A 72089-nucleotide genomic window follows, 5' to 3' on the forward strand; every position below is an offset into this window, starting at 1 on the left:
GGACGTACTGATCGTTAGCTATTATGGGTGTGACAGTGTTGATGATGATGTTGGCGACGATCTGCTGCTGACGGCGATGAATACGACGATGAGTAGCACCGCCCGACTTGGACGGAAGACGACCCGTGATGACGAATTTGAGCAGTCGCGCACAACGCTTCCCAAAAACTTAATTCGTCCTCTCCCGGTGCAGGATCGCAAAGACGAACGGTTCCGGAGACCTGCTCTCCCACGCGCCGATGCACGCTGGCGTTTGGGATGGAGTAGACTACGATGGCGGCGCAAGTTGTGAGATGAGGCAAAACCCTATGTGTTTTTCGGTGTATTTCTGGCCGCAGCTGGTAGCTGTATATATATTAGGACCAGAGGCGGTATTGTGTCGCGACCACAATCCCAAACCGACTCGGTTTCTAATTCGTATACTTACCGGACAAGAAATCAAAAAACTTGTCTGCCAAGACATAAAAATAAATTTCGGCGGACCATTCACGCGCATGTCGCATGTACGCCTCGCCTCGCCTCGCCTCGCCACGCCACGGCATGGCACGGCCCGGCGAGGCGAGCGAGCGCGCGCGTGTGTTTTTCCCTTTCTCTTCTCACACATCACTTAGAGTGGTAGAGAGAACCCACTATATAAAGAGGTCCAACTCTTCTTCAACTTCCAAGGTGGGACTAAACTTAGCACCACCACTTGCCATTTTACACATGGGCTTTGAGATTTCAGAAATTGCTATGGGCCTAGCCCATTAATTCTAACAGGCCCGATTAATTGGTCAAGAAAAATAAGGGGTATACCCTGGTTACGAATCAAGCGATGGGATGGGATGCGATGCGATGCGAACCTGAGGAACGTGGCTGCCCCCGGTGGTGGTGCTGGTGAAAAAGGATCGAGGAGCTGGTGCTGGCGCCGTGGTGGCCGCGCGGCGGCCGCCGAGAAGCCCGCGGAGCAGCAGTCGCCGGAACGCCGCCGCCATGTCGTCGGGAGATTCTTTCTTCCTTCTCTTTCGCCTACGTCCCTGCTGCTTTTGAGATGACGAATCAATACTTCGATTGATAGACGCTACCGGTCGGGTTTGCGTGCTTATGTAGCGTCACCGAAGGCTGGCCTGGCCCAGTACGTGTCGAACTCCGGCCGCAACCTACCGACCCGTATCGATCGCTGAATCAGACCACAACACGATGCCCCCTCAAAAAAAATTATGACGACAGTACCATACCGGGTAAACGTGCATTAGAATATTTTTAAGGGGAAAAAATCTATGGATTTATATTGGAAGAATTCCCATGATACAACCAAGTACTTAGGGCGCTTTGGTTGCCTAGGGTGAATAGTGCTTGCATTTCAGTCACATCTCGACCCAGCCTGGTTTAGCAAACACGGGCAATAAACCAACATCTGCGTGTTGTTTGGTTGCATGCATTGCATCAATGGTCACTTTAGGGCCGACTATTTGGTTGCCCGCATTTGTGCTTAAGGCTGAGTAGATGCAAACCACAGCTGTTTCGCTGCATACATGTTTGTGTTCTGCTCACCCCATTCAAATGTGGTGGCTTTACCATCACATTAGACACAACAGCAGGTAGAGCACTATAAACAACACAGAAACTAGCATCTAAACAAGCTAAGAGCGGATAAACAAGCAACTAAACAACAGATAAGAGCAGATAAACAGCAACTAAACAGCACATCTGCTAAACACACTTAAGTTTAAAGACAACAGGGGCATCGCATGCCCCCTGCTTCACCACAGGGTGCTTAACCCTGGACAAAATATTAACAGTTCACGTCAAGTTCTCCGATCACTGCAGCAACTACGAGTCCATACTAACTGAGTTCATGCTAACTACTTCACAGGGCGACTTCAGGGTCACCGATGCAGTTGTGCCTGCAGCAGGGCACCCTGCACCAGATGGAGCTGTTGCGGTTGTAGATTTGGACCTTGAGGCCTAGGCCGAAGATGTGCAGCACGACGAGGGTGCCAGGGACGATCTTGTGGCGGCGGCAGAAGTAGTGCCAGCCCCGGCCAAGCACCATGTGCCCCTCAAAGGTCTGAACCTGCACCCAGAATTCGCACCACTTGTTTGCTGGCGGCCTGACGACGCGCTTGGTCTTGAGCACGAGCCACTGCATCATCACCTCCTGAAACATGGGAGGGATGATAAGCATGGACAGATCCTCCTCGTCCATGATTTTCATGTAGAACCGAAGCGGCTCTCGGGACCCTCCTCGTGGCTGGTCCTAGGAACTCGTCCCCTTGAATGTGGCTAGCTCATGAAGGCGACCCAGCCAGGCAGGTACACCCTCTTGAGCCAGCGGTTCCTGGGGATGAAGTCCACTGCATCCTCGTGTTGGGGAACGTAGTAATTTCAAAATTTTCCTACGCACACGCAAGATCATGGTGATGCATAGCAACGAGAGGGGAGAGTGTTGTCTACGTACCCTCGTAGACCGAAGCGGAAGCGTTGACGCAACGTAGAGGAAGTAGTCGTACGTCTTCCCGGTCCAACCGATCCAAGCGCCGTTACTCCGGCGCCTCCGAGTTCTTAGCACACGTACAGCTCGATGACGCTCCCCGGGCTCCGATCCAGCAAAGCTTCGGGGAGGAGTTCCGTCAGCACGACAGCGTGGTGACGATCTTGATGTTCTACCGTCGCAGGGCTTCGCCTAAGCACCGCTACAATATGACGAGGTGTAATATCGTGGAGGGGGGCACCGCACACGGCTAAGGAACGATCACGAAGTTCAACTTGTGTGTCTATGGGGTGCCCCCTGCCCTCGTATATAAAGGAGTGGAGGAGGGGAGGGTCGGCCATCTCTATGGCGCGGCCTAGGGGAGTCCTACTCCCACCGGGAGTAGGATTCCCCTTTTCCTAGTCCAACTAGGAAACCTTCCATGTAGTAGGAGTAGGAGACAAGGAAGGGGAAGGAAGAAGGGAAGGAAGCAGGGGGCGCAGCCCCTCCCCCTAGTCCAATTCGGACTAGGCCTGGGGGGGCGCGCGGCCTGCCCTAGGAGCCCCTCTCTCTTTCCCGTATGGCCCAATAAGGGCCAATACTTCTTCCCCGTATTCCCGTAACTCCCCGGTACTCCGAAAAATACCCGAATCACTCGGAACCTTTCCGATGTCCGAATATAGTCGTCCAATATATCGATTTTTACGTCTCGACCATTTCGAGACTCCTCGTCATGTCCCCGATCTCATCCGGGACTCCAAACTCCTTCGGTACATCAAAACTCATAAACTCATAATATAACTGTCATCGAAACCTTAAGCGTGCGGACCCCTACGGTTCGAGAACAATGTAGACATGACCGAGACACGTCTCTAGTCAATAACCAATAGCGGAACCTGGATGCTCATATTGATTCCTACATATTCTACAAAGATCTTTATCGGTCAGACCGCATAACAACATACGTTGTTCCCTTTGTCATCGGTATGTTACTTGCCCGAGATTCGATCGTCGGTATCTCAATACCTAGTTCAATCTCGTCACCGGCAAGTCTCTTTACTCGTTCTGTAATACATGATCTCACAACTAAATCATTAGTTGCAATGCTTGCAAGGCTTATGTGATGTGCATTACCGAGAGGGCCCAGAGATACCTCTCCGACAATCGGAGTGACAAATCCTAATCTCGAAATACGCCAACCCAACATGTACCTTTGGAGACACCTGTAGAGCACCTTTATAATCACCCAGTTACGTTGTGACGTTTGGTAGCACACAAAGTGTTCCTCCAGCAAACGGGAGTTGCATAATCTCATAGTCATAGGAACATTTATAAGTCATGAAGAAAGCAATAGCAACATACTAAACGATCGGGTGCTAAGCTAATGGAATGGGTCATGTCAATCAGATCATTCAGCTAATGATGTGATCCCGTTAATCAAATAACAACTCTTTGTTCCATGGTTAGGAAACATAACCATCTTTGATTAACGAGCTAGTCAAGTAGAGGCATACTAGTGACACTCTGTTTGTCTATGTATTCACACATGTATTATGTTTCCGGTTAATACAATTCTAGCATGAATAATAAACATTTATCATGATATAAGAAAATAAATAATAACTTTATTATTGCCTCTAGGGCATATTTCCTTCAGTCTCCCACTTGCACTAGAGTCAATAATCTAGTTCACATCGCTATGTGATTAACACCAATAGTTCACATCTTTATGTGATTGGTTCACATCTCCATGTGACTAACACCCAAAGGGTTTCTTAGATTCAATAATCTAGTTCACATTGCTATGTGATTAACACCCAAAGAGTGATCATGTTTTGCTTGTGAGAGAAATTTAGTCAATGGGCCTGCCAAATACAGATCCGTATGTATTTTGCAAAATTCTATGTCTACAATGCTCTGCACGGAGCTACTCTAGCTAATTGTTCCCACTTTCAATATGTATCCAGATTGAGACTCAGAATCATCTGGATTAGTGTCAAAAACTTGCATCGACGTAACCCTTTACGACGAACCCTTTTGTCACCTCCATAATCAAGAAACATATCCTTATTCCACTAAGGATAATTTTGACCACTGTCCAGTGATCTACTCTTAGATCACTGTTGTACTCCCTTGCCAAAATCAGTGTAGGGTATACAATAGATCTGGTACATAGCGTGGCATACTTTATAGAACCTATGGCTGAGGCATAGGGAATGACTTTCATTCTCTTTCTATCTTCTGCCGTGGTCGGACTTTGAGTCTTACTCAACTTCACACCTTGTAATACAGGCAAGAACTCTTTCTTTGACCGTTCCATTTTGAACTACTTCAAAATCTTGTCAAGGTATGTACTTATTGAAAAAACTTATCAAGCGTCTTGATCTATCTCTATAGATCTTGATGCTTGATATGTAAGCAGCTTCATCGAGGTTTTCCTTTGAAAGACTCCTTTCAAACACTCCTTTATGCTTTGCAGAATAATTCTACATTATTTCCGATAAACAATATGTCATTCACATATACTTATCAGAAATGCTGTAGTGCTCCCACTCACTTTCTTGTAAATACAGGCTTCACCGCAAGTCTGTATAAAACTATATGCTTTGATCAACTCATCAAAGCGTATATTCCAACTCCGAGATGCTTGCACCAGTCCACAGATGGATCGCTGGAGCTTGCACATTTTGTTAGCACCTTTAGGATTGACAAAACCTTCTGGTTGCATCATATACAACTCTTCTTTAATAAATCCATTAAGGAATGCAGTTTTGTTTATCCATTTGCCAGATTTCATGAAATGCGGCAATTACTAACATGATTCGGACAGACTCAAGCATAGATACGAGTCAGAAACTCTCATCGTAGTCAACACTTTGAACTTGTCGAAAACCTTTTGCGACAATTCTAGCTTTGTAGATAGTAACACTACTATCAGCGTCTGTCTTCCTTTTGAAGATCCATTTATTCTCAATTGCTTGCCGATCATCGGGCAAGTCAACCAAAGTCCAAACTTTGTTCTCATACATGGATCATATCTCAGATTTCATGGCCTCAAACCATTTCGCGGAATCTGGGCTCATCATCGCTTCCTCATAGTTCGCAAGTTCGTCATGGTCTAGTAACATGACTTCCAGAACAGGATTACCGTACCACTCTGGTGCGGATCTCACTCTGGTCTACCTACGAGATTCGGTAGTAACTTGATCTGAAGTTACATGATCATCATCATTAGCTTCCTCACTAGTTGGTGTAGTAGTCACAGGAACAGATTTCTGTGATGAACTACTTTCCAATAAGGGAGAAGGCACAATTACCATATCAAGTTTTCTACTTTCCTCCCACTCACTTCTTTCAAGAGAAACTCCTTCTCTGGAAAGGATCCATTCTCAGCAATGAATATCTTGCATTCGGATCTGTGATAGAAGGTGTACCCAACATTTTCTTTTGGGTATCCTATGAAGACGCACTTTTCCGATTTGGGTTTGAGCTTATCAGGATGAAACTTTTTCACATAAGCATCACAACCCCAAACTTTAAGAAATGACAACTTTGGTTTCTTGCCAAACCACAGTTCAGATTGTGTCATCTCAACGGACTTAGATGGTGCCCTTTCTAACGTGAATGCAGCTGTCTTTAATGCATAACCCCAAAAACGAAAGTGGTAAATCGGTAAGAAACATCATAGATTGCACTATATCCAATAAAGTACGGTTATGACGTTTGGACACACCATTATGCTGTGGTGTTCCAGGTGGCGTGAGTAGTGAAACTATTTCACATTGTTTTAACTGAAGACCAAACTCGTAACTCAAATATTCGTCTCCGCGATCAGATCGTGGAAACCTTATCTTCTTGTCACGATGATTTTCCACTTCACTCTGAAATTCTTTGAACTGTTCAAATGTTTCAGACTTATGTTTCATCAAGTAGATATCCCCATATCTGCTCAAATCATCTGTGAAGGTCAGAAAATAATGATACCTGCTGCAAGCCTTAATATTCATCGGACCACATACATCAGTATGTATGATTTCCAACAAATCTGTTGCTTGCTTCATTGTTCCGGAGAACAGCGTTTTAGTCATCTTGCCCATAAGGCATGGTTCGCAAGCATCAAGTGATTCATAATCAAGTGATTCCAAAAGCCCATCAGCATGGAGTTTCTTCATGCGCTTTACACCAATATGACCTAAACAGCAGTGCCACAAATAAGTTGCACTTATCATTATTAACTTTGCATCTTTTGGTTTCAATATTATGAATATGTGTATCACTACGATCGAGATCTAACGAACTTGTTTCATTGGGTGTATGACCATCGAAGGTTTTATTCATGTAAACAGAACAACAATTATTCTCTGATTTTAATGAATAACCGTATTGCAATAAACATGATCAAATCATATTCATGCTCAACGCAGAAACCAAATAACACTTATTTAGGTTCAACACTAATCCCGAAAGTATAGGGGAGTGTGTGATGATGATCATATCAATCTTGGAACTACTTCCAACACACATCGTCACTTCACCCTTAACTAGTCTCTGTTTATTCTGCAACTCCTATTTCGAGTTACTACTCTTAGCAACTGAACCAGTATCAAATACTGAGGGGTTGCTATAAACACTAGTAAAGTACACATCAATAACATGTATATCAAATATACTTTTGTTCACTTTGCCATCCTTCTTATCCGCCAAATACTTGGGGTAGTTCCACTTCCAGTGACCAGTCCCTTTGCAGTAGAAGCACTTAGTCTCAGGCTTAGGACCAGACTTGGGCTTCTTTACTTGAGCATCAACTTGCTTGCCGTTCTTCTTGAAGTTCCCCTTCTTCCCTTTGCCCTTTTCTTGAAACTAGTGGTCTTGTCTACCATCAACACTTGATGTTCTTCTTGATTTCTACCTTCGTCGATTTTAGCATCATGAAGAGCTTGGGAATCGTTTCCATTATCCCTTGCATATTATAGTTCATCACGAAGTTCTACTAACTTGGTGATGGTGACTAGAGAATTCTGTCAATCACTATTTTATCTGGAAGATTAACTCCCACTTGATTCAAGCGATTGTAGTACCCAGACAATCTGAGCACATGCTCACTAGTTGAGCGATTCTCCTCCATCTTTTAGCTATAGAACTTGTTGGAGACTTCATATCTCTCAACTCGGGTATTTGCTTGAAATATTAACTTCAACTCCTGGAACATCTCATATGGTCCATGACGTTCAAAACGTCTTTGAAGTCCCGATTCTAAGCCGTTAAGCATGGTGCACTAAACTATCAAGTAGTCATCATATTGAGCTAGCCAAACGTTCATAACGTCTGCATCTTCTCCTGCAATATGTTTGTCACCTAGCGGTGCATTAAGGACATAATTCTTCTGTGCAGCAATGAGGACAAACCTCAGATCATCGATCCAATCCGCATCATTGCTACTAACATCTTTCAACACAATTTTCTCTAGGAACATATCAAAAATAAACATATGAAAGCAACAACGCAAGCTATTGATCTACAACATAATTTGCAAAATACAACCAGGACTAAGTTCATGATAAATTAAAGTTCAATTAATCATATTACTTAAGAACTCCCACTTAGATAGACATCCCTCTAATCTTCTAAGTGATCACGTGATCCAAATCAACTAAACCATAACCGATCATCACGTGAAATTGAGTAGTTTTCAATGGTGAACATCACTATGTTGATCATATCTACTATATGATTCACGCTCGACCTTTCGGTCTCCGTGTTCCGAGGCCACATCTGCATATGCTAGGCTCGTCAAGTTTAACCCGAGTATTCTGCGTGTGCAAAACTGGCTTGCACCCGTTGTAGATGGACGTAGAGCTTATCACACCCGATCATCACGTGGTGTCTGGGCACGACGAACTTTGGCAACGGTGCATACTCAGGGAGAACACTTCTTGATAATTAGTGAGAGATCATCTTAAAATGCTACCGTCAATCAATGCAAGATAAGATGCATAAAAGATAAACATCACATGCAATCAATATAAGTGATATGATATGGCCATCATCATCTTGTGCTTGTGATCTCCATCTCCGAAGCACCTTCATGATTGCCATCGTCGCCGGCGCGACACTTAGATCTCCATCGTAGCATCGTTGTCGTCTCGCCAATCTTATGCTTCTACGACTATCGCTACCGCTTAGTGATAAAGTACAACATTACAGGGCAATTGCATTGCATACAATAAAGCGACAACCATATGGCTCCTGCCAGTTGCCAATAACTCGGTTACAAAACATGATCATCTCATACAATAAAATTTAGTATCATGTCTTGACCATATCACATCACAACATGCCCTGCAAAAACAAGTTAGACGTCCTCTACTTTGTTTGTTGCAAGTTTTACGTGGCTGCTACGGGCTTAAGCAAGAACCAATCTTACCTACGCATCAAAACCACAACGATAGTTTGTCAAGTTGGTGATGTTTTAACCTTCGCAAGGACCGGGCGTAGCCACACTCGGTTCAACTAAAGTTGGAGAAACTGACACCCGCTAGCCACCTGTGTGCAAAGCACGGCGGTAGAACCAGTCTCGCGTAAGCGTACGCGTAATGTCGGTCCGGGCCGCTTCATCCAACAATACCGCCGAACCAAAGTATGACATGCTGGTAAGCAGTATGACTTATATCACCCACAACTCACTTGTGTTCTACTCGTGCATATAACATCAAACCATAAAACCTAGGCTCGGATGCCACTGTTGGGGAACGTAGTAATTTCAAAATTTTCCTACGCACACGCAAGATCATGGTGATGCATAGCAACGAGAGGGAAGAGTGTTGTCTACGTACCCTCGTAGACCGAAGCAGAAGCGTTGACGCAACGTAGAGGAAGTAGTCGTACGTCTTCCCGGTCCAACCGATCCAAGCGCCATTACTCCGGCGCCTCCGAGTTCTTAGCACACGTACAGCTCGATGACGCTCCCCGGGCTCCGATCCAGCAAAGCTTCGGGGAGGAGTTCCGTCAGCACGACAGCGTGGTGACGATCTTGATGTTCTACCGTCGCAGGGCTTCGCCTAAGCACCGCTACAATATGACCAAGGTGTAATATCGTGGAGGGGGGCACCGCACACGGCTAAGGAACGATCACGAAGATCAACTTGTGTGTCTATGGGGTGCCCCCTGCCCCCGTATATAAAGGAGTGGAGGAGGGGTGGGCCGGCCCTCTCTATGGCGCGCCCTAGGGGAGTCCTACTCCCACCGGGAGTAGGATTCCCCTTTTCCTAGTCCAACTAGGAAACCTTCCATGTAGTAGGAGTAGGAGACAAGGAAGGGGAAGGGAGAAGGGAAGGAAGGAGGGGGCGCAGCCCCTCCCCCTAGTCCAATTCGAACTAGGCCTGGGGGGGGCGGCCTGCCCCAGGCAGCCCCTCTCTCTTTCCCGTATGGCCCAATAAGGGCCAATACTTCTTCCCCGTATTCCCGTAACTCCCCGGTACTCCGAAAAATACCCGAATCACTCGGAACCTTTCCGATGTCCGAATATAGTCGTCCAATATATCGATTTTTACGTCTCGACCATTTCGAGACTCCTCGTCATGTCCCCGATCTCATCCGGGACTCCAAACTCCTTCGGTACATCAAAACTCATAAACTCATAATATAACTGTCATCGAAACCTTAAGCGTGCGGACCCTACGGTTCGAGAACAATGTAGATATGACCGAGACACGTCTCCGGTCAATAAACAATAGCGGGACCTGGATGCCCATATTGGCTCCTACATATTCTACGAAGATCTTTATCGCTCAGACCGCATAACAACATACGTTGTTCCCTTTGTCATCGGTATGTTACTTGCTCGAGATTCGATCATCGGTATCCAATACCTAGTTCAATCTCGTTACCGGCAAGTCTCTTTACTCGTTCCGTAATACATCATCCTGCAACTAACTCATTAGTTGCAATGCTTGCAAGGCTTAAGTGATGTGTATTACCGAGAGGGCCCAGAGATACCTCTCCGACATTCGGAGTGACAAATCCTAATCTCGAAATACGCCAACCCAACATGTACCTTTGGAGACACCTGTAGAGCACCTTTATAATCACCCAGTTACGTTGTGACGTTTGGTAGCACACAAAGTGTTCCTCCGGCAAACGGGAGTTGCATAATGTCATAGTCATAGGAACATGTATAAGTCATGAAGAAAGCAATAGCAACATATTAAACGATCGGGTGCTAAGCTAATGGAATGGGTCATGTCAATCAGATCATTCAACTAATGATGTGATCCCGTTAATCAAATAACAACTCTTTGTCCATGGTTAGGAAACATAACCATCTTTGATTAACGAGCTAGTCAAGTAGAGGCATACTAGTGACACTCTGTTTGTCTATGTATTCACACATGTATTATGTTTCCGGTTAATACAATTCTAGCATGAATAATAAACATTTATCATGATATAAGAAAATAAATAATAACTTTATTATTGCCTCTAGGGCATATTTCCTTCAGTCTCCCACTTGCACTAGAGTCAATAATCTAGTTCACATCGCTATGTGATTAACACCAATAGTTCACATCTTTATGTGATTGGTTCACATCTCCATGTGACTAACACCCAAAGGGTTTCTTAGATTCAATAATCTAGTTCACATTGCTATGTGATTAACACCCAAAGAGTGATCATGTTTTGCTTGTGAGAGAAATTTAGTCAATGGGCCTGCCAAATACAGATCCGTATGTATTTTGCAAAATTCTATGTCTACAATGCTCTGCACGGAGCTACTCTAGCTAATTGTTCCCACTTTCAATATGTATCCAGATTGAGACTCAGAATCATCTGGATTAGTGTCAAAAACTTGCATCGACGTAACCCTTTACGACGAACCCTTTTGTCACCTCCATAATCAAGAAACATATCCTTATTCCACTAAGGATAATTTTGACCACTGTCCAGTGATCTACTCTAACTCTAAGGGTGAACATCAAACACAATCTAACATGGCCATGAACAAATTATACATCATGAGCACTAAGCACACACCAATCTTGCATCTTACTTCCCCCACCAATTTCAACATATTACTTCCTCCACCAATTTCATTTCAATCAAGGATTTAAGAGCAACTCTAGCAAAAAAAATTGAACTCTAACTCTAGCAAAATTGGTATATCCATCATCTTCAAAATCGATTTTGAGCATACAACTATATAAAACATTAACAAAAGTAGTTGCATTGGGACTAGTTACGTCGGCGACAACGGGACTTGCCGGCATCGTACGTATCGGCGCGGATTGTGGCATTGCATGTCTCAAATGCATGGAAATGGGTTGGGGTGGTCTCGTCCCACTTCGGTCATGTGTCATCGTTGACAACTGTGGCCGGCAAGAAATGTAGCATTGCGAGCCACTAGTAGAAAAAGGGTCAAACGTGAAGCACATTAGTGCCGGTTTGAATTAGAGCCGGCACTAATGTGTACATTAGTGCCGGTTCGTGGCGGTGATCAATAGTACCGGTTCGTGGCGAACCTTTAGTACCGGTTCATGCCACGAACCGGTACTAAAGAGGCTGTGTCAGCCTGCGGTCAGGCTATGGCCCCACCATCACCATTTAGTGCCGGTTCGTACCACGAACCGGTACTAATGAGGTTATGGCAAGCTGTTTTTAGTCCCACCTCGCCAAGAGAGAGGCAGTATGAGCGGTTTATAAGTCGTCAGTGCACAGACAATGACGAAGAGTTGCAATGCTCATCTACATGTTGATTAGCTTCAAGCCTTGCGGAATAGCATAGATTGCACTGAGCTATGTGCAGTGCAGTCTACACTATTCCGAATGGCTTGAAGCAAATTAACCAGCATTGCACCTCTTTTTTATTTTTAATAACTTATTTAAACTCCGGACTTCTTTTGTGTTCAGTATGCAGCATTCAAAGTGACGTCATCAATTTCCAATATGTTCTGACATCATTTCTTGTTTTTCGGTCATTTACCTAATTGTTTAGAGAGCTAAATGACCGTGAAATTGAAAATCACTACAAAATGAATCCTGAAAATGTTGAAACTTGGCATGGTATCATCATATCACCCGCATAGCATGCGCGAAAGAGTAGAGAGGGTCACGGCAAAAACTGGACGCACTTCGTGTACAAACTGGACAATCTCTTTCGGAGTATCAAGGTTTCGGAAGAGAACTCATCTGTTACATGGCCACTTCAATGTTTTCTAAACTTATTTGAACTCCGGACTTCTTTTGTGTTCAGTATGCAGCATTTAAAGCGACGTCATCAATTTCCAATATGTTCTGACATCATTTGTTGTTTTTCGGTCATTTACCTAATTGTTTAGAGAGCTAAATGACCGTGAAATTGAAAATCACTACAAAATGAATCCTGAAAATGTTGAAACTTGGCATGGTATCATCATATCACCCGCATAGCATGCGCGAAAGAGTAGAGAGGGTCACGGCAAAAACTGGACGCACTTCGTGTACAAACTGGACAATCTCTTTCGGAGTATCAGGGTTTCGAACGAGAACTCATCTGTTACATGGCCACTTCAATGTTTTTTAAGATTATTTGAACTCCGGACTTCTTTTGTGTTCAGTATGCAGCATTTAAAGCGACGTCATCAATTTCCAATATGTTCTGACATCATTTGTTGTTTTTCGGTCATTTACTTAATTGTTTAGAGAGCTAAATGACCGTGAAATTGAAAATCACTACAAAATGAATCCTGAAAATGTTGAAACTTGGCATGGTATCATCATATCACCCGCATAGCATGCGCGAAAGAGTAGAGAGGGTCACGGCAAAAACTGGACGCACTTCGTGTACAAACTGGACAAACACTTTCGGAGTATCAGGGTTTCGGACGAGAACTCATCTGTTACATGGCCACTTCAATGTTTTTTAAACTTATTTGAACTCCGGACTTCTTTTGTGTTCAGTATGCAGCATTTAAAGCGACGTCATCAATTTCCAACATGTTCTGACATCATTTGTTGTTTTTCGGTCATTTACCTAATTGTTTAGAGAGCTAAATGACCGTGAAATTGAAAATCACTACAAAATGAATCCTGAAAATGTTGAAACTTGGCATGGTATGCAGCATTCAATTTCCAGAAGAAAATAAATAGAAGAAAATAAATAATGCAGAAAATAAAAAAAACTATACAAAAAAATTACTCAAAAATAAATAGAAGAAAATAAATAATGTAGAAAAGAAAAAACTATATAAAAAACTACTCAAAAATAAATAGAAGAAAATAAGTAATGCAAAAAAGAAAAAACTATATAAAAAAATTGTTGGCGCGCTGCTCAGTGGGCCTGCCAGACCTAGGGTGTGCAAATGCAGGCCCAGAAGGGCCAGCAGACTCACAGGGCAGCGCGCCCTAATTAATTAGGCCCAGAAGCCTGCTATATAGAGGACTTCGAAGAGGTAGCCGCGGCTGGGTTTATAAACCAGTGCGGCTGCCCTTCGCCGGGCGAGGTGGGACTAAACTTTGGGGTGGCAGCGCAAGGCCTTTAGTACCGGTTGGTGGCTCCAACCGGTACTAAAGACCACCCTTTAGTACCGGTTGGAACCACAAACCGGTACTAAAGGCCTGCTCTTCCCGCCTCTTTGCCTGGCCAAAGTAGGCATTTAGTACCGGTTGGTGGCTCCAACCGGTACTAAAGGCTCACCCTATATATACAGCACTTACGAAATTTCAGTTACATCTCCCCACTTCTTTCGTCAACCTCTCGCGCGCCGCTCCCGTCGTCGCCGCCCGTCGTCGTCGTCGTCGTCCCCGCCGCCGCCCCGAACGCCGCGCGCCGCCGTCCGTCGTCGTCCCGTGCCACGGTCCCGTCGTCGTCCCGCGCCGCCGTCCGTACGTATCTCGCTCTCTCCTCGCGCGTACCCGGCCGCCGCGCCACGCCGTCCGCCCCGAACGCCGCGCGCCGCCGTCCGTCTCCGCCGCCGCCCCGAACGCCGGCGCCCCTGCCCCGAATGCCGGCGCCCCCGCCCCGTACGCCGCCGCCCCCGCCCCGTATGCCGGCGCCCCCGCTCGTACGTATGGGGCGGCGGCGGCCGCACACACACACACACATATACCACACACGCATACACACACACACATACACACACACATTTTTTTTACTTATTTTCTGTTTTTTAGAAAAGTTAATTAGATGATCGAATGTTAGATTAATGTCGAATGTTAGATGAATTAGCTAGCTAGATAGAAAAATTGTCGAACTAGAGATTAGAACTAGTTGAATAATTAATATAACTAGTTTATTTTTAGTAAGAAAATTTAGGTATATGAGATTTGAACTAGTTCAATAATTAATATAACTAGTTTATTTTTAGTAAGAAAATTGAGGTATATGAGATTAGAACTAGTTGAATAATTAATATAACTAGTTTATTTTTAGTAAGAAAATTTAGGTATATGAGATTTGAACTAGTTCAATAATTAATATAGCTAGTTTATTTTTAGTAAGAAAATTTAGGTATATGAGATTTGAACTAGTTCAATAATTAATATAACTAGCTTATTTTTAGTAAGAAAATTTAGGTATATGAGATTTGAACTAGTTCAATAATTAATATAACTAGTTTATTTTTAGTAAGAAAATTTAGGTATATGAGATTTGAACTAGTTCAATAATTAATATAACTAGTTTATTTTTAGTAAGAAAATTTAGGTATATGAGATTTGAACTAGTTGAATAATTAATATAACTAGTTTATTTTTAGTAAGAAAATTTAGGTATCTGAGATTTGATGATCTAATTAAAATATTATTTGTTAATGAGTTTTTCTGTTTATTTAATTTTTTATATATTTTAAGTTTATATAAATGTTAGATTAATGTCGAATGTTAGATGAATTAGATAAAAAAGTTAAATATATAGTAATGTCAATTGAATATATAGTTAGATATATTAATGTCAAATGTTAGATGAATATATATTTGGCTAGATATAGGTGTTTAATGTTTCACCTATATGAACATAGGAAATGTCATCTGACGACGAAAAAGATGTCATTACGTGCGAACACTGTGAAGACCAGCGCGGCCTGTGCGACCAAAATTTCCTTGTTGATGGTAGGCTCTTCAGCATCAAGCTGGATGAGACATTCGAAGTTGATACAGTAAGTCACTTTGTCAATTATTATTTGAATGCAAAACTTATGCTTCATTTGCTTCAACTTATAATTTTAAATTTTCACTATTCTACTAGCGCATCCCCTGCCATGCAAGAAATTTTGTCTTGGATAAGATAGGTTTTAGTGCTATAGATGATATGGAGGTAAAGAGAGTTTACTTGAAGACGGAGCATGGGTATACTTTCAACGTCAAATTATATAATGGAGACACATACACCCATTTTGAATGCAAAACTTGGCAAGCACTATGTAAGGCTTATGCATTTGAGCCTGATATGGTTATCACCTTTGATATTCGTCCGGAAGATGATATTGAAGGTAATATAGACATCTGGGTCGATGTGCAAACGCCTCCAGTTCTACCATTTGGTGAGTTTTTCTCAACCATGCATGCATATGTTTATGTCTTTGATACAGTTTATTCAAAAATAGTTGACAACTAATTTGTATTGTCAGCTTATTTCGGTTCAAGCAAACATGTCCGGCGCTTGGTAGACAGGACCTACTACTGCCCCGGGGCTCAACTAAACTGCGAGGAGATAAGTCATTATGTTTCATGGCTTGAGGATCTTAATACTGTCAAGACAAAAAAATTTCCTAAACTTAGAAATGTTAGTACTCAAAACGTGCGACCAATGGTGATCGTATTGAACTACGGTCACATCTATAATCGAAAGATGGTAAGATTTTAAATATTTGTCCTTAATTAGTGCATCTTTTGCATACATTATTTTTGAAGCTAAACTTTCATTGCTTAGTATATTAATTACTATACGATGTTCTTCAACAGGGACTTCCGATGACAGTTGTGCCTCAGTGGATCGAGACAAAAGGTCGCATGTCAATGGTTAGCTTACGACCAAGATTTCCTACATTGCACATGAGTGCATTCAGGATTTCTGAAAGCGAAGAATGCTTAATAGTGAAAGATTGGAGCAAAATTGTTAACGATCGCAGAGAAGTACTAGGGGGCAGCAAGGAGAAGCACAACCCAAGATTAGGAGACAGATTCATCTGCATTCTCCAGTATGATGAATCAGGAGAGCTATACATGTTCTATGCTATTCTACCTAAGAGGGAGCAGCAGGATCAGTAGCTACTAGTTCATGCTCTTAATTAGTACTTGTCTCATGTCCGTGTCCTGAACTTCGATGTTGGTGATGATTATGTTGAACTTGATGACATCTTTGCTTCTGTTACAAAGTGGATGTTTCCTCTTTAAGCTAGCCAGCGTTGATGATGATTAGATAGCTAGCGGTAATGACTATGATGATTAAATAGTGGTAATTAGACGACTATGATGATTTTTAGCTAGCTAGAGTTTATTTATTTATTAATATGCGATGATGATGATGATGATGACGACTACAACTCATTATAACGTAAAACAATCCTAAATTAAATTGATAACACAAATTTAATTGAAAAATACAAAATAAAACAAAAACCCACAACCATTTAGTACCTGTTGGTGTTACCAACCGGTACTAAAGGGCTCCCGGCCCCCGGAGCTGGCTCATGCCACGTAGTTCCCCTTTAGCACCGGTTCGTGCTAAACCGGTACTAAAGGGGGGGCCTTTAGTGCCGAAACTTTAGTGCCGGTTCCTAAACCGGCACTAAAGGGCCTTACGAACCGGTGCTATTGCCCGGTTCTGCACTAGTGAGCCTCGATGGCGTTGAAACAGGCCAGGGCGGCCTCGTCCCATAGCGGCCATCTACCATCGTCGGAATCAGGGGAAGTCACATTCCGCATCTAACTCCCGAGCAACCTCGAAGGTGAACTTGAAATCTGTCCACTCCACTTCCTCATTGTCCACAGTCCTCCTCCTACCATTGTTGTTCGATGGATGGGGGAGGGGGCTTGCTTGATGTCTATGGTCATGGGTGTTTTCGCCTTGGGCAATGCACCATTGAGGGAGAGGAGATGTGCATGGGGAGTTGCCGGAGAGGTGTGCCATCCTTTTACAGCCACAGGGGTAGGGGGTTGCTTGATGTTGGCAGTCATGGGAGTTTCGCTTCAGGAGATGCAACATTGAAGGAGAGATGTTGATGGGGAGTTGCCAGAGGGAGTAGAGAAATGGAGGAGGGTGTGCCATCCTTTTATAGCCGCAGGGGAGGGGGTTGCTTGATGTTGGCGGCCATGGGGGTTCCGCCTTGGGCAATATTCCATTGAGGGGGAGAATTTGTTGACGGGTAGTTGTCAGAGAGGGGAGTAGAGAAGTGGCTGAGGGTGTTCCATCCTTCTATTGTCATGGGCCATGGGGCGCAAGGTGGGTGTGGAGGGAATGGACACAACCAACCATTAATGGATAGCTAGGCAGGCGACCGACAACCATAAAGGGGTTCGTTTTCTGGTCGAAAATGCTATCGTGGAAAATATGGGCACACTAGAGAGGGAGAAAGAGGAAGAAGGGGTGAAATTTCCATTCCGCATGAGGCGATTGGATTGGAGCGAGCTCGATATCAGCCATGTAAGCCTCTAAATATGCGCTCGTGGGTAGTGAATTTGGAGCATCCTCTATTTCATTGGTGGGAGTGGGAAATCAGTCGGATGTTGTGTCCCTTGATTTATTGCACAAGGACATAATAATCCTTAACTTAAACTACTAGCTGAAGGCGATGCATCAAGATTCCCTTCCCTGCAATCGGCTATCCGAATGGCAAGCAGATGAAGGTGAATCGACAACCTCACCGTCGGAGCTGGGAAGGGAAGAGTTTGTTCGAGGCACCACTCACCATAGAAAAAAGAATGTTATGGCATTTTCATTCTATCGTGATAAATTCTATTTGAAGATATTTTTATACTTGTTAATAATTTGAGGGTGACGAGAAGCGAAGGAAACCGTGGTATATACAAAAAAAGAAATTATCAAGTCAGGGATCACATAAAGGAACCGTGAGGCGCATGTAGTGTTGTTGGTTTGTATACCTGATTAATCCCTTCCTTGAAAGTCACAATTAATCCCTTCTTTCGTACGATTGTGTTGTGTATGCAACTCAAATGGAGGATGGTCGCTTGTGCATGCACGCGCGGCCAAATTTCGTGTTTTGACCCTTTTCGCATAGAAATTCAAGATCTGACCCCTGTTGGATAGAATTTCTGGATTTGACCCTTTCGCTACCGCCAGGGGTTATGGCGGTAGGGTTAGACAGGCCACCGCCAGGGTCCGTGGCGGTAGGGTGCGACGAAGGGGAACGGTAGCCGTTTGCCCGAGCTGATGTGGATAAGTAACCTACCGCCAGGGGACCTGGCGGTAGCCTATCTAAACCTACCGCCAGAACCCCTGGCAGTAGGTGGTTTTGCCTATGAAAGTTTCTGTAACAAAATATCGAAGTGCCCTGGCGGTAGGTTGTGTGACCTTACCGCCAGGGTCCCTGGCGGTAGGGTCCTGTGTTTTACACATTCAAGTTTAATTGCTTGTTTCTTTTCACATCAATAATATAGAGGCTAAAAAACAGATCTCAAACAAATGGCATTACATACACAATAATAACACTTGAAGTACACACACATGTTTTTTATCATGAAAGTATATAGTCATTTCTTTTACCATGAAAGTATACTCATATTGACAAGAACAAATGGCATGAAGTTAACTTAATGTTCAAAATGAATTGATAATGAACAAAAGGCATTACAAGAGGTACATAGTTTCATTATTCATCGAGAACATAATTGAAAGACACAAGACAAACTAATAAGACGATTTGCTGATAATTTCGAAGAACGGGCAGACATCATCATCTTCAGAGCTCCTCGTATGTTAGGCCTGGCCGTGGAGACAGATACGGCAGCGGATCCACCGGTTCAGGCGGAGGCGGAACGCTGGTCGGCATCCGACCGTTCAAGCACTCCCACCTTGCCCTGCCCGCTGGAGTTTTCGCCTCCGCCCTTCCCCAGTTGATGATATCGAACGCAGATGCACTTGGGGTGGCATCCTGGCTCTCTCCTCCGCATTGCTTTCGAAGTAGATTCTCCGACCCAAATTGCTCAGGAGATAGTTGGAGTAATTCTGCGCAACTTCAATGTACGCTTCCCGGCGGACACGGCAGATACTTGCATCTGCCTCCATCTCTGCCTTCACTTTCTTCCACTCCTTCATGCTCTGCGACCAACCCGCGACATCGTCGAGGATCCGCTCTGCCCTCTCGTGCCACCGCTTTGCCCTCGTCGCCTCTAGGACCTCGTCTGAGACAGATCCCACCGGCTGCAGCAGCTCGGGGAAGGTCTCGTACATGTACGGGAGCGGCATCTCTGACGGAATCTGCTGCAGAGGAGTGGGAGGAGCAGGCGGTGATGGAGTCGGCGGTGCTTGCTCCAAGCTTTCGTACCTAAACATATAGATTCATCGCACAAAAGGTTCATCACCTTGAAAAAAAAATCTAAACCTAGGTTCATTTTGAGAGTTCAACATTTGTTTCCAACTACATCCACTACTTGAATCATCGCATATCAATATGCATCATCATATCATAACAAATTCCTCCACACATGCATCATATAAAAAAATCCTCCAAAAATAATATGAACTAGGGTTCATCTTCACATAACCATACCAACTAGTGACTAGAGTTCATATCTAACAAAATATAACATCTAGAATCAACCTAAATCAATCCTAGGGTTCAAAATAATTAATTCTAGTTCAAAAATGGGAGTGATTTGAATCAAACAATGCGACGAATCGGAAGCTATTTGTCTAAAACTAATTGAAGGGGTCAAAGAAGCTTACCTTGCTTTCTTCCGGGCCATCTCGATCCGCAAAAATGGTGAAGAAACAACGAAGATCAAAGGGAGGAGTGGGGGAGATGAGAGAAGGGGCGAGAGGAAGAACTCCTCTGTTCTTGGGGCGGCTGGTTGGGGGAGAAGGGGGAGGGGTGGGGCGGCCCGCGGCTTATAAGTGCCCTAGACCCTACCGCCAGGATCCCCGGCGGTAGGATCAGACAGGCTACCGCCAGGGCATGTGGCGGTAGGGTGGGACGGACGGCGACGGAGATCGTTAATGCTGCTGACGTGGATAAGTATCCTACCGCCACAGGTTCTGGTGGTAGGCTAAGTAATCCTACCGCCAAGCCTCGTGGCGGTAGAAAAAAGGGTCAAATCCCAAAATTCTTTCCAACAGGGGTCAGATCCTGAATTTCTATGCGAAAAGGGTCAAAACATGAAATTTGGCCTGCACGCGCTGGCCTCATCCACGCCAAGCCAAATCAAATGTCCTGTAGCTGCATGCCCACACCACACGCAAAAGTACAGTTCTTACACATCGTCAGAGAGTAGGAGTGGTACTAGCTGCGTACTAGTAGTGGTGCAGGGTAGAGGGGAGCTGCTTTAGCTTTTGTCCGTCTTCCGTCCCTCCATGTTGTGCAGCAGAGAGACCATCAGTTTTTTCGCACCCGGACAAAACCAAGCATCAGGTTGGGATGCTGCATTGGATTGGATGCCGGCATGCCGCGCTTATCTGGAGCCTCAAAATCCAGCCGAGCCACGCAACACACCTTTGATTTTTACAGAATGGGATTAACGGGAGCCTGACACCTTAATCTCTTGCGGTATTAGGAGGAGTACGTATGCAAACCACAGACGCGATGGACTGTGAATCAGCCAAATCATTGATAACTACTCCCTCCGTCCCTATATACAAGTCTTTTTAGATATTTTAAATGGACTACAACGTATGGATGCATGTAGACACCCTGCCCCGCCCCGCGTCGTCTTCCCCCTAGGGCGACTCGGGCGGCCAGAAACCTAGCCGCCGCCGCCGCAAACTCCCTCCTCCCCTCCCTCCGTCGCCGCCGGAAGACGCCGCCGGGCTAAGCCCGGGGGCCGACGGCGGTGGCGGGAGATCACTACAAGAAATATGTCAACTTGTGACCACCATTATTGGTCACTGAAAGGTCACAAATTTCCATTTGCGACCTTTTTGTGACCAAAAACAGAAGGTCAAAAGCTGGCGGTCGTAAACTGACTATAGCGACCTTTCTTCTGGAATGGTCGAAGACGTTTACGACCAAAATATTCCTACGGTGGCGTTTTGGTCACTAGCAACTTCCCCCAGGCCACGTAGGCATCCAGCGTGGCAAGCTGATGTGGCACAAGATTCAGCCCGGCCCAATTCGGTTTTCTACATGGGCCTAGCCCAACAATTCTAGATTTTTTCCAAGTCAATTCTTGTGGGCTACATGGGCCAAGCCCAATATTTCAGCGTCTTTATTTTTGGGCCTTAGCCTTCTTACAATCATTTATTTTCTATTTTCAATCATTATATTTTAGCGCTGGTCCCACTAGTCATAATGCCATACATCAGTCCCACATGTCAGAAATTTCAAAAATGCTCAGATTTTATTCACAAGTGGTACCCACGGGTCAAGTTTCCATTTCACATCTTTTCAACATACATAATCACTATTTCAAGCATACACTAGTCTTTTACAATCTGTTACAATATTACAAAGGTGCATCTTAAATTGTTCTCACTCGTTAGATTGATCATACATAATCAATATTTCAGACGGAACAGTACAAATGTAGTTCATCAAGTAACACCAAGTCTACTACAATCTGTAGATAGTCTATTACAACCCCAATATGCCTACTGTTACAATATTACAATATTTGCAGTCTATTACAGTCAAACATAGAGACAACTCTTTGCTGAGTAGGGCTATACGGCTTCGAACTTCAAATTTCATAGACCTGGAGCTCCTGTAAAAGAGTGAACACATAGACTACCAGCATTAGATTATTAGATTATTCCTGGACTATCAAAAAATTATATAGTGAAAGAGATCTCATAGAAATGTAGATTTACGGACCAAATATATGATAAAGCAACAGATTCAGTCAACTTTAAAGACCTAGATGTTTGTGATGCATCTTCATAGAACCACAAGAACACTACATATAGTATAATATGATTCTAGGAGACCACAAGAGCATCAATCAGCAGCAGGTATATAGCTAGCAAACTATCTACTAGACATCATCGACACTTGAACCATAACATGCATGTCCAGCACCGAAACAAAAAATGGGACCATAACATGCATGTCCATCAAGGAAACAAAAAATGGGACAAGTACTAATGCTGGATAACATGTACAGGAAGGCCATCCAATGGTTTCAGCCACATCCTAATGAACCAGCAACACTCTAATACTACTAATTACCAGCAGTGAATAAAATAGCCGAATGAGGCAACAACACTTGATCATCGACACAACAGTCAGCAAGGACTCAACCACAGCGCAAAAAGCATCAAAATCCTAACTAACCCATGAAACAAAGCATGGTTGTAGCATAGCAAAGGTAGGAGCTCACAATGGTGGTTTGTGTAGCCGATGTCGAACAGCCTCCGTTCGTCGCTTGCGAGCACCATGCACCTTGGTGCCTTGCATACAGCCTCCTTCGAGTCTGCGAGGGAAAGAACGAGGTGAAGGTTAGTCGCATCAAGGATGCTGCTGTTCTGGGTCAAGCTAAGTCAACAGCATAAGAGATTTTTGTCAAATGAATGAACATATTGCACAATTGTAGTAGTAAGCATGCAAGGAAACAAAACATGGGACAAATATTGATAGCAACAAAATAACCAGGATATGACAATAGCATTAGTATAGATTGTAGTAGCAGTAGTATAGATTGTAGTGACAGAACCACAAGCATGCAATCATGCATCTCATCCAAACCTAAAACTAGAAACAGTAGCAGCCATTCATTTTTATGCAGGTGTAAAACTAAACCATAAGCACTGCAGCATTTGCTAAACATGTCAGCTAAAGAACTCTATCTCGAAAGGCCTAAAAGAAGATTACATAAGAGGGAGGCGAGACGGAGGTAGTTCATGTGCTCGGTACGCTTGCGGATGGCATTCTCGGCATGGATCTGGGCGCCGTCGGTGTTGCCCTTCTCGATGGCCTTCTTCACCTTGAGCTACCTGGGAAAGAGCCACCACCAGCAGTTTGTTATAGTAGCAGGGTCAGTGAACTTTCCAAATATGGATTCAGCAAATGCATAGTGAGTTCACTTGTTAATTAGCTAGTTGAGTTCTACTCATAACCTACAGAGCAACTAAAACGGTGCTTCTATATATACACGCAGCGTAGATGAGAAAAATGGAAGACATGAATTTGATGCTATCTTGAAAGTAAAAAAGAACTATATTTATCACAACTTTGAAAAGTAACTAAATAGTGCAATGGTATAATATTTGATACGGCAACCAGGAAGTGGTACAATACAAATGCTGATTAACCAAATTACAAAAGAGTTCCCAAACATTTGGTGCTCACAGGTAGAACTTAAGAATCATTGATGAATTACTAGTGCAATACAGAGATGCTGAAAACATACCCAAACCCGTTCAAGATTTTCGCACATTTTATTTTTTCAACGTTTTCTATGTAAAGAAGTTGTTTTCTGCAATGTTCCAGCATAATGCCAATACTAGTTCCTTCACCAAGGTACCAGCATAATTAATTGTTGCAGAGCAACTTCATTAATTGATGATGCAGAACAGAGCCTAACTTATTCAGACCCAATTGAGAACCAACTAAAAAAAGTCTGCATCCGTGGCTTCGAACTCAAATAATAATGCACAGAGAAACCAACTGTAAACTGTCTGCATCCATGATTCTAAACTCACTCAATAATACAACTTCATTGGTTATTGCAGAACAAGTAGGTATGTGTAACATGCCCCGCTCAGGGCAGAACGGAGTACGAATGCCCAAGCAAGGAATCAAATAAGCTGGCATTCTTAACGAGCCTACATGGCTGCATATTGTTGGAGTTAAAATCCAGTTAAAATGTTGCACGCTGGAAATCAAAATCTAACACGCTCAAAAGGGACTGCAACCATAATTTTCTCTGAAGTTTGGACTGCCAATCCCAGCTGTGGCATTTCTATGAATTGAAAATTCTTATTGTCTACAAAAAGGATGAAGTGGAGCGTCTAATAGCCTGGCAGATATTGTTAAGTGCACTATTGTTCAGACTTGAGACTTCTCGTTATGCACCACGTCTTGCAGCCTGCACAACACAACAGCAGTCAGTCCATCCATTCCGCGGCGGCCAAATCCAGCCCAAACCCTGATGCTGGGGAGGAGAGATGGGAAGGGGGAGGGGTACCTGACGATGTTCTAGTGCTGCATCTCCTTGAGGAGGGAGATCTCGCGGATGGCGGTGGAGGGGACGCCATCGTCCTCCTGCTGGAGGCATATCTTCTTGAGCGCGATGGTCTCGTTGGTGGCCCCGTCCCTGATCTTCTCCACGTTCTTGTGCTGCGCGCAAGAACACATGCTTGAGAAGATAAGAACAAAAAACAAGATGAATGGGCTGAGCTACATGTGGGGACGTACCAGAGACGCATCATCGACGGAGGCGCCATCGCATCTGAAACCCTAGCCATGGGGACGTTGTCGGGGAAGGACGCACGCAAAAGGAGCAGCACGACCGGCCTTGAGGTCCGGCGCGTCGACGGCCTGCCTGGTGTCGGGCGCCCTCGCGGAGATGCCAGAGGAGGAGGCCGGGATAGACTGCAAGGGTGGAGCACGACGAACATGGCCGTCCCCTCCTCCGAGGAGACGACGGACCCGTCCCTACAGCGCGAGGTGGACGGCGGCCGTCCGAGGATCCCGCAAACCCTAGGTCGCATGCCGTCGTGGTCCGGCCAGCTCGACGGAGCGGCGCGCATCGAAGCACGCGCGCGCCGGCGAGCCAGCCGGCCGCCACGCCGAGGCTGCAGGGCGCTAGATCTGCTGTGGGAGGTGGAGGGAGCGCGGCGCGCGGATCTGGCGTTGTCGGGAAGGGGAAGGAGAGGTGGCGGCGGTGATCTGGAAGGGGAGGAGATCTCTCTCTCTCTCTCTCCGCATATCGGGCACAGCGGGGTGGGTTGGTGGGACACAACGGGTGGGTGTGGGTGGGTGGGTGGGTGGATGAATGGATGGATGTGGGATGAAAAGATGGATGGATGGATGTGTGCCATGTCATCGATCCATGGCACACATGTTTCCACCAATGATGATTAAGCTTATGCAATTGTTTTTTCTTTTCTTTTTTTTCTCTTATATATTTTCTCATCCATACAAATAACCTATCCAATATTTGTTGCAAAACGGCACCACTTCATTTTCAAAAATATTATACCATTGACTAACTCGGGGAGGCTTCGTTGCAACTCTGGCGACCCCCGACGATATTATATCACAACACTGGCGACCCGACAATGCTTCATTGAAACTCCATCGGTCCCGACAATGTTGGATCACAGCACCGGCGGTCCGCGATGATGCTATGTTGCATCATCGGTGACTATTGCCGCACCACCTTCTACTGCAACCCCCGGCGACCTTGCGACACCATCCTCGTGTGCATGAGCGGTGGCCACTACCCGGTAGCCTGCGGCGCCATGCATCACTCCCCCACATCAAAAGTTTTCCAAGATTCAACTACTAGCTATGAACGGTCATTCCCGCCGTTTTGACCGCATTTTGAAACGGGCATAAAAAATCAAAAAAATTGGAAAACCTTCGCATTGTGTCGTCATATGTGACCAAGTTTCCAGGAAAAATAATAAACTTGTAATATGGCAATTATTTTAAAAAAGTGTTCTCGGAAATGAGCTATCATGTGTGAAGATTCATGGCTTTCAAGTCAAATGATCAATCTTATGGCCACATTCATGGCATAGTTTGTTCAGATGATCTCATATTGCGCACAAGGGTGCATATTGGAATTGCAAACAATGTTGCCTAAGGAAGTTTGCATTTTCTTTGGACGAAAAAACCATTTTCCATTTTTCGAGTGCCTAAAAGGAGGTTTTTTTGTGAAAGAACTCCCAAATAATTGTTGCAAAATTGGACCAAATCAATTTTATAAAATACTAGGGCATATTTAATGCACAATTGACCAAATGGTTGGGTGTAAAAAGTTTTGATCCACCTCTCGTGAAAAAGACAAATTTCCGCCAATTTAGTTGGAAGCGGGTAGAATTTGAACTGTAGCTACCTCATAGTTTGCTTTTTATTTTTTTCAAAAATAATTTCTAGGTACATAAGTATCTATTTAATCAGAGAAACACCAAAAAAATTCCAAGATTCAACCACTAGCTAGGAACGGTCATTCCCGCCGTTTTGACCGCATCTTGAAACGGGCATAAAAAATTGAAAAAAAATCAAAAAATTGGGAAAACTTCACATTGTGTCATTATATGTGACCAAGTTACCAGGAAAAATAACAAACTTGTAATACGGCAATTATTTTAAAAAAGTGTGCTCAGAAATGAGCTATCATCTGTGAAGATTCATGGTTTTCAAGCCAAATGATCAATCTTATGGCCACATTCGTGGCATAGTTTGTTCAAATAATCTCATATTGTGCACAAGGGTGCATATTGGAATGGCAAACAATGTTGCCTCAGGAAGTTTTCATTTTCTTTGGACGAAAAAACCATTTTTCATTTTCCGAGTGCCCGAAAGGAGGTTTTTTGTGAAGGAACTACCAAATAATTGTTGCAAAATTGGACCAAATCAATTTTCTAAAATACTAGGCCATATTTAATGCACAATTGACCAAATGGTTGGGTGTAAAAAGTTTTGATCCACCTCTCGTGAAAAAGACAAATTTCTGCCGATTCAGTTGGAAGCGGGTCAAATTTGAACTGCACCTGCCTCATAGTTTGCTATTTATTTTTTCCAAAAATCATTTCTAGGTACATAAGTATCTATTTAATCAGAGAAATACCAAAAAAAATTCCAAGATTCAACCACTAGCTAGGAACGGTCATTCCCGCCGTTTTGATCGCATTTTGAAACGGGCATAAAAAATTCGAAAAAAATCAAAAAATTGGGTAACCTTCGCATTGTGTCATTATATGTGGCCAAGTTCCCAGAAAAATAACAAACTTGTAATACGGCAATTATTTTAAAAAAGTGTATCTCAGAAATGAGCTATCATCTGTGAAGATTCATGGCTTTCAAGCCAAATGATCAACCTTATGGCCACATTCGTGGCATAGTTTGTTCAAATAATCTCATATTGTGCACAAGGTTGCATATTGGAATGGCAAACAATGTTGCCTCAGGAAGTTTTCATTTTCTTTGGACGAAAAAACCATTTTTCATTTTCCGAGTGCCCGAAAGGAGGTTTTTTTGTGAAGGAACTACCAAATAATTGTTGCAAAATTGGACCAAATCATTTTTCTAAAATACTAGGCCATATTTAATGCGCAATTGACCAAATGGTTGGGTGTAAAAAGTTTTGATCCACCTCTCGTGAAAAAGACAAATTTCTGCCGATTCAGTTGGAAGCAGGTCAAATTTGAACTGCAGCTGCCTCATAGTTTGCTATTTATTTTTTCCAAAAATCATTTCTAGGCACATAAGTATCTATTTAATCAGAGAAATACCAAAAAAATTCCAAGATTCAACCACTAGCTAGGAACCGTCATTCCCGCCGTTTTGATCACATTTTGAAACGGGCATAAAAAATTCGAAAAAAAATCAAAAATTGGGTAACCTTCGCATTGTGTCATTATATGTGGCCAAGTTCCCAGGAAAAATAACAAACTTGTAATATGGCAATTATTTTTAAAAAGTGTTCTCAGAAATGAGCTATCATCTGTGAAGATTCATGGCTTTCAAGCCAAATGATCAATCTTATGGCCACATTCGTGGCATAGTTTGTTCAAATAATCTCATATTGTGCACAAGGGTGCATATTGGAATGACAAACAATGTTGCCTAAGGAAGTTTTCATTTTCTTTGGACGAAAAAACCATTTGTCATTTTCCGAGTGCCTGAAAGGAGATTTTTTTGTGAAGGAACGACCAAATAATTGTTGCAAAATTGGACCAAATAAATTTTCTAAAATACTAGGACATATTTAATGCACAATTGACAAAATGGTTGGGCGTAAAAAGTTTTGATCCACCTCTCGTGAAAAAGACAAATTTCCACCGATTCAGTTGGAAGCGGGTCAAATTTGAACTGCAGCTGCCTCATAGTTTGCTATTTATTTTTTCCAAAAATCATTTATAGTAACATAAGTACCTATTTAATCATAAATACATGGTTTGGTGGCGATACGTCGAGGTTTGGGCGGTGGCCGAGGGCCCCATCTCTAGAGCGCGTAAACTCGCATGCCCGCCGCGTGGTCACCGCGTGACCGTGGCGTTGCCATGTGTTCTGGGTGGCCTAGACATGTCTACTGGGTTGGGCACTCCCCAGGTAGGTGCTAGGAAGAAAATTACAACATAAGATTCTCACGAGGAGACTGATCGATGCTCAAACATGAATTAGCAGCCAAGTGTTTGATTAGCGGTACGGGAAATGCACATGGCCAATGGGCGTGAGTTTTGGCTGAGGATGATCATATACTAAGGAGAATGTCTTCACAAATTTTTAGCTCAAAAGGAGGATCCTAGGTGGTACTTGCTTTGCAAAGTACCACGCTGGACAAAAATATGAATGTTGAAGCTGGGCTCAAAATAATGAATGGAGTGAGCTGAAATTTTGTGAAGGATGGTTATTTGGGCATAGGAAAGCATTGTAGAAAATTGATACCATTTGGACATGCCAAAGTGGTACTTCCTTCACAATACTCTTCTATGGACAGAAACTTGGGAAAACTAGTGAGAGAGATTGGATGAATGAAATGAGCTCAAAATTGGTGCAGGTAAGTTACTTAGGTGTGGTCATGCGTTGGTAAATTTTCAGATCATTTGGGTAAGCCTAGCTAGTACTTACTTCACAAAGCTTCTCTCGAGGTAGAAACTTTGGAAATTTCCCGAGAAAGATTTACTAGGAAAATTGAGCTGAATATTATCATGTGGCAATGATTTGGGTATGGAAGAGTGCCTGAAAAGTTTGAGGGTAATAGGAGGGGTCTATATAACACTTGCTTTGCAACGTGCCAATTTGGCCATAAAATATAAATTGAACCTGGGCTCACATAGATGATTTGACTGAGCTGCAATTTGTAGGAGGGTGATAATTTAGGCATATGAAGGAACTGTATAAATTTCATGTCATTTAGAGATATAAAAAAGGTACTTCCTTCACAATGCTTCTAGGTGGACAAAAACTTTGGAAATTTGCCGAGGAAGATTTGCTAGGCAAATGGAGCTGAATTTTGTCATGCGGTAATGATTTGGATAGGAAAGAGTGCCCAAAATTTCTGAGGGCAATCAAGAATATATAAATAGCACTTCCTTCATAAAGTGTTGTTGTGAACAGAATAGGAAAATGAATATTGATGAATTAGTTTTGAACTAGGCAAGGAATGATTTTTACATATTTGATGAAGATATGCCCCAAAGAATTTATGAGATTTTTTTTGGGAATTTTGGGAATGATAGAATATAGGTTGCTTCACAACCTAGGGCAAAAACTGCCACATGGACATGACACATAGGCAAAACTGATGAGATGGCGCCCAGTCATCACAACCCACCACAATCTACAAGGCTATGACCATCTATATTGGTCATTAACAACTAGAAATAAGTCAGCGGACTAGCACTGTTTGCTTTGTGACCATTTCGTGTAAGGAAATTACGACCTTTCTGACCAAAATGGTCGCAATGGTTTAGGGTTTGAAGCCCCCTGAACAGCTTTTGACCAATTGGTCTAAAATGGTCATAAATTTATGACCAATTCTTCGAGGGTCACTGACAGAAGGTCATAAGTTGACATATTTCTTGTAGTGGATCTCCTCTCTCGCGCGTCTTCGGGGTGGGGCGGACCCCAAGGCGTCTGGTGGCGCGACCGATCTGGAATCTGCGGCACGGTGGATGGCGGCAGGCGGCGGGAGGCCGGCCCGTCCTCGGACGGCGACGGCTTGGCACGGCGGAGGCCAGGGCTGCGGGCGCTGCGGATGGCCCTTCAGGCAGCGGCGACGGCTGCAGTCGGTGGCGGCCGGCTTGGCTGCGGTGGCGTGCACGCTGCCTTCAGATCGGCGACGGCGGCATGGAGGGCCTGGTGGTCTCGTCGGTGGCACCTCCGTCCAGATCTGTTCTGACCGGTGCAGCCAGCGGTGGTGGTCATCTCTTCCATTATAGGTGGTCGGCCTAAGGCTGGGTGTTCGGATCTCGGGATTCGTCATCTGGCACCAGCTGCGAGTCGGGGAGACGTAGTTGCCGGTGAAAACCGAGTCGACGGCGGGCGATGGTGGCGTTCCACGTCGTTACCTTGATGAAGGCATCGGCATGTGACTACCGTCGACCCGCTCGTATTGCTCCGGAAGAAACCCTAGGATCTGGTGTTCCAGACCGGACGGTGGCGGCACTGCGGTGTCGTTTCTCTCTTGGGAGCGTCGTTTTGTGGAGCAGCGCTGGAAGTCAGAGGTAGGAGGTGGAGCGGCTTCGTCTTGCACGGAGCTTCGGTGGAGATGTCAAGTCATGCCTGAACGACAGGTGCTTCGCTTGGTCATGCCTGGTCGGCAGGTGCTACGCACGACAGATCCTCCAAGGGCTTCAAGCTGTGTTGGCTGGTGGTACTTGGTAGCATGGTGCTGAGGTGTATCAGTGGCGACCGCGACGTGCTCAGCTATTTGCGTGCAGGGAGGAGGTGCCGTTGGGCGCCGTGGTGGCGTCGACGATAGCTGGACCGAGCAAGGTTGATGCATCAGTACAGTTCTGAAGATGGAGCGGTGGCAGTTGGCGGCGGCGGCCTCTGAGTGCACACCGGACCGGTGAGACCCATGCCCGGCAGGCGTCCTGGATGGGATATCAGGTCTTAGATGTTAGGTTTTGCTGCGATGTCTGTTTGGTATTAGACCCAGACTATCTGCGCCCTTCATCAACTGGATAGAGGTGCTTAGACGGCGGTTTTAGTCTTACTATTGTACTCCCTCCGTTTCTTTTTAGTCCGCATATAACTTTTGTCTGAAGTCAAAGTATCTTTACTTTGACCAAAGTTATAGAAAAAAGTATCAATATTTACAACGCCAAAGGGATATCTTTAGATTCATTATGGAATGTAGTTTCATATTATGTATATTTGATATTGTAGATGTTGATATTTTTTTATACAAATTTGGTCAAAGTTGGTGAAGTTTGACTATACATAAATCTTATATGCGGAGTAAAAAGGAACGGAGGGAGTATTACTTTGTAAGGTCTTGTAAGAATAATTAATAAAGTGGCTGTATGCATCGCCCAGATGCAGAGGCAGGGGGTCATCCTCCTTTTTAAAAAAAATGAATTTCGGTATGGTTTTAAGGTTTTGAAAATGAGTATCCGAGGAGATAATTTAAGAAGTGTGTGTGGCGTGTTTGATGGCTTAGCATCCGCCAAAAGAAAAGAAAAGAAAAGGAGGGAGATGGACTGAAGCGAAAAATTGAGTTTGACCACTGTTTGATTTGAGATTTGAGCGGCGGGCGGGGTATCCAAGGGAGTTGCTGTATGGAGTAGAGTTCAAAAAAAAGGAAAATCTTTTGAGAGGAGACGGTGGCCCGGGGGTATAAAGCAGGCAGCCCCTCCCCTCGCCCATCCCAATCCATCCCACCTACCCCCACCCACACCGGCACCTCCTCTGCCCTAGCAATGGCGGCCGCTTCCTCCCTCCGGAACGCCCTTTTTCCACTCCTCCGCAAGCGCATCGCCATGTACGTCTGCTGCTCGCCCTCTTTCCTTCTTCTTCTTGCTCTTTCTTTCCTGCGTGCTCATGGTCTTGTTGTTGTTCAGGGCGCGACGGATGTCGACGACCGGCACCGGCACCGGGGCAGGGATCACCGGCGGAGGCAGCGGGACCGGAGGGGCGGCCAACTCCGGCGGAGCCAGGTCTTTCTCTTCTCCTTTCCTCTCCTCGCTCCTTTTTATCTCGGGGCAAAAGATTTGAACTTGACCAACATTACGTCGCAGGACGACCGGATCCGGCGGCGCGGCGACCGGCGGAGGCGGGGTGGCGACCGGCGGCGCGTCAAACTCCGGTGGGAGGTAACCTTGGCTCTCCACTTTTACGCATATAAGATGCCGCCGTCTGGGTGCCAAAGGGCCGATCTCCCGTGGGGGTCTTCCGGTTCAGAGGATCGGAAGAATCCATCAATCCTTCCTTGTCCATCTATCTCGTTCTGCTCTCGTGTACTGCAAAAGGCCATTTTTTTTCTGTTCTTGACGTGCACAATGGCATTGCAGGATGGCGGGCGGCGGCTCCGCGGGCAACTCAGGCGGCAGCGGAGGGTAAGAACGACGAACCTCTCCTCCCTCTCGTAGAGCGAAAGATCTTCTGTCCTCGCGCTCGCGCAAAGGATGTCCCTTTTGTATTTCTTAAGTCCTGACCGATGTATCCGCAGGGCGACGGGGCTGGAAGAGCTCAGGAGAGACGCATTGAAGGAGACTGGGCGCCTGCTGGATGTCTACAACAAGCTGTCAGACGTGGACACGAAGCTCCTTGAGGAGCTTGCGCGTTTGGAGAGGGAGAATCTGTAGGATTCTTTTGCCTGCACTACTCCTGCTAGCTGCTCGACTAGGGTGGATCATTGTTAGCTTAATCTCCACTTTTACTTGTTGGTTGCAGGAAGAACAGCGTGAGAGCCAAGGAGAATCGGTCCTCCATCACCTACGGGCTGCTGGGTTCCGGAGCGGCCGTCTTCCTCACCATCTCATCTTGGCTGGGCCAGTACATCCAGGGGTGCGTGGTACATGATGCGGCCAAAGAGGTCGTGGAAATGCAGAGACTTCGCAAGCTTGACGCGCTCATCGATGGCCTAGGTACCCTCCCTCTGTCCTTTCTCTATAGAGATACTACTACTAGTACTACTAGCTAGCTAGCTGGAGACTACTACTAGCTTGCAATGTCACCCACAGCATGCGCATGCAATTGTAGACTAGAGTAGGGCTTTGATGGTTTCCTGACTCCTGTGCGGTGACAGTACAGTACTCCTGCAATTGTAGACTAGACTAGAGTATAGTGTAGTACTACTGTACAAATGCTCTTGGAATGGTTTCTTTCTTGTGGTGAATAGGAAAATGATAATCCGTGAATGCAGGTGAGGAGGGAGCTGCTGACAAGACTGCTGCGGCCAGCGCCAATGTCGACACCAAATGATCGGATCTCATTCAAGCTCAGAGACTCGCCATTCAACCCAAGAGCCCGCTGTTACTCTTTCGGCTTTTATTTTGGTGGTTTGCTGTAATGGCCCACATGCTGTTACTCCTATGTATTGTTACTTCTGAATTCGCAGCTGGCTGTAATGCCACAACCAAATCTTCTTAAGACTTGACATGCATGAATGTATGTGACTGGATAGGATGCCCCCATGCACCTATCTTGTTAAGACTTATTCATCGTAATCTGCTCTACTGTGAGAAAGCCCCCTCTTTATTTGTTTGATTTGCTTTGTGCTGTGCTAATTATCTACTATCTGCCATAATTTTTATGTGTGGTTTGCTTGTTTCTCATCTTTCTTGCTTCAACTACTACTTCAAAGCAATGCATGAATGTCAAAAAACATCTTGTCTTATTTACAAGCTTACAGCTTAGCGTAGCTTCATTTCTAGCCTAGCCTAGCTTAGCCAAATTTTACTAAAGCCACACGGACAGGAAACGAAAAAATTGGTCAACAACAATTGAACAAACTTTAATCAAAAGCATTCAATCTCTCATCTCAAAAAGGGTACATTTTCAGGAACATTACTGCTACAGGAGGTGTATCTCACCATTCACCAATACAACAAATCTCCAATAATCAACAAGACAAATTAAACATCCAAACCGAGACGAAAGCACAAAACATAAATCCATTGTATTTGCAACATCCGGTCCTGGTCGTCAAGGTTTAGCAGTTGTAAACAACCAAATCGAGACCCACGTCGAAGCCAAATCCACATGGGTTAAATCTTAATCAAACAAGGCCTAAATGCCTGTTATGATCTCAGATAGTTGCAATGCAGCAAACTCTCCTCTCCATGTTGAAGCCAAAGCTTCTCCTTTCCTCTAAGCTATCTTCTGCCACGTAACCTAACCAAACCACACTTCTCAAAGACAACCAGGTGTTTGCTAATGTAAGCCGCTGGAGATGTTCACTCCAAAGTCCAAACCTGGCCATTGGCAAATCGGTTCAGATTTAGCACAAATATCCAACCTCTCCGATAGGTATTGCCAAACAAGCTCTAAAGAAGTCATCTGCAGTGAAATGGTGCAAAGAACATATTACCCAACAGAGGGATGGAACAGCACATCGCATACTTGCAACACGGATAGATGAAAAAAAAGGTGTGCCAACAAAAGATTACCAGTCAGAATGGTAAGGAGCGCCTTGGAAGAAAAATAATATATCTTCCCATCTCTCATTGTGTAACCACGGTACAATTAATGCAGAAATAGCTTTGTTGGACACATTTGGCACTGTACGATCATCCTTGTAGCCATCATATTGCCCAAGGAGTACCTAGTCATGCTTTGTAGAGTTAACTAGTTGCATAATATGACAGTGTAATATGAAAGTGTAAAACGAATTTAATTCTAAGCAACAAGAATCATACTTAGTTACCACACCAAAAGTCCAAAGGTGGATTTTATAGTAAGTAGGAATACTACTAGAAGCATAAAAGGCGCAACCTTTTTTCTGATTGCTTTTAAAAAATCTTCTATGTTGTTATTAGCTAATAGCGAGCCTCATACTTTTGTAATGCTGCATAAATATTGCCACCAATGATGCTAAGGAGTTTCTAAGAATTTAACAACAGAAATGGTTCAACGTGAGAACTATGTCATACCAGCTTGGTACAATCAGGTCAACAGACAACCGCAAACTATCTTTACAAAGTCTGGTAAAATATAACAATATTGTAAAATAAATAACATCAAGGGCCCTCTAACTTAAACCTAGTAGGTTGAAAACTGCCGCCTCTTAGAAAAAATTGAATCAAATATACATGTAAACTTAAATCTAGGAAGTTGGCTAGCAGACTGGAATTTATAGACTTGTACCAATATTCAACCTGAAAGCACCCACAATTCCAGAAGAAGATTAATGGGAAGATAAACAATGATGCACTTTAGTCATAGATGCAACAGACTGGTGCCAACTACCAGAGGATGATAAAATCACTGATCTCTAGCATCATCTTGGACCTGAATTAGGAAAGCACATAATTAGAGAAAGGAGATACTGATGGGATGGTGTTTTGCTACAACCGCAAGGGTTAACGATGGTACAATAATGATCACCCATATATGGCATCATATAGTTATTGCATATTGTATGTAGTTTGCACCTCAATGTGTACATACATAACACACTTTGGGGTTTCAGTAAATATAGAAATTGATCTCTCTTTTAATTGATAAATTAAAGGTGTTAGCAGGAATAGTAAACACAATTTTCTGTCAAAAGAATTAAGTCCAAAGATATTTTAGAAGAATAGTAAAGGATTATATACGTTTCACAAGGGCAAAGAAACAATATAAGTAGTGGAAATAGCAACAATTACACCTGCTCAAAATGGCTAGTGTGCACACTATTGCTCCTCATCCGGATGCAGTATTGGTTTACTCTTATGAAGGAGCTCATAATTCTCTTTGTTAAGCAAGTATCACAAAACCTAGATGCTTCCAGATCTATAGCATAGGGAAAATCAAGTACATATACTGCAACAGTAGCAGCTATCTCAACATGCTACCCATCACACAATAACAAACAAATATTTATCTAAGAGATATGTATGTATGAGAAAGACAAAATCAAATATCAATGGTAAACAAAAAAAGGCCGCTAAGGAAATCACTTAGGTTTGAAGGAACTGTTGTTGTTTGAAAACCCATGTGAAGCGTGCTCTACAGAAAAGGAGTAAATAGCATAAAACTACTACTTTACAGGCTAGGGTTCTAAAAAACTACCAGTTTTTAATTTTTCGCTGATAACTACCAAGTCAGGGGTTGGCTGTTTCAAAAAACCCTAATCATAGAATGCTTTAAAATTAATCATGATTATGACAGTTGGGACCCGCATGTAAGAGAACCGTTTGTTTGACCGTTACCTTACATGTAGGGCCCATATGTCAGTATTTTTGTAAGTTCTTTAAAAAAGCAATGAGGTCCCTGTAACTTTTTTAAAAAAGCAATCGGGTCCCTGGCTGTTTTCTAAAAAAGCAATCGGGTCCCTGGCTGTTTTCTAAAAAAGCAATCGGGTCCCTGACTGCTCTCTGAGGAACGGCGCAGGCAGCTCGCCGGCGGCCTGGTCGCGGCCAAGCGAAAGAAGGCGGCGCGGCCGCCGCGTTCCTTGTCGCGAAGGCGGGGTTCTCTAGTCGTTCCTCGTCGCGAAGGCCGCCGCTAGGAACGAGTGTTCCTCGTTTCGCGACGGGCTAGGTGGAGGAGCTCCTTGCCGACAACCGCCGCTGCTCCTGGGCCATTGCGCGGCGCTGGAGGCGGCCAGAGCCTTTGTCCATGGTGCGGCTGGCGGGGGCCCTTGCTCCTCGCGCGTTCCTGGCCATGGCGCGCGGCTCGCGATGGCCCGAGCACCTGACCATGGCGCAGCTGGAGGCGGCCCTTGCTCCTCGGCGCGCTCCCGGCCATGGCGCGCGGCTCGCGACGGCCTGAGCCCCTGGCCAAGGTGCGGCCCGTGCTCCTGCGATGCGGCTGCTCCTCCGCGCGGCGTTCTTCCTTGCCGTCGGTGGGTGGTGGTTGTAGGGGAGAGGAAGAAGAAAGAGACAGAAGGAGAGAAGAGAAGATAAGAGGAACAAGAGGCAACTTACATGTGGGTCCCACATGTAAGTTAACTGTCAAACAAAACGGTCAAACAAACGGATTGTTTAGGAGTGGGCCCGATCTGTCATAAAACGGTTTAAATCGCTAGGAACGAGTGTTTAGGGTTTTTTGAAACAGTCAACCCCTGACTTGGTAGTTATCAGCGAAAAATTAAAAACCGGTAGTTTTTTGGAACCCTAGCCTGTAAAGTAGTAGTTTTATGCTATTTACTCACAGAAAAGGCATTATGCAACCAGTGCAACAATGACTCAATCTGTCCAGCACTCATGGTGGCACCTATCATATTAGATATCCCACACTAAAGGTGCCAGATTTAGGGAAAGCTGTATATACGTTTGCTCAACTATCTATAAGCCGCCACAGTACGAAATTGGAAAACCTGGCTAGATTCAGATGTATTTTCTAGTAACCAAAACTAAGAGCACTTCCATTGATAAGCTAATCCACTAACCAAATCAATAAACAAAAAATAAGCGTATACCAGCACCTAGAAGACACTCATGTGCGAATGTGCAATGTTATGAACAATAGAAAGCAACCAAGAGTCGCTAATTTATTTTATGCTTCATGTCATCAGTTTCCACATATTCTCTTTGCATTTCTTGTAAGTTTATGAGCATGTTTATATTCTAAACTCATGTAAAGCAACATAGCACTCCTTTAGTAAAATCATATTTATCAATGGACCACCTTAGATTTACTATTACAGTGTTGTATTTGGTATCCATCCAACAACGAATACAAGGAAATATATATCTGCATCTGTGTCTGAAAGTTCAAGTAACACTGACCTGAAAACGCTTACAACAACCTGAACACACTTGATCCGTTGATCGTACAATGCTCCATTTCACACAACCATGTTGATAATAGTTGGCAACCTAAAAATTAAAGAAGCTTTCATCACACAAATACACAATGAATACATCGACACAAATACCATTGTCTTGAATAGATCCTCCTAGAACACATAAAGCTTTCCACCATATAGACAAGAAAACCTTGCCTACACAGAAGGGATACTAGCTAAGCCTATTCTAGGTACACTCCAAGCTGCAATACAAACTCTATCATACATGTTATGTTCCCAGTTTTAATGCATAAAGAATGATGGTCAATAAGCACATATTGTTGTAAAAACCATATCCCAATACCAAAGAATAGTAACAATTATTATCATGTAAATTTGTCTCTTGTGTACTCTTTTGCAATTTATAGCTGATAATTGTATAACAGAAATAAAATCTGGAAAATCTAGCGGTGCCGAGGCTATATGAAGTCACAGAAAAAGGTCAGAATAATCCAGAAAATCTCAAAGAAGATGAGGCTGTAGATGTACTGGAGGTGCAATCAGTTATCAGTAGCATGAAAATAGAGAGGGGTGCATTGAATCTGACGGTGGTTGATGCCATCTCTCTTTTGTAAGCGAGAGAATGCAAAAACTTTTTCCCCTCTGTTTTGATGCAACATTAATTAAGAGAAACACTTAAAAGAAAGGAGGTTCAGGTTATTTTTGTATGAATAATTCTTTGTTACACGCAAGAAATTCCCATGCTGGTATATTTGGTCAATACGTGCAGTTTAGTCCAAAAATGAAAAGTTGATGCTACAAATCTAAATAAAACAAATCAAAATGAAAAATGTTGTAATAAAACCGGGAAGATCCTAACCCATCCTTATTTATCTCTCCAACCAAACACATCCTACCTAAGTCATTACCAAAAATCTGTAAGCCTAGATATTCGTAAATTTATTTTAGATTGGTAGATCACTGTAATATCACAACAGCAACAATAAGGAATTAAAAAGCACTAACTTACGTATTAACCAAGAGGTAAATTATCAATAATGTTTGGATATTTGACGCTAGTTTAAGGCAGCTTATCAGTACTGTTATGATATTTAACACTGTTTAAAGCAACTTATTAGTGCTATAGGATACTAAACACAGGTTTAAGACAACCATTTGTTAGCATATTGGCAGTAAAAAAGAAGTATTGGTAGGATATTTAACAGCAATGCAAGGCAACTTATTGCTGTTATTAGGATCTTTAACACTGCTGTAAGGCAGCCTTATAACTTAACAAGTGTTAATAGTATAAATATACTTATCACAAGATAAAAAATTGCAAAACCTATCAAAAAAATTACAGTCTTGTCTACAGTTCACATTGCGGTGTTGCAACAATGTAATACTAATTCTGATGTCATTCTTTCAGCACAAGGGAAGGGAGTTACTACTATCTCATTCGATACTTGGTCAGCCTGGTTGCAAGGAGCAATTGGTAACCTGAACAAAGATAAGCTCCAAGCTTTCCGCGTCTAATGACAGGGTGGAGGAGGAACTAGCAGCCTACCTTCTCTCCCCGGGCTCGGTGTACTTGACAGCCGACGTCACGCACACGGCGGGCGATGCAGGAAATGCCGGATCCGATATTCCGCGCCTTCGTAGCAGTCGTTTCCGCCGACCGGCAGCAATTCCAGCAAAGAAAAAATGACCACCGCCAGCGGGTTCAACCCCGGAGTGCTCAGGCGGGAGGGGGAGGAACAGGAACAGCAGAAGTGGAGGTGGGAGGAGAGGACGTGCTTATCGCGCGCGCTACCAGTTGACTTGTTTAATAGTGGAGGAAACAAATTAAAGCGTAGATAGTGATTTAATTATCACGCGCGCTAGCTGGATCATGCCCAAGCTGCCCCCACAAAATGATTTATCCACAATGGCGACCAAGTCTCTACCTCACAACCATCAAAGTGATGAACCAGGCCATCGAAATATGTGTTGTTCATTCGAGAACCGCAAAATAGATCAGCATGATTAATCTCTACAGAGAATCACTCTTCCATTGGTCCTGTCAGTGATTTTTTTTTAAATTTGTCACATATAATTAACAGAGAATGGTCTTGCACACATACATATATCATGTGTTTCCAAATTAACATGTCTCCAGTATCAATATCAGTGTCATATCAGCCATACATTCAGAGTTTTTTGTTCAAACTCTGAAGCAAAAGACGATATACCAAAACCAGGCAATAGCAGGACAAACCCTAGGAGTACAATCCAACCACATAACCAGTTAATAGCACAGATTGGACCAAAGATCAAATATTCCCAGAGATTGGGGAAGGATTTGGGCAAAGATTCAGAGAGAGGATCAGGGTTAGGGTTCGTACCGTACACTGGTGGGGGATCACCGGGGGTTCGCCGTTGTGGAGCCATCCGCGCCAAGTACCCGCAGCACGGTTGCCTGCTTCTGGCGGCCTCCACCGGCCGCCTGCTTTCGGCGACCTCTGCCGTCCGCCACCGCTGCAGTTGCATCTGAGTCGTGCGTGTGCGGGAGAAGCAGAGTAGCAAGGGCGAGGCTGTTTTCCAACGTGGCTCTTTAATTTGATGTGGCGAATGTCAAAAGTGCCACGGCTGGAGGCCAGACTTTGCTCCGGCGAGCTTAGGACCGGCGGTGGGGGGTATTGCAATGTATCCAACGAGGCTTTAGAAAGAAGTAGGACTCAAATGTTCGTTTTCATAGTTTTATTAGGACTAAAGTGGCACACCTCGAATAGCTTTAGGGCCGGTGGTGGATTTACCTCAAACATGTATGTATGAAAAAAAAATCAAATATCGATGGATAAACAAAAATAGAGCCGATGAGGAAATCACTTACTAAAGTTAGTATAAAGTTGGATCATCTATTTTAAAACGGAGGGGATAGGTTTGAAACAACTGTTGTTGTCTAAAACCCATGTGCATGCTCCTTGATGGCGCAAGATGTCTCTCCAACTTGTTAATCGTCCCGATCCCGTGGCGGAGCTTCCAGTTAAGGTTTGTGCTTACTTACACTTGTTGATTGTGGACGCTTTTGAGTTTTGCCGTGCCCTCGGTATACATGCCAGTGCGGTGCGTTAGGCTGCTTGCAAAATTTTGATATTGTGATCCCTTACGACAGCCCACATCTATGAGTAGAAGTGTCTTGAGGGATCAACGAAAATTGAAGGGGTAACTCTTCGTTTTGACAACTTTTTTGAGCAATGTATTCAGATGGGAAACCCCTTCCTCGTGACCGTTCAAAATATTTTTGCAGCGTGCTCTACAGAAGAGGCATCATGCAACCATGTGCAACAATGAATCAATCTGTCCAACACTCATAGGATAGGTGCCACCATGAGGGGTTTTGAGGAGCCTGATTGTAGACGCTCTAACTCCTTAGAGCATCTCCAACACCGACCCACAAATTTCCTCCTGCACCCGTTGTCCGCGGGCATGGGGATTCAGTTCGCGGTCACGGATGTGAGAGACGATCATCCAAAGTTGCCTGCATACATCTAGCATCCTTGGTTTTTTTAGAAGTCCACACGCTCAAATAGCCGCATACATAGAGTTCAGATGTTCAAATAGCAGCATACATAGAGTACAAATGTTCAAATAGCCGCATGCAGCAGTAGTTCAAATTTAAAAAGAAAAATAAATATTACATTCCAATATTGTTGTCCCCTTTAACCGACCATAGATACTCAATCAGATCTCCCTTCAATTGTGCGTGAGTTGGTCGATGCCAAATTTTTTTATGGAATAAACTCTTAAATGTGGCCGCATTCTGGTCTAGAAATTCGGTAGGATCACCTATGTTTTCAAATTCTAGAGCTGCGACAGCGCCCTCACCCTCATCATTGACGATCAAGTTGTGTATGATCACACAACATGTCATCAACTTCCATAAGGTCTCCAGATCCATTGTTTAGCATGTTCACAAACAACTGCAAAACGACCTTGCAAAACTTCAAATGCTCTCTCGACATCCTTTCTAGCTGCTTCTTGTCTTTGGCAAAGTGAGACTTTTTCTGGCCAACTGGGTAGAGATGGTGCTAACAAAGGTAGCACATGGAGGATACATATCGTAAACCATATAGTACCCATGTTTTGTACTCATGTTCATTGACAATATAGTGGCAAGGAGAAACTTTTCCTTCAGTTAGTCTCGCAAACAATGATGAACGCTGCAGCACATTGATGTCATTGTGAGACCCAGGCATGCCAATTAAAGCGTCCCAAATCCAAAGATCATGTGATGCAACTGCTTCAAGAATGATCATGGGCTTGTTAACCTGATCCTGATATTGCCCTTGTAAAGCCTTCGGACAGTTTTTCCATTTCCAATACATGCAGTCAGAGATCCAGGAAAAACTGGGCACCCTCTTGCTTCTGAGATTACCAAGAACCTCTCAGTGTCTGCCACAGTTGGTTCTCTCAGGTACTGAGGTCCAAACACGTCGACTATAGTATCTCTGCATGTGCTCTCAAACATCCATAGGTACTCGTCCCATAAATCAGTGGTCGTGCCATATGCAAGCATCCGGAGTGCGGCCGTGTACTTTTGGTTACCAAAGAACCCAATCGTTCCAACGACGTCCTTCTTCAAAGCGAAATAGTTATCATAGGACCGGACGCCATGGTACAAATGATGAAAGACAGTCTTGCACGTTTGAAAACGCAAGCGAAAATGGTCAGCGGAGAGTGCACCACGGGCAAAGTAGTCGTCCATCAGTGTCAAATGGCCGTGTGCCCTGTTGCGGTTGAGCACTTGATGAACCTTGATCGATCCCTTGAAACTGAGAACATGCCCCTGCGCACGCTCCACGTCTTCAATTACTGATCGCATCATCGCAGCCTCATATGTGTAGTCCTCCTCGAACGAGCCGTCGGACGAGCCGTCGGACGACTCAATATAGTGCCCGTGTGTGTACTCCAAATCTGTGTAGTCCTCCTCGTCGGGCGAGCTGTTGGACGACTCGACATAGCGCTTGTTTGTGTACTCTAAATTGGAATCCATTGCTTGAAAGAAGAAGGAATGATTTTTTCAGCTCTGGCAATTCATTGAACAGTTGCCGGGCATGGTGAGCATAGCAGTAGCAGATTGTACCTGGCGGGTCGGTCGGAGGAGAGGGGTTGAAGGACGACGAAGGAGAAGTGGGGTGGATCCCGGATGGATCGCTGGAGGTGACGGAGACATAGAGTTCCGGCAGGGGTGTGGCGTGGCGGCCAGGGTGGTGGAGCGGTAGCGAAGGCAAGAGAGAAAGAACGGAGGGGAGAAAATAGGGAGGATGGAGTCACGGGGGCCGTGAAGGGTTTTAGGTGAGCCAGGTGTGTCGAAGGCCTATGTGGCTGTTGTCCGGACTCCCACAAAGCCCCCATATTTGTGTCGGATTTACCGAAAAAAATACATCAGGACCGCTTGACGGAACAATACAGTCCGGTATTGGATGTCAAACCGTGTCTGGACCGCATGGTATTGCGGACGATTCGAGGATCCCCTTTGCGAGAGTTGCTAATTAACTCGCACAGGTTGCTGCCTCGTGAGTTTTCACGCACGGTTTCTTCGCTTGTCGCCTCCACTCTCCTGCTAGTTTGCTGAGGTTGGTGCCTTGTGAGTTGTGAGGACGAGGTTGTGGCATGCAACACATAACGATAGTTGGAGCACAACAAATGGCTTCCGGACAACGGGAGCAAGCATGGCTAGCCACAAGTAGCGCCCGAGCCGTTGCCGGCCATGGCCGCGTTGTCTTCGGTCAGAGCTCACCATGCCAATCTTGGGACTGCACCGGTGGCAGACGACACAGCCGAATCTGCGTATGCTGCTCCATCCAATTAGGATGCACGAGTAACTGCACGCTATGACCCTACAATATATGGACTGGAAAACGACTTTTGAATGGAGATTTGATTCTTTTGTTTCCTGTATACGTATACTACGGCTCACCACTGGAACAGAGTGTATCCGGTTCAACATGGTCGCGAGGTACTGGAAGGTTCTTCTTGAGCGGTGCGTGCTGTCGCGGCGAGGTTCGTCCCTGCGTGAGCGGCGGGCACATGTGCGACTAACTTTATCGCGGGCGCGCCTTGAACTCCGTCGCCGGCAGGCTAGGGGTGCAGACGCCGGGTGCAGCCAGTTTCCATGGTCGAGCGTGGAGAAACCGTGTGATGGTTTGTGGCGCAAAACATGATTGTGATGTGCTTTTTACGTTGAGCTGGTAATCAAGAAGATGCATTATTTTTCAAAGAAAGAGAATCAATCAATCAGGATCAAGCTTCCGGCGAGAAAACGGTGGTAGTAACAACCACACATTCGAAAGATGGTTAATAAACTATTTAGTGCTATGACTGGTGAAAAGGAAAAAAGACTTTTGCAAAGAGAATCGCTACCACGGAGTACCCCAGAAGCAACAGCGAGTGGCTGTGCCTCCGTCTGGGCCGGAGCAGGGCATTGGCATGTTGAGCGCTGTGATTGGCGCAGCCGTCCGTGGTGTATGGTACGCTGCTACGGAGGAGACGCCCCACCCCAGGGCAAGGACCTGGACCGGACCGCAGTTACCAAACTGGTGATTGCTAGCATCAGAGATGCTCCTGCTTCTTTTGACGGCAGTCTGTCCCTTGCCACTTCCGAAGATGGGGTCGTGCTTGCTCCCTCTGTTTTGTTTTTGGGATGACGCTCGAGATTCACCTCTGACCAACACAGCTGGGTGCCCTTCCCTCAAAAAGAATAAAAAAAGCTGGGTGCCCTTCCCTCAAAAAGAAAAAGAAAAAGCTGGGTGCCCAATCACGTCCATGGACCCCGATATCTCTTGGGAGATGAAGCACCACATGAATCAATCAGAGGACCTGGATCACTGAAAATGCATCTTAAGGTTCCATCCACTTCCAGTGCCTGTCCAATCCTAACTCCCCTCCCCGCGTGCTCCCTCCTCGGCGACAACCAAACCCTAGCCATGGGTTTCTTCAACGGCTCCGGCAAGAGCAAGGGGAAGTTCACCCCCGACGCTTCCTCCTCCTTCGCCGCCGCCTACCCACCCCGCCAGGCAGCGCCTGCACATTCCGGTGCACCAGGCGCGGTGGCACTGGCTGTACAGGCAACCAGTGCCGTACCCAGACGTCACGCTGCCGCACGATTGGCATTTGGATCCGCAGCGGATCCCGGTGCCGTGATTGCAGCGGGCGCACATCTAGGAGGTGCGCAGGCGGCGGGAGCTCCTCACGCCGGAGCAGCGTCGGATGCTGGCGTACGCGCCAAACTCCCCTAATTGGGAGGTGTGGTTTGCTCTCGAGCATGAGGAGTAACGCCGCCGCGTCTAGGAGCACCACAACAACCCTCCGCCGTCCCCCATTGTCAAGCTTGAGGAGGAGCTGGCTGCGTACCTGGAGGCACTAGAGGCGGCCATGCAGACCTCCATCGAGGAGGAGCGGCGCAAGGCGGAGGCGGACAACCAGACGAGGCGAGCGGAGGCCCTCGTCCTCTCTGCGGCCGGTGATTGCGTGGTGCCACCGTCGCCGTCGAGGCTCACCCCCTACACCTAAGGCCGAGCCGCCGCCGACGGAGTCGACTGAGCACTACATCTTGACCGGCGAGCTGTGCGAGTGGGTCAGCGCCCCCTGCGTCTGGCTTGGCGCGGCGCCAGCGCAAGAGGCCGCGTACCTTGAACATTGGAGGCAGCGCGCGCTGATGGAGGAGCGCCGACGGCGAGCGGCGCATGCAAAGGGAGTGCAAGGAGGAGAAGCGCCGCCAGAAGGACAAGGAGGAGCGTCGTGCCAGCGCCGGAGCAGCCCAGTCGGCGGTGCAGCAGGGCGACGTGGCCAGGGCCTGTGAGGCGGTATTCCCGTGGGCTAGCCTGGCGCCGGAGCTGGTCAACCTCACGAACGTTGGTTTGAACGACAAGGATGTCTAGAACAGCGTGCATGACGACGTGGATTTTTTAATTTTATGTTTAATTAATGTGTAATGTAAATGTAGACTTTGATCAGCGACTGACCGATTTTAATATTTAATTAAGTTTAAGTTTAAACGTGATTGCTTTTTTTTAAGTTCATGTTTAAAAAATATAGGTCGGATCAGCGTTGGATGCACGCGCCGACCTAAAAAGCTCGTGTCCGTTCAGCCGACGCAAACAAGCTCGTGTCCATTCAGCCGACGCAAAGGAACAAAAGATAGACAAAACAGGCGTCCGGGTCGACGGGCTAGAGTTGCTCTTACCGTTGTTAAGTTTAAATTAAATTAACCAACCGGGCCATCTTGTAGCTGTGTGTTGGCATGCAACAAGGAATGTGATTGGTTCAACATGGTGGTCTGTTGACGCCCACCGGACGGACCGACCGACAGACACGAGCGCCCACCTCTGCCACTGGCGGGTAGCTGTTCCTTTCTCTGCTCCTCTATCTACATTTATCTGACTCCTCTTTCACCAACAGGGAACAGCACAACTTGCTTCAAAAAAAAAATTGGTTCAGAAAACAGCACAACTTGGTCTGGTCCATCAAGTTGGTCTGACCATGACCCAGTCCGCTGCGAGGCCAGACTACCTTTCTGCTAGGCGCCACCAGATCGGCTCCGGTGCCCGCGCCCTCCCTTCGGCAGCAGCAGCGGCGCATCGGACACCGCAAATCATCTCATCAGACTGCCGTCGCCGATATACGTACAACTACTATAGTAGAGGAAATGGAACCGGTGGCATCGATTATGGCGCAGAGCCTTCTCCAATTCAGGCAGATAGTGTATCAAGTTAGCATATAGACCTGACATGCACATTCTTCAGTTCAACATGGACGTACAATTCCCTTCCTTTTGCCAGATTTGATTAATTCCTTTTTCAATATATACTGATAGATAATTAAGTGAAGTGATTGTGCTCCAACTTTGTAATAAGATGTTTCGTAAAGGGCAGAAAGCACTGTTGTAAACTGAGAAGAACGGACACCTGCCCTCTATGATTTGCACACCGTAAAGAACAGAGATCAGCCGGAACAAGGATAGATAATAATAGAGATGTAGGAAGATGTTCGTGTATTCATGTCGAAGAAGCAGATACTGCACTTTACCAGCTGCTCTTCTCTTTCCTTCACCCTACATTTTCTTTTCTTGGCTATGACTGTAAACTGAAAGTGCCGTTGCTAACTACCCAAAGCCAGCCATGTTTAAAGAATCGATGCAGGCTTAACACACAACCAAAGCCAGCCATGTTTAAGCAGCCATATTTGGATGCCTGTTGGAAAATGTGGGCCGACCAGAACTAATCTGGTTGCCTGATCAAAGAAAGAACTAATCTGGTTGCTGCATATTTTCGTATGCTTTATTTTTTTTGTACATTACGGCAGGCGATGCGCATTGTGGGACATTGTGTGGGCCGATTATAGATCAAGCCCTGGGATATTGTGGGAGGCGATGCGCACCTAAGGAACGTGGCTACTTCTTCCGTCCGTGAATAAGTGTACTTCTAGCTTTTGTCCTAAGTCAAAGTTTTAAAATTTTGACCAACTATATACAAAAGAGTAGTAACATATATGACATCAAATTGATATATTATGAAAGTACATTTCAAAACGGATCTAGTGATACTAATGTAGTGTCATAAATGCTGCTACTTTTCCCTATAAAGTAAGTCAAAGTTTTAAAACTTTGACGTAAGATAAAAGCTAGAAGTACACTTATTCACGGACGGAGGGAGTACTAGAGAAGAGACGAGGAGTGGACAAATTTCGTGTTTTGACCCTTTTGTTGAACTTTAATGAGATCTGACCCCTGTTCGATTTTGTTTTGAAATCTAACCCTTTTTTCTACCGCCAGAGGGCTCGGCGGTAGGATTACATAGCCTACTGCCAAGGGGCTCGGCGGTAGGAAACTAATCCATGTCAGCAGCCCAAACGGCCGCTGTCCCCCTCCGTCCCACCCTACCGCCGCTGGTCCTGGCGGTAGGTAGGGTGATCCTACCGTCGAGGACCCTGGCGGTAGGGTTTGGGCAGTTATAAGCCGCGGGCCGCCCTCCCCGCCCCCTTATCCCCCCACTCAGCCGCCCGAAGAACAAAGTTCTTCTTCCTCTCGCCTCCTCTCTCATCTCTTCCACTCCCCCCCCCGTCGGATCTTCTTCCCCGAAACGACAAAAGTAAGCTCCTACAATCCCTCCAATTCGTTTGAGTCAAATAGTTTCCGATTCGTTGCATTATTGGATTCAAATTACTCTCTTTCTGAACTAGATTAATTTTTTTTAACCATATGATTGATTTAGGTTGATTCTAGATGTTATATTGTGTTAGATATGAACTCTAGTCACTAGTTGGTATGGTAGTGTGAAGATGAACCCTAGTTCATATTTTTTAAGGATTTTTTTATATGATGCATGTTGGAGGAATCTGTTGTGATATGATGATGCAGTTTGATATGCTATGATGCAAGTAGTGGATGTAGTTGGAGGAAAAAAGTTGAACCCTCATATGCTTATTAAAGGATTGAACTCATATTTATTTGTAGTCTAGGAATGATTTAGTTTGAGTCATTTTTTGTAGCCTAGGAATGATTTAAATCTTAATATGCTTATTGAAAGATTAACTCATATTTCCTAGGTTTAGATTTTTTTGGAGGTGATGAACCTTTGTGTGATGCATCCATATGTTTAGGTACGGAACCATGAAGCAAGCACCGCCCGCTCCTGCCACTCCTCTCCAGCACATCCCGTCCGCCATGCCGCTCCTGTACGTGTACGAGTCCTTCCCTGAGCTGTTGCAGTCGGTGGGATCTGTCTCAGACGAGGTCCTAGAGGCGACGAGGGCAATGCGGTGGCAGGAGAGGGAAAAACGGATCCTCGGTGATGTAAAAGTGTTGGTCGCAGAGCGTGAAGGAGTGGAAGAGTGTGAAGGCAGAGATGGAGGCAGATCCAACTTTCTCCCATGTCCGTCGGGAAGGGTGCATTGAAGCTGCCAAGCAGCACGCCGACTGGGAGTTGCGCAATTTGGACCGCAGAATCTATTTCGAGAGCAATGCGGAGGAAAGAGCCAGGATTCCGCCCCCAAGTGCATCGGCGTTCGAGATCATCAACTGGGGAAGGGCGGAGGGAAGAACTCCAGCGGGCAAGGCGAGGTGGGAGTGCTTGGTAGATCGGATGCCAACTAGCGTTCCGCCTCTGCCTGAACCGGTGGACCCGCTGCCGTTTCTGTCTCCACGGCCAGGGCTAACATACGAGGAGCTCTGAAGATGTCTGCACGCTCTCTAAACTTGTCTGAAGAACTTGTTGAACCGTTTGCGAAACTACTTGCGTTAGTTGGTGTTGCCAAACTATGTGGACAAGTTTGCTATTTGCTATTTGTAAAACTATGTGTAACCATTTGATATTTTCTATGTGGAACCTTTATTAATATGTGAGCTCATATTTTGCTATTTGTGAAACTACTCAAGTGTGATACATGTTATATTGTGTGAGCTCTGCATATTTAAGGTTCTTAAATATATATTCTTGTTACAGCATATTTGTGAAACTGTATTATTTCCTGTGATAAAACTTTACAAAAGAAACAATCACTAAAACTTGCAAAATCCCAAAAGCACAGGACCCTACCGCAACCCCCTGGCGGTAGGATATCACAACCTACCGCCAGGGATCTGTGGTTTTCAGTTATGGCAAGTTTGCAACGCAAAACCCCCAGGACCCTACCGCCAGGGTGCTCGACAGTAGGGTCCAATAACCTACCGCCAAGACCTGTGGCGGTAGGGTGGTGCGCTGGCCGTTAGGAAACAACTGTGGGCCGTCTATGCCACCGTCAGTACCTCTGGCGGTTGGTTGCCTGACCTTACTGCCGAGCCATGTGACAGTAGCAAAAGGGTCAGATTTAAAAAAATGAATCGGGGGTCAGATCTCGATTTTTTTTGACTAAAGGGTCAAAACACGAAATTTTGCCACGAGGAGTAGATGGCGGCGCGTGAGGAGCCCGCAGTGCACCAGACGCCCAAACATGACCTACCCCATTAGTTGATCGCCGCATCCATTGCGCTTTCACCTCTTCACGTGTCTTGAGCAAGGCTTTAATCTCAGGCGCAACGTTTTGGCTCTTGGGTGCAGATGCACCCAAGGGTGAATAGTAAATTAGTTTAAAATAGTAAAAAGATCTGTTTTTTTATGCTACTCATGTGCTTGAAGTTCATGGCAAATTTTAAGGAGTTTGAACATTTCAGTAGCTCTCAGTAAAAAACATAAATTTTAAGGTTGTAAGGAAGCTTACTATTCACGTACTACTTTGACTGATTTTGTGTTTTTTTTCATGAGCTCCTCGTATGTTCGAACAAGCTGAAATTTGACAAGAACATCACACAATGAAACAACTTCCACCAAAAAAATAGATTTTTTTGAATTTACTATTCACCGGGTGCAAATGAGCCCGAGCACTGAATCTAATATCTTTTTAATCTCTTGAATTATAAGACCCGGAGCACAAAGATTTCTCTCCTGGTCGTTCAACATTAGCAACACAGCCGTGCTATCCACCTCAACCACCAGCTTCCGGACATCCGTCTCCATTGCCAGCTGCACTGCCCTGTGGCAGGCTAAAATTTCTACAAGCTCGGGCTGCAAGGTGGAGGGAGTAAATGGAACGCTCCTCGCTCCAACACGGGAGGCGCCATAGTGGTCGCGAATGACGAGGCCACCCCCACCCTTAGAGCAACTCCAACACGCCAACGTAAGTTGTCTGTGTGTGTTTGTTTGGGTTGAAACTGACACAAATCGTGGCTCAACGCACCGACCCAAACGGACAAACTTCCTTTTTTTGTCTGCGCGCAATCCATTTCAGCCCAAATTTGAGCCCGTGTGCGATGTCTGCCCTTGTCCTCTCCTGGCCCGCTAGTCGGTGGCACATTGGTCATTCCCCCTCTCCCCCCATCTGCAGCCAACACTCGGCTAGCCCCACTCACCCCGCCTCCCCCTCGCTGCCAGAACCAAGCTCCGGCCGATTAGAGGCTGCCCAGGCCGCCCCAACTAGAGGCTTTTCCGGTATTCTTGGTAGTATAGATTGTATGCATTGAAAGTGGAAGAATTGTCCATCTGCTTGGCAGAAGCAGTATAGGGGGTAAGTGAAAGCTTGCGCTATCATACTAGAGGCCGTGGCTTCACTAGATCTCTGGATTTGACACTCTTTTTTCGGCATGGTCGGTTCTCACAATGACATCAACGCGCTCTAGCATTCTCCGGTATTTGAAAGGCTTGCAGAAGGCAACTGCCCAGAGGTCAAGGTTAAAGTTTCCTCTATACGCGTTGTTACCAAAATTATTCCTACCAAAAAAATTCACATCCATAGATTCATTATTATTCTCAATCAAAGTAGACAAAGGCATATCATTAGGATCAGAAGAAACACTCTTAGTAGCAAATAATTTCATAAGTTCATCCATCTTTCCACTCAAAACATTAATTTCTTCTATTGCATGCACTTTTTTATTAGTATATCTTTCAGTGTGCCATTGAAAATAATTAACCATAATATTATCTAGGAGTTTAGTAGCTTCTCCTAAAGTGATTTCCATAAAAGTGCCTCCCGCGGCCGAATCTAAAAGATTTCTAGAAGCAAAATTCAATCCGGCATAAATTTTTTGTATAATCATCCACAAATTCAAACCATGAGTAGGGCAATTACGTATCATTAATTTCATCCTCTCCCAAGCTTGTGCAACATGTTCATGATCAAGTTGCTTAAAATTCATAATATCAATTCTAAGAGAGATGATCTTAGTGGGAGGAAAATACTTAGAGATAAAAGCATCATTGCACTTGTTCCAAGAATCAATACTATTTTTAGGCAAAGACGAAAACCAATCTTTAGCACGATCTCTAAGCGAAAAAGGAAATAGCTTCAATTTAACAATATCATTATCAATATCTTTCTTCTTTTGCATATCACACAAATCAACGAAGCTATTTAGATGAGTAGCGGCATCTTCACTAGGAAGGCCGGCGAATTGATCTTTCATGACAAGATTCAACAAAGTAGTATTGATTTCACAAGATTCAGTATTGGTAAGAGGAGCAATCAGAGTGCTAAGGAAATCATTATTGTTGGTATTGGTAAAGTCACACAATTTGGTATTATGTTGAGCCATCGTGACAAACAAGCAATCCAACACACGAGCAAACAAAAAGCGAGCGAGAAAAAGGCAAACGGAAAAGAGAGGGCGAATAAAACGGCAAGGGTGAAGTGAGGGAAAGGAAAACGAGAGGAAAATGGCAAATAATGTAATGCGGGAGATAAGGGATTATGATGGGTACTTGGTATGTTGACTTTTGCGTAGACTCCCCGGCAACGGCGCCAGAAATTCTTCTTGCTACCTCTTGACCACTGCGTTGGATTTCCTTGAAGAGGAAATGATGATGCAGCAAAGTAGCGTAAGTATTTCCCTCAGTTTTTGAGAACCAAGGTATCAATCCAGTAGGAGGCTACGCGTGAGTCCCTCGTACCTGCACAAAACAAATAACTCCTCACAACCAACGCGATAAGGGGTTGTCAATCCCTTCACGGTCACTTACGAGAGTGAGATCTGATAGAGATGATAGATAATATTTTTGGTATTTTTGTGATAAAGATGCAAGGTATAATAAAAGCAAAGTAAAAAGCAAAGGAAATAATAAAGTGTTGGAAGATTAATATGATGGAGATAGACCCGGGGGCCATAGATTTCACTAGTGGCTTCTCTCAAGAGCATAAGTATTTTACAGTGGGTGAACGAATTACTGTTGAGCAATTGACAGAACTAAGCATAGTTATGAGAATATCTAGGTATGATCATGTATATAGGCATCACGTCCGATACAAGTAGACCGACTCCTGCCTGCATCTACTACTATTACTCCACTCATCGACCGCTATCTAGCATGCATCTAGAGTATTAAGTTCATGAAAACAGAGTAACGCCTTAAGCAAGATGACATGATGTAGAGGGATAAATTCATGCAATATGATAAAAACCCCATCTTGTTATCCTCGATGGCAACAATACAATACGTGCCTTGCTGCCCCTGCTGTCACTGGGAAAGGACACCGCAAGATTGAACCCAAAGCTAAGCACTTCTCCCATTGCAAGAAAAATCAATCTAGTAGGCCAAACCAAACTGATAATTCAAAGAGACTTGCAAAGATAACCAATCATACATCAAAGAATTCAGAAAAGATTCAAATATTGTTCATAGATAATATTGATCATAAACCCACAATTCATCGGTCTCAACGAACACACCGCAAAAAGAAGATTACATCAAATAGATCTCCACGAGAGAGAGGGAGAACATTGTATTGAGATCCAAAAAGAGAGAAGAAGCCATCTAGCTACTAACTATGGACCCGAAGGTCTGAGGTAAACTACTCACACTTCATCGGAGAGGCTATGGTGTTGATGTAGAAGCCCTCCGTGATGGATGCCCCCTCCCGCGGAGCTCCGGAACAGGCCCCAAGATAGGATCTCGTGGGTACAGAAGGTTGCGGCGGTGGAATTAGGTTTTTGGCTCCGTCTCTGATCGTTTGGGGGTATGTAGGTATATATAGGAGGAAGGAGTACGTCGGTGGAGCAACAGGGGGCCCATGAGGGTGGAGGGCGCGCCCCCCTACCTCGTGGCCTCCTCCTTTCTTTCTTGATGTTGGGTCCAAGTCTCCCGGATCATAATCTTCCTAAAAATCACGTTCCCGAAGGTTTCATTCTGTTTGGACTCCGTTTGATATTCCTTTTCTGCGAAACTCTGAAATAGGCAAAAACATCAATTCTGGGATGGGCCTCCGGTTAATAGGTTAGTCCCAAAAATAATATAAAAGTGGATAATAAAGCCCAATAATGTCCAAAACAGTAGATAATATAGCATGTAGCAATCAAAAATTATAGATACGTTGGAGACGTATCAGACCCCTGTCCATCTAGGGGCACCGGATAATCTGCTAGAAGCGCTACGAGGCACTTCCATTGTGGATGAACACCGTACCCTTATGGGTACGGTGATTGAGAAGGTTCAGTCTGCCAAGACCGGACTAACCAAAGCCTGCCACAGCCTGCTGACGGGTTTTGAGGTAAGCAGCAAAAAGAGAGAAAATCCCCATACAGACAGTAGCCCCTGAGACACTGGCCGCTGTTCGGAAAGAAAACCCGGACAGAGGATCAATCCCTTATTGCAGGAAACTAACTAAACATGTCTGAAATGAACATGCAGGCGTCGCTGCTGGCCGCGGCTTCGCATACTGTCGAAGTCTCCGGACTGAAGCAAAGACTGGAGCAGGCCGAGGAGGAGCTCAGCCAGGTGAAGAGGCAGCTCCAAGAGAAGCAAGGTATGTAATAACCCGTTGTCTATTCGGGAGAGAGTATCATGATATATATTGACCGAAGTGTCATGATATGTGTAGGAGCCACTACCGAGGTCGAGGCCTTGAAAAAGGCCCTGGCCGAAGCCGAGGGGAAGGCTGTCAAGGAGCAGGCCGCCCGTAAGAAGCTCAAGGCCTGGGTCAGTGAGGTCCAACAAGAGCTCCAGGATGCGGTGAGGAAGTGCAAGACCTTGGAGCGCGACACGTCGGCTCAAGAAACTGAACTCGCCAAGGCTCGTCAAAGCGCCGAAATGGCCCGGAATGAGGCCTGGGGCGCCCTCCAGGAGATCCAGGAGGTCAGGAAGATCGTGGCGGGTAAAGCTTTTAGTATGCAAAGCAAGTATGTGGAGAGGAAGTATCTTCTACTAACCCGGGTTCGGAGTTCTCCAGGGGCCTTCGTGGATCTTCCATGCAGTGTGTCCGATGTTGCGGAGTTATGGTCGCAATATCTTGCGCGAGAACATCCGGTGCCCTTCAGCGATCAGCTAAAACAACTGGTCGAGCTGCACAAGGTGGCCGAACTGGCCATGAAGGATTTAATAATCCGGCTGTGGCCAGCCGAAGCTATACCCAGCAGCTACTTCGGCCTTGTGAAGCGGCTGGTGGATGCCTGTCTTCGGCTTGGCGTTGTCAAGCGATCAGCCTGCATCGAGGGCGTGCGGATGGCCTTCGCACGAGTCAAGGTGTGGTGGGCGAAAATGGACGCCATCAAGCTCGTGACCGAGGGGCCGCCCGAAGGCAAGGAGTACCGCACACCTGAGCGGTATTTCGAGGACGTTCTGGAGGGGTCCCGCATTGTAGCGATGCAGAGTGCGCAAGACATCATATTTGAATGAATATATTCGAATTGGCTCTGCCTTGTATAATGAGACAAAGTGGTTATGTAATATAATGGTTCTTATGTTTTGAATTTTTTTACCTCCTGTGCGACCGTGTTGTGTGAAATCTGAGGGTTGGCCAGTCGTCGGCTTCTGCCCCCACATAGGTAGTACGGGGGTGTTCGGGATGGAATCTAAACACTCTTGATCCAATTATATGGTCCTTGAAGGAGTTGTTTAGCGCAACGAACCAGGCAATCAGACTGTGCGGCTTGAACGCCCTCACTTAGCCATATGAGTTTGACAAAATAAAAATGTTGGCGCAGCCCCTAGTATCCGAACTAGAGTGCTATAGGCGCCCGATCAGGAAGTGCCGATCCTTCGCGTAATGCGGAAGAAACCTCCAATGATTTGCGACCTCCGAACAGCTGACCGGCTCTCGCCGTATCATGACAGTCAGTTTTCGGCTTTCTCTACTGAGGTGCTCATTTGGATAAACCAAGGCACAATCACAGTAGTTTTGCCTTTACTACCTTAGCCGATACAGTGGAACGTAAGGTAGCAAGCACAGGAGCCGAGCAACCCAACTATTGACCAAAGACATGATTCGGAGCCAATGCATATAGTGCTAAATTAGGGGTGCCAAACTATAATGTACAAAGTGTTTGGACTTTGTGCCGTAATGTGGGGCGCTATAGAGCAACTGGAAAATGTAGAACGTAACAAAGTGTACGAGTGCTATTTGATAAGGTTACCCACAAGAGGGAAAGAAAAAGGAAAAGAAAAAAAGGCAGGAAAACAGAAAGGGTGCAAACATAGTAAGCTGGGGCCCTTAAGCTTGGGCCGCGAACTGTTTCCATTGTTATTTGATTAATGCATCAAGGCGCGTTGATACAAGTAGTGCGATAAGCAACATGCTATTTAACATGCCAAAAACCAAGGGAGAGCCGCATGTGGGTCCTGAAAACAGGTAGAGTGATCGTTAACAAAACCACCTTAGAAGTCCCGCATACGTCTGTATTTCTTGCCGTCTTGGTACGTTTATCCTTCAAGAGGACTGATACGTCCATTTTGCATCATGTTTTTATATTGATATTTATTGCATTATGGGCTGTTATTACACATTATGTCACAATACTTATGCCTATTCTCTCTTATTTTAAAAGGTTTACATGAAGAGGGAGAATGCCGGCAGTAGGAATTCTGGGCTGGAAAAGGAGCAAATATTAGAGACCTATTCTGCACAGCTCCAAAAGTCCTGAAACTTCATAGAAGTTATTTTTGGAATTAATAAAAAATACTGGCAAAAGGATCCATCAGAGGGGCCCCACACCCTGGCCACAAGGGTGGGGGCGCGCCCTACCCCCTAGGCGCGCCCCCTGCCTCGTGGGCCCCCTAGCAGGCCTCCGGTGTCCATCTTCTGCTATATGAAGTCTTTCGTCCGAGAAAAAATCATAAGCAAGCTTTCGGGAAGAAACTCCGCAGCCACGAGGCGGAACCTTGGTGGAACCAATCTAGGGCTCTAGCGGAGCTGTTCTGCCGGGGAAACTTCCCTCCGGGAGAGGGAAATCTTCACCATCGTCATCACCAACGATCCTCTCATGGGGAAGGGGTCAATATTCATCGACATCTTCACTAGCACCAACTCCTCTCAAATCCTAGTTCATCTCTTGTATCCAATCTTTGTATCCAAACCTCATATTGGTACCTGTAGGTTGCTAGTAGTGTTGATTACTCCTTGTAGTTGATGCTAGTTGGTTTACTTGGTGGAAGATCATATGTTCAGATCCATTATGCATATTAATACCCCTCTGATTATGAACATGAATATGATTTGTGAGTTGTTACGTTTGTTCCTAAGGACATTGGAGAAGTCTTTCTATAAGTAGTCATGTGAATTTGGTATTCGTTCGATATTTTGATGAGATGTATGTTGTCTCTCCTCTAGTGGTGTTATGTGAATGTCGACTACATGACACTTCACCATTGTTTGGGCCTAGAGGAAGGCATTGGGAAGTAATAAGTAGATGATGGGTTGCTAGAGTGACAGAAGCTTAAACCCTAGTTTATGCGTTGCTTCGTAAGGGGCTGATTTGGATCCATGTGTTTCATGCTATGGTTAGGTTTACCTTAATACTTCTTTTGTAGTTGCGGATGCTTGCAATAGGAGTTAATCATAAGTGGGATGCTTGTCCAAGTAAGGACAGCACCCAAGCACTGGTCCACCCACATATCAAATTATCAATGTAACGAACGCGAATCATATGAGCGTGATGAAAACTAACTTGACGGTAATTCCCATGTGTCCTCGGGAGCGCTTTTCTCTATATAAGAGTTTGTCCAGGCTTGTCCTTTGCTACAAAAAGGATTGGGCCATCTTGCTGCACTTTATTTACACTTGTTACTTGCTACCCGTTACAAATTACCTTATCACAAAACTATCTGTTACCTACAATTTCAGTGCTTGCAGAGAATACCTTATTGAAAACCGCTTGTCATTTCCTTCTGCTCCTCGTTGGGTTCGACACTCTTACTTATCGAAAGGACTATGATAGATCCCCTACACTTGTGGGTCATCAAGACTCTTTTCTGGCGCCATTGCCGGGGAGTGAAGCGCCTTTGGTAAGTGGAATTTGGTAAGGAAAAATTTACATAGTGTGCTGAAATTTACTGTCACTTGTTACTATGGAAAGTAATCCTTTGAGGGGCTTGTTCGGGGTATCTTCACCCCGACCAGTAGAGAAAATAGTTTCTCCTCAACCTACTGAACCTACTAAAAATGTCTACTTTGAAATTCCTTCGGGTATGATAGAGAAACTGCTGGCTAATCCTTTCACATGAGATGGAACATTGCAACCCGATTTACATTTAATCTATGTGGATGAAGTTTGTGGATTATTTAAGCTTGCAGGTATGCCCGATGATGTTATCAAGAAGAAGTTCTTCCCTTTATCTTTGAAGGGAGATGCATTGACATGGTATAGGCTATGTGATGATATGGGATCGTGGAACTACAAACGATTGAAATTGGAATTTCATCAGAAGTTTTATCCTATGCATCTTGTTCATCGTGATCGTAATTATATATATAATTTTTGGACTCGCGAAGGAGAAAGCATCGCTCAAGCTTGGGGGAGGCTTAAGTCAATATTATATTCATGCCCCAATCATGAGCTCTCATGAGAAATGATTATTTAGAATTTTTATGCTCAGCTTTCTCGTAATAATCAATCCATGCTCGATACTTCTTGTACTGGCTCCTTTATGATGAAGACTATTGAATTCAAATGGGATTTATTGGAAAGAATTAAATGCAACTCTGAAGATTGGGACCTCGACGAAGGTAAAGAGTCAGGTATAACACCTAAGTTTGATTGTGTTATATCATTTATGGATACCGATGCTTTCCGTGAATTTAGCACTAAATATGGACTTGACTCTAAGACAGTAGCTTCTTTCTATGAATCATTTGCTAATCATGTTGATCTCCCTAAGGAGAAGTGGTTTAAATATAATCCTCCCATTGAAGTAAAAGTAGTTGCACCTATTATAGTTGAAGAAAAGACTATCACTTATGATGATCTTGTTGTTCCTACTGCTTATGTGGAGAAACCACCTTTCCCTATTAGAATAAACGATCATGCTAAAGCTTCAACTGTAGTCAACAAAAGTAATGTTAGGACATACAAACCCACTGAGCAAGTTAAAGTTGAACCTAATATTGCTATGGTTAAAGATATCTTGGCTGATAATATTGATGGGCATGTTATTTATTTCTGTGAGGAAACTGCTATAATTGCTAAGCCTGGTGCTAAAGATAAACATAGACATGTGGTAGGCATGCCAGTTATTTCTGTTAAAATAGGAGATCATTGTTATCATGGCTTATGTGATATGGGTGCTAGTGCTAGTGCAATACCTCATTCTTTATACAAAGAAATTATGCATGATATTGCACCTGCTGAGATAGAAGAAATTGATGTTACAATTAAGCTTGCCAATAGAGATACTATATCACCAATTGGGATTGTTAGATATGTTGAAGTCTTGTGTGGGAAAGTTAAATATCCTGCTGATTTTCTTGTTCTTGGTTCCCCACAAGATAGCTTTTGTCCCATTATATTCGGTAGACCCTTCTTGAACACTGTTAATGATAGGATAGACTGCGAAAAGGATATTGTTACAATTGGTTTGGGTGATATGTCTCATGAGTTTAATTTTGCTAAATTTCGTAGACAACCCCGTGATGAGGAATTGCCTAGTAAAGATGAAATTATTGGTCTTGCTTCTATTGCCGTGCCTCCTAATGATCCTTTAGAACAATATTTGCTTGACCATGAAAACGATATGTTTAAGAATGAAATAAGGGAAATAGATGAAGTATTATTTAAACAGGGACCCATTCTGAACCACAACTTGCCTGTTGAAATCCTAGCGGATCCTCCTCCACCTAAGGGCGATCCCGTGTTTGATCTTAAACCATTACCTGGTACTCTTAAATATGCTTATCTTGATGAAAAGAAGATATATCCTGTTATTATTAGTGCTAACCTTTCAGAGAAAGATGAAGAGAAATTATTCAAAACTCTGAAGAAGCACCGTGCTGCTATTGGATATACTCTTCATGATCTAAAGGGCATTGGTCCCACTCTATGCCAACACAAAATAAATTTGGAGAAAGACGTCAAACCAGTTATTGATCACCAACGATGACTAAATCCTAAGATGAAGGAAGTGGTAAGAAAGGAAATATTAAAGCTTCTTGAGGCAGGTATTATTTATCCCGTTGCTGATAGTCAGTGGGTAAGTCATGTCCATTGTGTCCCTAAGAAGGGAGGTATTACTATCGGTCCTAATGATAAAGATGAATTGATCCCGCAAAGAATTATTACATGTTATAGGATGGTAATTGATTTTCGCAAATTAAATAAAGCTACTAAAAAGGATCATTACCCTTTGCCTTTTATTGATCAAATGATAGAAAGATTATCCAAAAATACACATTTTTTGCTTTCTAGATGGTTACTCTGGTTTCTCTCAAATACCTATGTCAGCTGAGGATCAAGCAAAGACCACTTTTACTTGCCCTTTCGGTACTTTTGCTTATAGACGTATGCCTTTTGGTTTATGTAATGCACCAACCACCTTTCAAAGATGCATGACGGCTATATTCTCTGACTTTTGTGAAAATATTTGTGATATTTTCATGGATGATTTCTCCATTTATGGATCCTCTTTTGATGATTGCTTGAGCAACCTTGATCGAGTTTTGCAGAGATGTGAAGGAACTAATCTTGTCTTGAACTGGGAGAAGTGCCACTTTATGGTTAATGAAGGAATTGTCTTGGGGCATAAAATCTCTCAAAGAGGTATTGAAGTTGATAAAGCTAAAGTTGATGCTATTGAAAAGATGCCGTGTCCCAAGGACATCAAAGGTACAAGAAGTTTCCTTGGTCATGCCGGTTTTTATAGGAGGTTCATTAAGGACTTCTCTAAAATTTCTAGGCCTCTGACTAATCTATTACAAAAAGATATACCTTTTGTCTTTGATGATGATTGTGTAGAAGCATTTGAAATACTTAAGAAAGCTTTGATTTCTGCACCGATCGTTCAGCCACCTGATTGGAATTTACCCTTTGAAATTATGTGTGATGCTAGTGATTATGTGATACGTCTCCAACGTATCTATAATTTTTGATTGCTCCATGCTATATTATCTTGTGTTTTGGACATTATTGGGCTTTATTATTCACTTTTATATTATTTTTGGGACTAACCTATTAACCGGAGGCCCAGCCCAGAATTGCTATTTTTTGCCTATTTCAGAGTTTTGTAGAAAAAGAATATCAAACGGAGTCCAAACGGAATGAAACCTTCGGGAACGTGATTTTCGGAACGAACATGATCCAGGAGACTTGGACCCTACGTCAAGAAACAAAGCAGGAAGCCACGAGGTAGGGGGCCGCGCCTACCCCCCTGGGCGTGCCCTCCACCCTCGTGGGCCCCACGTTGCTCCACCGACGTACTCCTTCCTCCTATATATACCTACGTACCCCCAAACGATCAGATACGGAGCCAAAAACCTAATTCCACCGCCGCAACCTTCTGTACCCACGAGATCCCATCTTGGGGCCTGTTCCGGAGCTCCGCTGGAGGGGGCATCAATCACGGAGGGCTTCTACATCAACACCATAGCCCCTCCGATGAAGTGTGAGTAGTTTACCTCTGACCTTCGGGTCCATAGTTATTAGCTAGATGGCTTCTTCTCTCTTTTTGGATCTCAATACAATGTTCTCCCCCTCTCTCGTGGAGATCTATTCGATGTAATCTTCTTTTGCGGTGTGTTTGTTGAGACCTATGAATTGTGGGTTTATGATCAAGTTTATCCATGAACAATATTTGAATCTTCTCTGAATTCTTTTATGTATGATTGGTTATCTTTGCAAGTCTCTTCGAATTATCATTTTGGTTTGGCCTCCTAGATTGATCTTTCTTGCAATGGGAGAAGTGCTTAGCTTTGGGTTCAATCTTGCGGTGTCCTTTCCCAGTGACAATAGGGGCAGCAAGGCATGTATTGTATTGTTGCCACCGAGGATAACAAGATGGGGTTTTTATCATATTGCATGAATTTATCCCTCTACATCATGTCATCTTGCTTAAGGCGTTACTCTGTTCTTATGAACTTAATACTCTAGATGCATGCTGGATAGCGGTCGATGTGTGGAGTAATAGTAGTAGATGCAGGCAGGAGTCGGTCTACTTGTCTTGGACGTGACGCCTATATACATGATCATACCTAGATATTCTCATAACTATGCTCAATTCTGTCAATTGCTCAACGGTAATTTGTTCACCCACCGTAAAATACTTATGCTCTTGAGAGAAGCCACTAGTGAAACCTATGGCCCCCGGGTCTATTTTCCATCATATTAATCTTCCAACACTTAGTTATTTCCGTTGCTTTTATTTTACTTTGCATCTTTATCATAAAAATACCAAAAATATTATCTTATCATATCTATCAGATCTCACTCTCGTAAGTGACAGTGTAGGGATTGACAACCCCTTATCGCGTTGGTTGCGAGGATTTATTTGTTTTGTGTAGGTGCGAGGGACTCGCGCATAGCCTCCTACTAGATTGATACCTTGGTTCTCAAAAACTGAGGGAAATACTTACGCTACTTTGCTGCATCACGATTTCCTCTTCAAGGGAAAACCAACCAGTGCTCAAGAGGTAGCATTATGCTGTAGGTGTTGTTCTAGGGCAAAGAGTTCATAAGAAATTAAATGTTATCCAATATGCCAGTAAAACTCTAGACAGTGCCCAGAGAAATTATGCTACTACTGAAAAAGAATTCTTAGCAGTTGTATTTGCTTGTGATAAGTTCAGACCTTATATTGTTGATTCTAAACTTACTATTCACACTGATCATGTTGCTATTAAATATCTTATGGAAAAGAAAGATGCTATACCTAGACTTATTAGATGGGTTCTCTTGCTACAAGAATTTGATTTGCATATTATTGATAGAAAGGGAGCTGAGAACCCCGTTGCAGATAACTTGTCTAGGTTAGAGAACGTTCTTGATGACCCACTACGTATTGATGATAGCTTTCCTGATGAACATTTAGCTGTCATAAATGCTTCCCGTACTGCTCCATGGTATGCTGATTATGCTAATTACATTATTGCTAAATTTATACCACCTAGTTTCACATACCAGCAAAAGAAAAAGTTTTTCTATGATTTAAGACATTACTTCTGGGATGACCCACATCTTTATAAATAAGGAGTTGATGGTGTTATTAGATGTTGTATACCTGAGCATGAACAGGAACAGATCCTACGCAAGTGTCACTCCGAGGCTTATGGAGGGCACCATGCTGGAGATAGAACTGCACATAAGGTATTGCAATCCGGTTTTTATTGGCCTACTCTCTTCAAGGATGCCCGTAAGTTTGTCTTATCTTGTGATGAATGTCAAAGAATTGGTAATATTAGTAGACGTCAAGAAATGCCTATGAATTATTCACTTGTTATTGAACCATTTGATGTTTGGGGCTTTGATTATATGGGACCGTTTCCTTCCTCTAATGGGTATACACATATTTTCGTTGCTGTTGAGTACGTTACTAAGTGGGTAGAAGCTATTCCAACTAGTAGTGCTGATCATAACACCTCTATTAAGATGCTTAAAGAAGTTATTTTTCCGAGGTTTGGAGTCCCTAGATATTTAATGACTGATGGTGGTTCACATTTTATTCATGGTGCTTTTCGTAAAATGCTTGCTAAGTATGATGTTAATCATAGAATTGCATCTCCTTATCACCCACAGTCTAGTGGTCAAGTAGAATTGAGCAATAGAGAGCTCAAATTAGTTTTGCAAAAGACTGTTAATAGATCTAGAAAGAATTGGTCCAAAAAACTTGATGATGCATTATGGGCCTATAGAACTGCATATAAAAATGCTATGGGTATGTCTCCGTATAAAATGGTTTATGAAAAAGCATGTCACTTACCTCTCGAACTAGAACATCAGGCATATTGGGCTATTAAAGAGCTCAATTGTGATTTCAAACTTGCTGGTGAGAAGCGGCTATTTGACATTAGCTCACTTGATGAATGGAGAACCCAAGCCTATGAGAATGCCAAACTATTTAAAGAAAAAGTTAAAAGATGGCATGACAAAAGGATACAAAAGCGTGAGTTTAATGTAGGTGATTATGTGTTGCTATTCAACTCTCGTTTAAGATTTTTTGCAGGAAAACTTCTCTCTAAATGGGAAGGTCCTTACGTTATCGAGGAGGTCTATCGTTCCGGTGCCATAAAATCAACAACTTCGAAGGCACAAATCCGAAGGTGGTAAACGGCCAAAGAATCAAACATTATATCTCAGGTAATCCAATAAATGTTGAAACTAATATTATTGAAACCGTAACCCCAGAGGAATACATAAGGGACACTTTCCAGAACGTTTCAGACTTCGAAAAGGAATAGGTATGTGGTACGGTAAGTAAACCGACTCCAAAACAGTTCTAATGGAAATTTTTCTCCGTTTTGGAATATTTAAGAAAATAGGAAAATAAGAAGCAGTCCGGGAAGGACACGAGGCTCCCACGAGGGTGGGAGGCGAGCCCTACCCCCCTGGGCACGCCCCCTGCCTCGTGGGCACCTCGTGCTCTCTCCGGACTCCGTTTTCTTGCACGATACTTCTTTTGGTCGGTAAAAATTCATTATATAATCTCCCGAAGGTTTCGACTCTCGTATCACGCAAATATCCTCTGTTTTTGTTTCGAGGTGTTTCTGCCGCAGATTAGAGCAAGATGTCTTCTCAAGAGTCGGTCGGGGAGAGTCGAGTGTCTAATCCGACACCGGGACCAGGAACAAGCAGCGATGCTGACCTCTTTGGGCCAGCAACGGAGGAAGAGATGGAGGCCGATTTGAACAGGATAGATGCCATGGAGGAGGATCAAGAAGTCACTTCTCGCTACCGGGCCAGATTCACAATGGTGGAACTACAGAGCTCGGCTAATCCAAACTCGGTTATCCCTTCAAATGTTAGATTTCTTTCTTATGAAAATATGAAGAAGAGTGTTACTTGTTCTCCCGCAGCTATGCAACATCCATGGGTGCAAGAAGCTTTAACTGTCACGGGTAAGCTCCGTAAGGAGATAATGGATCTCAAGCAGCAACTCAACAAGCTTGAGGAAGATAATCGTATTCTGAGGAATTTCGTTGCCAAGAATGTCACATCACCACCTCCGAAGAAGGAAATATAATCACATGGGTATGGGCACTCCCCTTGGCAACTGCCAAGCTTGGGGGAGGTGCCCCGGTATCGTATCACCATCACACTCCTATCTTTACTGTTTTTCTTAGTTCGATCCTTTTGGTAATATCTTAATCTAGTAGAATAAAGTTTAGCATGATCTAGTTGTGAGTTTTCCTTTATGATCTTTCTTTGTAATCGAGTCTGTGAGCTATATTTAATAAAGATTAGTGTTGAGTCAAGGGCTTGATTATCTTGCTATGATCTTGAGTGAATAAAAGAAAGAGAAAAAATAAAAAGAAACAAATAGATCGTATTGATCTTATGGAGAGTAATGACTTCAGATATAGAGAGTATGATGATTAAAAGTTGTTGAGAGTTGACAAACATAGTTTTGGTCATTGTTGCAATTAATAGGAATTAATAAAGAAAGAGAGGTTTCACATATAAATATACTATCTTGGACATCTTTTATGATTGTGAGCACTCATTAAAATATGACATGCTAAAGAGTTGACGTTGGACAAGGAAGACAACGTAATGGGTTATGTTTTCTTATATCTGAAATAAAGTATATTGTCATGGATCATCCAACATGTTGAGCTTGCCTTTCTCCCTCATGCTAGCCAATTCTTTGCACCAAGTAGAGATACTACTTGTGCTTCCAAATACCCTTAAACCCAGTTTTGCCATGAGAGTCCACCATACCTACCTATGGATTGAGTAAGATCCTTCAAGTAAGTTGTCATCGTTGCATGCAATAAAAATTGCTTTCTAAATATGTATGACTTATTAGTGTGGATAAAATAAGCTTTATACGATATTGTGATGTGGAAGAAATAAAAGCGACGGACTGCAAAATAATTGTCCATATCACAAGTGGCAATATAAAGTGACGTTCTTTCGCATTAAGATTTTGTGCATCCAACCATAAAAGCACATGAAAACCTCTGCTTCCCTCTGCAAAGGGCCTATCTTTTACTTTTATCTTCTACCTTATGAAGAGTCATGGTGATCTTCACCTTTCCTTTTTACATTTTATCCTTTGGCAAGCACATTGTGTTGGAATGATCCTGATATATATATCCAATTGGATGTAAGTTAGCATGGGCTATTATTGTTGACATTACCCTTGAGGTAAAAGGTTGGGAGGTGAAACTATAAGCCCCTCTCTCTGTGTCCGATTAAAACTCCGTAACCACAAGTATTGCGTGAGTGTTAGCAATTGTGAAAGACTAAATGATAGTTGAGTATGTGGACTTGCTGAAAACCTCTTTAGACTCTTTCTGATGTTATGATAAATTGCAATTGCTTCAATGACTGAGATTATAGTTTGTTGGTTTTCAATGAAGTTTCTGACTCATACTTGACCTTGTGAATAGATTGTTACTTTACTATAAGAAATCACATGACAATATTCGTATATGTTGCTGTTATAAGAATGATCATGATGCCCTCATGTCCGTATTTTATTTTATCGACACCTCTATCTCTAAACATGTGGACATATTTATCGTTATCGGCTTTCGCTTGAGGACAAGCGAGGTCTAAGCTTGGGGGAGTTGATACGTCCATTTTGCATCATGCTTTTATATTGATATTTATTGCATTATGGGCTGTTATTACACATTATGTCACAATACTTATGCCTATTCTCTCTAATTTTACAAGGTTTACATGAAGAGGGAGAATGCCGGCAACTAGAATTCTGGGCCGGAAAAGGAGCAAATATTAGAGACCTATTCTGCACAACTCCAAAAGTCCTGAAACTTCACGGAAGTTATTTTTCGAATTAATAAAAAATACTGGCGAAAGAATCCATCAGAGGGGGCCCACACCCTAGCCACGAGGGTGGGGGGCACGCCCTACCCCCCTGGGCGCGCCCCCTGCCTCGTGGGCCCACTGGCAGGCTTCCGGTGTCCATCTTCTGCTATATGAAGTCTTTCATCCGAGAAAAAATCATAAGCAAGCTTTCGGGACGAAACTCCGCCGCCATGAGGCGGAACCTTGGCGGAACCAATCTAGGGCTCCGGTGGAGCTATTCTGCCAGGGAAACTTCCCTTCGGGAGGGGGAGATCATCACCATCGTCATCACCAATGATCCTCTCATCGGGAGGGGGTCAATCTTCGTCAACATCTTCACCAGCACCATCTCCTCTCAAACCCTAGTTCATCTCTTGTATCCAATCTTTGTATCCAAACCTCAGATTGGTACCTGTAGGTTGCTAGTAGTGTTGATTACTCCTTGTAGTTGATGCTAGTTGGTTTACTTGGTGGAAGATCATATGTTCAGATCCATTATGCATATTAATACCCCTCTGATTATGAACATGAATATGATTTGTGAGTAGTTACGTTTGTTCCTGAGGACATGGGAGAAGTCTTGCTATAAGTAGTCATGTGAATTTGGTATTCGTTCGATATTTTGATGAGATGTATGTTGTCTCTCCTCTAGTGGTGTTATGTGAACGTCGACTACATGACACTTCACCATTGTTTGGGCCTAGAGGAAGGCATTGGGAAGTAATAACTAGATGATGTGTTGATAGAGTGACAGAAGCTTAAACCCTAATTTATGCGTTGCTTCGTAAGGGGCTGATTTGGATCCATATGTTTCATGCTATGGTTAGGTTTACCTTAATAATTCTTTTGTAGTTGCGGATGCTTGCAATAGGAGTTAATCATAAGTGGGATGCTTGTCCAAGTAAGGACAGCACCCAAGCACCGATCCACCCACATATCAAATTATCAAAGTACTGAACGCGAATCATATGAGGGTGATGAAAACTAGCTTGACGATAATTCCCATGTGTCCTCGGGAGCGCTTTTCTCTATATAAGAGTTTGTCCAGGCTTGTACTTTGCTACAAAAAGGATTGGGCCATCTTGCCGCACTTTATTTACACTTGTTACTTGCTACCCGTTACAAATTACCTTATCACAAAACTATCTGTTACCTACAATTTCCGCGCTTGCAGAGAATACCTTATTGAAAACCGCTTGTCATTTCCTTCTGCTCCTCGTTGGGTTCGACACTCTTACTTATCGAAAGGACTACGATAGATCCCCTACACTTGTGGGTCATCAAGGACCGGTGATCAGGCTGTCAGATGGAGTCCTCAGGATTGAAACCTGAAAAGGGGAAAAGAGGCAAAGTGAAAGTATGTGTGTATCCGGTGCCGGTTGAGCCGTGCTGTGGATCACAAGCTAGCTACGCCTCTGTCTATGCCCATGGAATTTTGAGTGCGTAGTTATGTACGCACGATATGAATGCCACCACTTGATCGGGACTGAGACGGAGGCCGAATTGATAATTGAGCTCCTGACGAGCCGAGCTGTCCTGCTGCAGGGTAGTTCGGACCCTCTTAGTGGTGTCCGGGGGCTCGACAGTCGAATTAGGGTTCTGCTTGAGGAGGCCGCTCTGTACTTCTACTGCTAGGGCAGCGGTGTGCTCCTCTGTACGGAGGGAGCGTTCCGTGTTTCCCTTGACCGTTATGACGCTACATGGACCGGGCATCTAGAGCTTGAGATAAGCATAGTGCGGCACTGCGTTGAACCGAGCAAATGCGGTCCGTCCGAGCAGTGCATGATGACCGTTGTGGAATGGGACGATGTCGAAGATTAACTCTTTGCTTCGTTAATTGTCCGGGGATCCGAAGACAACCTCTAGTGTGATTGAGCCCGTACAGCGGGCCTCTACACCTGGTATGACTCCTTTGAAGGTAGTCTTTGTTGGCTTGATCCGTGATGGATTAATGCCCATTTTGCGCACTATGTCTTGATAGAGTAGATTGAGGCTGTTACCACCGTCCATGAGGACTCGTGTCAGGTGAAATCCATCAATTATTCGGTCGAGGACCAGTGCAGCTGAACTGCTATGAACGATACTAGTCGGATGATCCTGACGATCAAAGGTGATCGGGAATGACGACCATGGATTGAATTTTGGGGTGACTGGCTCTATCGTGTAGACGTCCCTAAGTGCGCGCTTGCGCTCCCTTTTGGGGATGTGTGTAGTATATATCATGTTCACTGTTTTGATTTGAGGGGGAAACTTCTTCTGTCCCCCTGTGTTCGGTTGCCGGGGCTCCTCGTCATCGTCCTCGCTTTGTGATCCCTTTTCCTTGTTCTTGGCGTTTAACTTGCCGGCCTGTTTAGAAACCCAACAATCTCTGTTGGTATGATTGGCTGGTTTGTCTGGGGTGCCATGAATCTGGCACGGTAAATCGAGTATGCGGTCCAAGCTGGACAGTCCTGGATTGTTTCTTTTGTACGGTTTCTTCCGCTGGCCGGATTTGGAACCGCTGAATCCAGCGTTGACTATTGTGTCGTCGGTATTATCACCATTGCTTCGGCGTTTGTGTCTGTTACGTCGGAGCTTGCTGTTGAAGGAAATATGCCCTAGAGGCAATAATAAAGTTATTATTTATTTCCTTATTTCATGATAAATGTTTATTATTCATGCTAGAATTGTATTAACCGGAAACATAATACATGTGTGAATACATAGACAAACAAAGTGTCACTAGTATGCCCCTACTTGACTAGCTCATTGAATCAAAGATGGTTAAGTTTCCTAGCCATAGACATGAGTTGTCATTTGATTAACGGGATCACATCATTAGAGAATGATGTGGTTGACTTGACCCATTCCGTTAGCTTAGCATTCGATCGTTTAGTATGTTGCTATTGCTTTCTTCATGACTTATACATGTTCCTGTGACTATGAGATTATGCAACTCCCGTTTACCGGAGGAACACTTTGTGTGCTACCAAATGTCACAACGTAACTTGGTGATTATAAAGGTGCTCTACAGGTGTCTCCGAAGGTACTTGTTGGGTTGGCGTATTTCGAGATTAGGATTTGTCACTCCGATTGTCGGAGAGGTATCTCTGGGCCCACTCGGTAATGCATATCACTATAAGCCTTGCAAGCATTGTAAGTAATGAGTTAGTTGCGGGATGATGTATTACGGAACGAGTAAAGAGACTTGCCGGTAACGAGATTGAACTAGGTATTGAGATACCGACGATCGAATCTCGGGCAAGTAACATACCGATGACAAAGGGAACAACGTATGTTGTTATGCGGTTTGACCGATAAAGATCTTCGTAGAATATGTGGGAGCCAATATGAGCATCCAGGTTCCGCTATTGGTTATTGACCGGAGACGTCTCTCGGTCATGTCTACATAGTTCTCGAACCCGTAGGGTCCGCACGCTTAAAGTTCGATGACGATTATATTATGAGTTTATGTGTTTTGATGTACAAAAGGTAGTTCGGGGTCCCGGATGAGATCGGAGACATGACGAGGAGTCTCGAAATGGTCGAGACGTAAAGATCGATATATTGCATGAAAATATTCGGACATCGGAAAGGTTCCGAGTGGTTCGGGTATTTTTCGAAGTACCGAGGAGTTACGGGAATACGGGGGAAGAAGTATACGGGCCTTATTGGACTTTAGGGGAGAGAGAGAGAGAGGCAGGCCGCACCCCCCCCAATGACGAGTCCGAATTGGACTAGGGGGAGGGGCGGCGCCCCCTCCTTCCTTCTCTTCCCTCCCCCCCTTCCTTGTCTCCTACTCCTACTACTTGGAAGGGGAGGAATCCTACTCCTGGTGGGAGTAGGACTCCTCCAGGGCGCGCCATCGGGGCCGGCCCTCTCCCCCTCATCCACTCCTTTATATACGTGGCCAGGGGCACCCCATAGACACAACAATTGATCTCTTGATCTCTTAGCCGTGTGCGGTGCCCCCCTCCACCATAATCCACCTCGATAATATCGTAGCGGTGCTTAGGCGAAGCCCTGCGTCGGTAGAACATCATCATCGTCACCAAGCCGTCATGCTGACAAAACTCTCCCTCAACACTCGGCTGGATCGGAGTTCGAGGGACGTCATCGAGTTGAACGTGTGCAGAACTCGGAGGTGCCGTGCATTCGGTACTTGATCGGTCGGATCGTGAAGACGTACGACTACATCAATCGCGTTGTCCTAACGCTTCCGCTTCTGGTCTACAAGGGTACGTGGACACACTCTCCCCTCTCGTTGCTATGCATCACCATGATCTTGCGTGTGCGTAGGAATTTTTTTGAAATTACTACGTTCCCCAACAGTGGCATCCTGTTGGGGAACGTTGCAGAAAACGAAAATTTTCCTACGGTTTCACCAAGATCGATCTATGAGTTCATCTAGCAACGAGTATTCAGATTGCATCTACATACCTTTGTAGATTGCGAGCAGAAGCGTTCACTAGAACGTGGATGATGGAGTCGTACTCGCCGTGATCCAAATCACCGGTGACCAAGCGCCGAACAGATGGCACCTCCGCGTTCAACACACGTACAGAGCGGATGACGTCTCCTCCTTCTTGATCCAGCAAGGGGGGAGGAGAGGTTGATGAAGATCCAGTAGGACGACGGTGTGGTGGTGGATGCAGTTGTCACCGCAGCAAGGCTTCGCCGAGCGTCTGCGCGAGAGGGAGAGGTGTAGCAGGGGAGAGGGAGGCGCCAAGATGCAAGGGTGCGGCTGCCCCCTCCCTCCCCCCCTTTATATAGGCCCCTGGGGGGGCGCCGGCCCTTGGAGATTGCATCTCCCAAGGGGGGCGGCGGCCAAGGGGGGTGGAGTGCCCCCCAAGGCAAGTGGGGTGCCCCCCCACCCTAGGGCTTCCAACCCTAGGCGCAGGGGGTGGGCCAAGGGGGTAGCACCAGCCCACTATGGGCTGGTTCCCCCTCCCACTTCAGCCCATGGGGCCCTCCGGGATGGGTGGCCCCACCCGGTGGACCCCCGGGACCCATCCGGTGGTCCCGGTACAATACCGGTGACCCCGAAACTTTCCCGTTGGCCGAAACAACACTTCCTATATATAATTCTTTACCTCCGGACTATTCCGGAACTCCTCGTGACATCCGGGATCTCATCCGGGACTCCGAACAACTTTCGGATTACTGCATATTCATATCTTTACAACCCTAGCGTCACCGAACCTTAAGTGTGTAGACCCTACGGGTTCGGGAGACATGCATACATGACCGAGACGCCTCTCCGGTCAATAACCAAAAGCGGGATCTAGA

General features: G+C 44.5%; 1 protein-coding gene and 2 long non-coding RNA genes across 3 annotated transcripts; 1 reads left to right on the plus strand and 2 right to left on the minus strand.

Annotated features, from left to right (window-relative positions):
- Nucleotides 1-21948: 21948 nt before the first annotated feature.
- LOC125515374 lies at nt 21949-25487 on the minus strand. The gene is made up of 5 exons (XR_007286983.1): nt 24949-25487; nt 24719-24870; nt 23404-24619; nt 22913-23005; nt 21949-22297 (listed from the first exon to the last, which is right to left on the minus strand). It is a non-coding gene; the product is annotated as an uncharacterized LOC125515374 (long non-coding RNA).
- A 6549-nt stretch (nt 25488-32036) lies between these two features.
- LOC125512988 (glycine, alanine and asparagine-rich protein-like) lies at nt 32037-33890 on the plus strand. Its single transcript, XM_048678036.1, has 7 exons — nt 32037-32194; nt 32274-32369; nt 32451-32525; nt 32724-32768; nt 32882-33013; nt 33106-33299; nt 33578-33890. The coding sequence occupies exons 1-7, from the start codon at nt 32133-32135 to the stop codon at nt 33634-33636; spliced, it is 663 nt and encodes a 220-aa protein (XP_048533993.1). The 5' UTR covers nt 32037-32132; the 3' UTR covers nt 33637-33890.
- A 100-nt stretch (nt 33891-33990) lies between these two features.
- Nucleotides 33991-40742, minus strand: LOC125512989. The gene is made up of 5 exons (XR_007285630.1): nt 40471-40742; nt 38088-38177; nt 35532-35664; nt 34824-34978; nt 33991-34713 (listed from the first exon to the last, which is right to left on the minus strand). It is a non-coding gene; the product is annotated as an uncharacterized LOC125512989 (long non-coding RNA).
- Nucleotides 40743-72089: the final 31347 nt, after the last annotated feature.

The sequence above is a fragment of the Triticum urartu genome, chromosome 6 (genome assembly GCF_003073215.2).
Source record: "Triticum urartu cultivar G1812 chromosome 6, Tu2.1, whole genome shotgun sequence".
Classification (NCBI taxonomy): Eukaryota; Viridiplantae; Streptophyta; class Magnoliopsida; order Poales; family Poaceae; genus Triticum; species Triticum urartu.

Excerpts from the sequence above, each read along its gene's own strand:
- LOC125512988 (XM_048678036.1), top strand. The coding sequence starts at position 32,133 with ATGGCGGCCGCTTCCTCCCTCCGGAACGCCCTTTTTCCACTCCTCCGC. Across the intron at positions 32,370-32,450 it reads GCCAACTCCGGCGGAGCCAG|GACGACCGGATCCGGCGGCG; the intron begins GTCTTTCTCTTC and ends ATTACGTCGCAG. Across the intron at positions 32,526-32,723 it reads GCGTCAAACTCCGGTGGGAG|GATGGCGGGCGGCGGCTCCG; the intron begins GTAACCTTGGCT and ends ATGGCATTGCAG.